Below are 72,089 nucleotides of genomic sequence, written 5' to 3'. Positions count from 1 at the left end.
AAACGATTATCATGAACAAATAAATATAATAATAACTAATTTATTATTGCCTCTAGGGCATATTTCCAACAATAACTCCCCACGCTCCCTCCCTTCACCTCCCCCGCTAGTTCACACCCACTCCCTCTCTCTCCCCTCACCGTTCATTCAGTTTCTTCGATGGCAACGCCGCCATCTCGCCATGCCCCACCAACTCTGATCATCGCTGGTAGCTATCCCATCCAAGAGAGGTAGGTCGCGGGCCTCTCCTCAGTCAGACGAGATCTCGCGGCGTCAATCTGTGATCCCTTCCCTTTCTGCACCATGTCGCCACCTCGGGCCAATGCAGCGCATGTGCCGCTTGCTCTAGCTCACCATTGGAGCCGAAGGTCTTCATCTTCAAGTCAACAATGGCAGGGATTCAATACTCGTCGGCTTCGTCCTTTGCCAGCCCCAATTATGGGGGTATTTTTACCCCCATGAGAGGGTTTTCTCCTCTACATCCGGTGCAAGGGGAGGGGAGCTCCAAGACGTCGGGCTTATCTTCGAGACGGCGCGCGATGAGGTCCACGGCCGCGGCCCTCGGAATGGCCAGCTCCTCTTCAACGGCGGCGGCAGCACCCTCTTCCCATCGAGGTTTTCTCCACAGTCAGCGTACGCTCCACCGACAACTCCCACGATAAGCTCTAATCTCCCCCTTGCTTCGTAGTTAGGGTTCTTAGGGTAGTTGTACAAGTGCTAGATTATATTGTGGACACTAGATCTGTTGGATTCGATCCGATTACATTGGATTCAACCGGATTCGATCTAAATCCACTATTTTAGGGATGAACCAGAGTGCATGCCTACTTTTGTTCATTCCACATGCCTAGATTGGTATCACTGGATGCCTAGTTTGTTACTGCCACAATGTTATTTGTTACTGCCACAATGTTAGTTCTTAGTGCCACGATGTTCGTTTGCATGTTGTTATTAGTGTATATGGTCATGTTCTTACTGTTGTTGTTAGTATGTAAGTTGTTATGCTATTTAGAGCATGTTGTTGTTGTTGTTGTTGTTGGTTATGTTAGGCTACGTGAATGCATGATGAACATATAGGGCATCGCATGCGGCATGCAAGTAGGATATACCTGAATGCCAAAAATAGTGGTATGACATACATGATCAGAGTAGGACAATGCATGTGCGTTTGGCTTGATCTAATCATTAGTAGCACTCATGAGTGCTATATTTGATCATTGCTAGCTCTCATCACTATTAACACTGGTGAAAAGATCGATATGGTTGACTAGAGGGGGGGTGAATAGGCAACGACCACTTTTTAATTAATCTTAGCAAGTTAGGGTAAGCAACATAAGGGTTCACTAAAATGACAACAAAGAGGTGAACCTATATGATGCTAACAACAAACATAACTAAGACAAGTAAGAGTACACAACAACATAAGCATACACAATGTAAAGGTTAGAGATAACCACAAGAGGAACCAATGAAGACGAGGATGTGTTACCGAAGTTCCTTCCCTTTGACAGGAAGTACGTCTCCGTTGGAGCGGTGTGGAGGCACAATGCTCCCCAATAAGCCACTAGGGCCACTGTATTCTCCTCACGCCCTCACACGATGCGAGGTACCGTGATTCCACTATAGGTGCCCTTGAAGGCGGCGACCGAACCTTTACAAACAAGGTTGGGGCAAACTCCACACAAAGCTTGGAGGCTCCCAACAAGACCACGAAGCTTCACCATAATGGAATGTGTCTCCGAGGTGGCCTCAATCGTCTAGGGTGCTCAAACACCCAAGAGTAACAAGATCCGCAAGGGATTGGTGGGGGATGTTGGGGAACGTCGCATGGGAAACAAAAAAAATCCTACGCGCACGAAGACCTATCATGGTGATGTCCATCTACGAGAGGGGATTTCCAATCTACGTACCCTTGTAGATCGCACAGCAGAAGCGTTAGTGAACGCGGTTGATGTAGTGGAACGTACTCACGTCCCTCGATCCGCCCCGCGAACCGTCCCGCGAACCGTCCCGTGATCCGTCCCACGATCTAGTGCCGAACGGACGGCACCTCCGCGTTCAGCACACGTACAGCTCGACGATGATCTCAGCCTTCTTGATCCAGCAAGAGAGACGGAGAGGTAGATGAGTTCTCCGGCAGCGTGACGGCGCTCCGGAAGTTGGTGGTGATCTGATCTCGGCAGGGCTCCGCCCGAGCTCCGCAGAAACGCGATCTAGAGGTAAAACCGTGGAGGTATGTGGTCGGGCTGCCGTGGCAAAAGTTGTGTCAAATCAGCCCTAAAACCCCACTATATATAGGAGGGAGGGGAGGGGCCTTGCCTTGAGGCTCAAGGAGCCCCAAGGGGGTCGGCCGAGCCAAGGGGGGAAGTCCTCCCCTTCCAAACCAAATCCAACTAGGTTTGGAAGGTGGAGTCCTTCTCTCCTTTCCCACCTCCCCTTTTTTTCCTTTCTCTTTGATTTCTTATCCTTTGGCGCATAGGGCCTTCTTGGGCTGTCCCACCAGCCCACCAAGGGCTGGTGCGCCACCCCCAAGGCCTATGGGCTTCCCCGGGGTGGGTTGCCCCCCCCCCCCGGTGAACACCCGGAACCCATTCGTCATTCCCAGCACATTCCCGGTAACTCCGAAAACCTTCCCGTAATCAAATGAGGTCATCCTATATATCAATCTTCGTTTCCGGACCATTCCAGAAACCCTCATGACGTCTGTGATCTCATCCGGGAGTCCGAACAACATTCGGTAACCAACCATATAACTCAAATACGCATAAAACAACGTCGAACCTTGTGCAGACCCTGCGGGTTCGAGAACTATGTAGACATGACCCGAGAGACTCCTCGGTCAATATCCAATAGCGGGACCTGGATGCCCATATTGGATCCTACATATTCTACGAAGATCTTATCGTTTGAACCTCAGTGCCAAGGATTCATATAATCCCGTATGTCATTCCCTTTGTCCTTCGGTATGTTACTTGCCCGAGATCCGATCGTCAGTATCCGCATACCTATTTCAATCTCGTTTACCGGCAAGTCTCTTTACTCGTTCCGTAATACAAGATCCCGCAACTTACACTAAGTCACATTGCTTGCAAGGCTTGTGTGTGATGCTGTATTACCGAGTGGGCCCCGAGATACCTCTCCGTCACACGGAGTGACAAATCCCAGTCTCGATCCATACTAACTCAACGAACACCTTTGGATATACCTGTAGAGCATATTTATAGTCACCCAGTTACGTTGCGATGTTTGATACACACAAAGCATTCCTCCGGTGTCAGTGAGTTATATGATCTCATGGTCATAGGAACAAATACTTGACACGCAGAAAACAGTAGCAACAAAATGACACGATCAACATGCTACGTCTATTAGTTTGGGTCTAGTCCATCACGTGATTCTCCTAATGACGTGATCCAGTTATCAAGCAACAACACCTTGTACATAATCAGAAGACCCTGACTATCTTTGATCAACTGGCTAGCCAACTAGAGGCTTGCTAGGGACAGTGTTTTGTCTATGTATCCACACATGTATATAAGTCTTCATTCAATACAATTATAGCATGGGTAATAAAAGATTATCTTGATACAGGAATTATAATAATAACTATATTTATTATTGCCTCTAGGGCATAATTCCAACGGTCTCCCACTTGCACTAGAGTCAATAATCTAGCCCTCACATCATCATGTGAATTACATTGTAATAAATCTAACACCCATACAGTTCTGGTGTTGATCATGCTTTGCCCGTGGAAGAGGTTTAGTCAGCGGGTCTGCTACATTCAGATCCGTGTGCACTTTGCATATATTTACATCCTCCCCTTCGACGTAGTCGCGGATGAGGTTGAAGCGTCGCTTGATATGTCTGGTCTTCTTGTGAAACCGTGGTTCCTTTGCTAAGGCAATGGCACCCGTGTTGTCACAGAACAAGGTTATTGGATTCAGTGCGCTTGGCACCACTCCAAGATCCGTCATGAACTGCTTCATCCAGACACCCTCCTTAGCCGCCTCCGAGGCAGCCATGTACTCCGCTTCACATGTAGAATCTGCTATGACGCTTTGCTTGGAACTGCACCAGCTTACCGCACCCCCATTAAGAATAAATACGTATCTGGTCTGCGACTTAGAGTCGTCCGGATCTGTGTCAAAGCTTGCATCGACGTAACCCTTTACGGCAAGCTCTTCGTCACCTGCATACACGAGAAACATCTCCTTAGTCCTTTTCAGGTACTTCAGGATATTCTTGACCGTCGTCCAATGATCCACTCCTGGATTACTCTGGAACCTGCCTGCCATACTTATGGACAGGCTAACGTCCGGTCTAGTGCACAGCATTGCATACATGATAGATCCTATGGATGAAGCATAGGGGACGGTGCTCATATGCTCTCTATCTTTATCAGTTGCTGGGCACTTAGTCTTACTCAATCTCGTACCTTGTAAAACCGGCAAGAACCCTTTCTTGGACTATTCCATTTTGAACCTCTTCAAAACTTTATCAAGGTATGTGCTTTGTGAAAGTCCTATCAGGCGTTTCGATCTATCCCTGTAGATCTTAATGCCTAGAATGTAAGCATCTTCTCCTAGGTCCTTCATAGAGAAACTTTTATTCAAGTAATCCTTTATGCTCTCCAAAAACTCTACGTTGTTTCCAATCAGCAATATGTCGTCCACATATAATATTAGAAACGCCACAGAGCTCCCACTCACTTTCTTGTAAATACAAGATTCTCCAACCACTTGTATAAACCCAAATGCTTTGATCACCTCATCAAAACGTTTGTTCCAACTCCGAGATGCTTGCACCAGTCCATAAATGGATCTCTGGAGCTTGCATACCTTGTCAGCATTCTTAGGATCGACAAAACCTTCGGGTTGCATCATATACAACTCTTCCTTAAGTAAACCGTTAAGGAACGCCGTTTTGACATCCATCTGCCATATTTCATAATCGAAAAATGCAGCTATTGCTAACATGATTCTGACGTACTTAAGCATCGCTACGGGTGAGAATGTCTCATCGTAGTCAACTCCTTGAACTTGTGAAAAACCCTTTGCCACAAGTCGAGCTTTATAAACGGTCACATTGCCGTCAGCGTCCGTCTTCTTCTTAAAGATCCATTTGTTCTGAATAGCCTTGCGACCCTCAGGTAGTACTTCCAAAGTCCACACTTTGTTTTCATACATGGATCCTATCTCGGACTTCATGGCCTCCAGCCATTTGTTGGAATCTGGGCCCACCATTGCTTCTTCATAATTTGCAGGTTCATTGTTGTCTAACAACATGATTGACAAAACGGGATTACCGTACCACTCTCGAGCAGCACGTGGTCTCGTCGACCTGCGTGGTTCGACAGGAACTTGAACCGGAGTTTCATGATCATCATCATTAACTTCCTCCTCAACCGGCGTCGCAACGACAGAGGTTTCCCCTTGCCCTGCGCCACCATCTAGAGGGATGAGAGGTTCGACAACCTCATCAAGTTCTATCTTCCTCCCACTCAATTCTCTCGAGAGAAACTCCTTCTCGAGAAAAGCTCCATTTTTAGCAACAAACACTTTGCCCTCGGATTTGAGATAGAAGGTGTACCCAACTGTCTCTTTTGGGTAACCTATGAAGACGCACTTTTCCGCTTTGGGTTCCAGCTTTTCAGGCTGAAGCTTTTTGACATAAGCATCACATCCCCAAACTTTAAGAAACGACAACTTTGGCCTTTTGCCATACCACAGTTCGTATGGTGTCGTCTCAACGGATTTTGATGGTGCCCTATTTAAAGTGAATGCAGCCGTGTCTAATGCATAACCCCAAAACGATAACGGCAAATCGGTAAGAGACATCATAGATCGCACCATCTCTAATAAAGTACGATTACGACATTCGGACACACCATTACGTTGTGGTGTTCCAGGCGGTGTCAAGTGTGAAACAATTCCACATTGTCTTAAGTGAGCACCAAACTCGAAACTCAGATATTCACCCCCACGATCAGACCGTAGGAACTTGATCTTCTTGTTACGACGATTTTCAACTTCACTCTGAAATTGCTTGAACTTTTCAAATGTTTCAGACTTGTGCTTCATTAAGTAGACATAACCATATCTACTCAAATCGTCAGTGAAGGTGAGAAAATAACGATATCCGCCGCGTGCCTCTACGCTCATTGGACCACACACATCGGTATGTATGATTTCCAACAAGTCACTGGCACGCTCCATTGTTCCGAAGAACAGAGTTTTAGTCATCTTGCCCATGAGGCATGGTTCGCACGTGTCAAGTGAATCAAAGTCAAGTGACTCCAAAAGTCCATCGACATGGAGTTTCTTCATGCGCTTTACACCAATACGACCTAAGCGGCAGTGCCACAAAAATATGGCGCTATCATTGTTAACTCTAACTCTTTTGGTCTCAGTGTTATGTATATGTGTATCACTATCAAAATTCAATATGAACAATCATCTCACATTGGGTGCATGACCATAAAAGATGTTACTCATAGAAATAGAACAACCATTATTCTCTGACTTAAAAGAGTAACCGTCTCGCAATAAACAAGATCCAGATATAATATTCATGCTCAACGTAGGCACTAAATAACAATTATTCAAGTTCATAATTAATCCTGATGGTAACTGAAGTGAAACTGTGTCGACGGCGATTGCATCAACCTTGGAACCATTTCCTACGTGCATCGTCACTTCATCTTTCGCCAGCGTTCGCCTATTCCGCAGTTCCTGTTTCGAGTTGCAAATATGAGCAACAGAACCGGTATCGAATACCCAGGCACTACTACGAGAGCCGGTTAAGTACACATCAATAACATGTATATCAAATATACCTGATTTTTCTTTGGCCGCCTTCTTCTTAGCCAGATACTTGGGGCAGTTGAGCTTTAAGTGACCCATACCCTTGCAATAGTAGCACTCTGTTTCACGCTTAGGTCCAGCTTTGGGTTTCTTCGTCGGATTGGCCACAGGCTTGCCGCTCTTCTTTGAATTACCCTTCTTGCCTTTGCCGTTTCTCTTGAAACTAGTGGTCTTATTCACCATCAACACTTGATGCTCTTTACGGAGTTCAGACTCTGCGACTTTCAGCATCGCAAACAACTCACTGGGTGACTTGTTCATCCCTTGCATGTTGTAGTTCAACACAAAGCCCTTATAGCTTGGCGGCAGTGATTGAAGGATTCTGTCAGTAATAGCCTCTTGCGGGAGTTCAATCCCCAGCTCAGCTAGACGGTTTGAGTACCCAGACATTTTGAGCACATGTTCACTGACAGACGAATTCTCCTCCATCTTGCAAGCATAGAATTTATCGGAGGTCTCATACCTCTCGATCCGGGCGTTCTTCTGAAAGATGAACTTCAACTCCTAGAACATCTCATATGCTCCATGACGCTCAAAGCGACGTTGAAGTCCCGGTTCTAAGCCATACAAGACTGCACATTGAACTACTGAGTACTCCTCCTTACGTGTTAACCAAGCGTTCTTAACATCCTGGTCAGCCGTAGCGGGTGGTTCATCTCCTAGCGCAGCATTAAGGACATAATCCTTCTTCCCAGCTTGTAGGATCAACTTAAGATTACGAGCCCAGTCTACAAAGTTGCTTCCATCATCTTACAACTTAGCTTTCTCTAGGAACGTATTAAAATTCAGGGTGACTGTCGCGTGAGCCATGATCTACAACACAAATATATTCAAAGTGGACTTAGACTATGTTCAAGATAATTAGAGTTTAACTTAATCAAATTACTTGCTAAACTCCCACTCAAAAAGTACATCTCTTTAGTCATTTGAGTGGTTCATGACCCACTTACACTAGCTCAAGTCCGATCATCACGTGAGTTGAGTATAGTTTCAGTGGTAAGCATCCCTATGCTAATCATATCATCTATATGATTCATGATCAACCTTTCGGTCTCATGTGTTCCGAGGCCATGTCTGCACATGCTAGGCTCGTCAAGCTGAAGCTGAGTGTTCCGCTTGTGCAACTGTTTTGCACCCGTTGTATGTGAACGTTGAGTCTATCACACCCGATCATCACGTGGTGTCTCGAAACGACGAACTATAGCAACGGTGCACAGTCGGGGAGAACACAATTTCGTCTTGAAATTTTAGTGAGAGATCACCTCATAATGCTACCGTCGTTCTAAGCAAAATAAGGTGCATAAAAGGATTAACATCACATGCAATTCATAAGTGACATGATATGGCCATCATCACGTGCTCCTTGATCTCCATCACCAAAGCACCGGCACGATCTTCTTGTCACCGGTGCCACACCATGATCTCCATCAACGTGTCGCCATCGTGGTTGTCGTGCTACTCATGCTATTACTACTAAAGCTACATCCTAGCAAAATGGTAAACGCATCTGCAAGCACAAACGTTAGTTTAAAGACAACCCTATGGCTCCTGCCGGTTGCCGTACCATCGACGTGCAAGTCGATATTATCTATTACAACATGATCATCTCATACATCCAATATATCACATCACATCGTTGGCCATATCACATCACAAGCATACCCTGCAAAAACAAGTTAGACGTCCTCTAATTTTGTTGTTGCATGTTTTACGTGGTGACCATGGGTATCTAGTAGGATCGCATCTTACTTACGCAAACACCACAACGGAGATATATGAATTGCTATTCAACCTTATACAAGGACCTCCTCGGTCAAATCCGATTCAACTAAAGTTGGAGAAACCGACACTTGCCAGTCATCTTTGAGCAACGGGGTTACTCATAGCGATGAAACCAGTATCTTGTAAGCGTACGAGTAATGTCGGTCCAAGCCGCTTCAATCCAACAATACCACGGAATCAAGAAAAGACTAAGGAGGGCAGCAAAACGCACATCACCGCCCACAAAAACTTTTTTGTTCTACTCGAGAAGACATCTACGCATGAACCTAGCTCATGATGCCACTGTTGGGGAACGTCGCATGGGAAACAAAAAATTTCCTACGCGCACGAAGACCTATCATGGTGATGTCCATCTACGAGAGGGGATTTCCGATCTACGTACCCTTGTAGATCGCACAGCAGAAGCGTTAGTGAACGCGGTTGATGTAGTGGAATGTCCTCACGTCCCTCGATCCGCCCCGCGAACCGTCCCACGAACCGTCCTGCGATCCGTCCCATGATCTAGTGCCGAACGGACGGCACCTCCGCGTTCAGCACACGTACAGCTCGGCGATGATCTCGGCCTTCTTGATCCAGCAAGAGAGACGGAGAGGTAGATGAGTTCTCTGGCAACGTGACGGCGCTCCGGAGGTTGGTGGTGATCTGATCTCGGCAGGGCTCCGCCCGAGCTCCGCAGAAACGCGATCTAGAGGTAAAACCGTGGAGGTATGTGGTAGGGCTGCCGTGGCAAAAGTTGTGTCAAATCAGCCCTAAAACACCACTATATATAGGAGGGAGGGGAGGGGCCTTGCCTTGAGGCTCAAGGAGCCCCAAGGGGGTCGTCCGAGCCAAGGGGGGAAGTCCTCCCCTTCCAAACCGAATCCAACTAGGTTTGGAAGGTGGAGTCCTTCTCTCCTTTCCCACCTCCCCTTTTTTTCCTTTCTCTTTGATTTCTTATCCTTTGGCGCATAGGGCCTTCTTGGGCTGTCCCAGCAGCCCACCAAGGGCTGGTGCGCCACCCCCAAGGCCTATGGGCTTCCCCGGGGTGGGTCCCCCCCCCCCCGGTGAACACCTGGAACCCATTTGTCATTCCCGGCACATTCCCGGTAACTCCGAAAACCTTCCGGTAATCAACTGAGGTCATCCTATATATCAATCTTCGTTTCCGGACCATTCCGGAAACCCTCGTGACATCCGTGATTTCATCCGGGATTCCAAACAACATTCGGTAACCAACCATATAACTCAAATACGCATAAAACAACGTCGAACCTTAAGTGTGCAGACCCTGCGGGTTCGAGAACTATGTAGACATGACCCGAGAGACTCCTTGGTCAATATCCAATAGCGGGACCTGGATGCCCATATTGGATCCTACATATTCTACGAAGATATTATCGTTTGAACCTCAGTGCCAAGGATTCATATAATCCCGTATGTCATTCCCTTTGTCCTTCGGTATGTTACTTGCCCGAGATTCGATGGTCAGTATCCGCATACCTTTTTCAATCTCGTTTACCGGCAAGTCTCTTTACTCGTTCCGTAATACAAGATCCCGCAACTTACACTAAGTCACATTGCTTGCAAGGCTTGTGTGTGATGTTGTATTACCGAGTGGGCCCCGAGATACCTCTCCGTCACACGGAGTGACAAATCCCAGTCTCGATCCATACTAACTCAACGAACACCTTCGGATATACCTGTAGAGCATCTTTATAGTCACCCAGTTACGTTGCGACGTTTGATACACACAAAGAATTCCTCCGGTGTCAGTGAGTTATATGATCTCATGGTCATAGAAACAAATACTTGACACGCAGAAAACAGTAGCAACAAAATGACACAATCAACATGCTACGTCTATTAGTTTGGGTCTAGTCCATCACGTGATTCTCCTAATGACGTGATCCAGTTATCAAGCAACAACACCTTGTACATAATCAGAAGACCCTGACTATCTTTGATTAACTGGCTAGCCAACTAGAGGCTTGCTAGGGACAATGTTTTGTCTATGTATCCACACATGTATATAAGTCTTCATTCAATACAATTATAGCATGGATAATAAACGATTATCTTGATACAGGAATTATAATAATGATTGTATTTATTATTGCCTCTAGGGCATAATTCCAACAAGGGAATCAACTTTTCTCTTGGTGGAAGTGTAGATCTGAGCCTTCTCAACCAATCTCTAAAGAATCAACAAGTTTGATTGGCTAGGGAGAGAGATCGGGCAGTTTTGAGCTTAGGGAGCAACAATGGAGCTTGGGAGGGTCAAAGGTAGGGTTCTAGAGCAAGAAGAACCCCTTATATAGTGGGGGGGAATCCAACCGTTTTCCCACTCACAGCCCGAGCCTAGCAGTACTACCGCTGGCACTCCAGCGGTACTACCGCTGGCTGCAGCGGTACTACCGCTGGGCCCCTAGTAGTGCAGATGCACTACCGGTCCAACCACCGCCAAGAAAGTCTTCGCAAAAAGTCCGACGAAGTACAGCCGCTAGGAAGGCGGTACTAAGTTCCTGGAGAGGTACTACCGCTGACCAAGGGCGGTACTACCGCCAGCACTAGTGGTATTACCGCTAGGGCGAGCGGTACTACCGCCAGCTCCAGCGGTACTACCGCTGGGAGACCTTTTTGCTTAGAGGAGATAAACCATAGGCGGGAGCCACTCCAAAGTTGCAAGGAAAGGAAAAGGATATAAAGTATGTGCGTGCAAAATTGATTCCACCCAAACCTTTCCACTACGTGTCCCCTCTTAATAGTACAGCGTTCCTATGACTCAAAGAAAGAGAATCGTAGAGTACACCGTGCTTCTGTTCCATGGAAGGGGGGCGAGTCGTCTTGTGCCGTTGACATGGGTTCTCTGAAATCTCAACACACACGATTAGTCCTTTGCGGTACTGTCATCAATCACCAAAATTACTTAGGCATAAAATATGCCCTAACAATCTCCCCCTTTTTGGTGGATTGATGACAATACTGGATTTGCACAGTGAATAGCATGTGAACATAAAGATAGTGGTAGAGAAAATTAAGGAGCATATGACTCACAGCATATGATAGAAATAAGTCTCACGCTAGTCCAAGTCTCACATCACACAAAGCAAAGATAGCAGATTAGAGCAAACCAAGTTCAAAGCAAACACGATAAAGATAAGCAAAGCTAAAGCAAAGCGCAAATCCAGCTCCTAGACTCTCTCCCCCTTTGGCACAAGACACCAAAAAGGGGCACACCTAACGATACACGTGGTCACTCCGCATCCTCATCAGCCCCAGACTCGTCCGTGGCATCCGGATCGTCCTGCTCCTCCTCATTGTCCTCCTCAGACGCCTCCTCCTCTGCATCACACCACTGATAACCTTGAGCCCGCATCCAATCAGACTCTGGAGTGATGTCGTCCTCTGAGTTGTTGGAGATATCAACATCAAGTGTCCTCAAGACACGCTTGTGCCTCTGACGGTTCTCCTTCTGGGCCACATGAGACTGATACTGTCCCTTGGCCTGCATACAGAAGAGAGTCTTCATTTTATCCTTCAGTTTCACTGCCCAAGATGGCATAGCAGAAGAGCGGGACTGAGAAGCGGGGCCTCCTTCAGCAGCAGTCTGTGTGTCAGTGTCCATGTGCTGAGACGAAGTGGATGGGTTGGCCCATTTGTTTTTGATACGGAGCTTGATAGGATCATGCACAAAGTAATCAGCCTGAATAGGGAACTCATCGATCAGATAGACTTCGTGCCACCTCTGGCGAATATAGGCAAACAAGTAGGGCCCGTAGATGGGAACCTTGCGGTTCATGATGCAGTTCCAGAGCTCATTGAACATCACGTGGGCAATATCGAGAGGGGCAGATTCCTTAGTCTTAGCCTCCTCACAGAGCAGAAGCATCTCAGCTAGATGACCATGCACCTCGTCAAAGTTGCCAATGCGAGGAAAGAGAGTGTTGCGGAAGATCCGATGCATGATATCCAGATGCTTGGGGAGCACGCCTTTCTTCACATAAAGTTGTTGCAACCTGTCCTTGGGGGTGGCAGTAGATGAAGATGGAGCATGAGGACGCAACCCAAGAGGAGTTTCATCTCCCTGAAAGTCGACCTTGAGAAGCTTCATGAATTCTGACCAGGAACCTGTCATCTTCTGAGTACCGGTCATCCAAGTCATGGTGGGCTCGTCATCAGGTGCAAAGTGAACAGTGACATAGAATTGGGCGACAACATCTGGATCAAAGTCGCGCTTGAAAGTGATGATTTCCTTAATGCCAAGCTTGTCAATCAAAGAGATAGCCTCACCAAAGTAATCCGGGTTCCGCTGAAGGTGAGCAAAGTCAATCCACTGTACTGGAACAAACATCTTCTTGAAGTGCTTGATGATGCCGCGATAGATCATGAAGTGATCCCGTGACCAAACATGCTCAACATTCTTGATCTGAGCCTTCTCTTCTAGATAGTGATTGCGGGTGCGGAACCGTAGAAACTCCTTAGGGGGCATATTGCGAACGTTGATCCCCTTGGTCTTGTGAGATGTCTTCTTGAAAGACTTATTTTTGGGATTCAGACCGGAAGTGGCGGAGCCCTCTGGAGCATCTGGAGTGCGATGCTGCTTCGGTTGGGTGTCCCGCGGGGGATTCAAGCGGCGAGCACCACCTATGACACACAAGATACACACCGAAAAACAGCAACAGGAGGAGTCAAGGCAATGAGCAAAAAGAAGCATAAGAATAAACTCACATTTCCAAACAAAGCGAAAAAATATCGTCCTGGCGGTAGTACCGCTACCCCTGGCGGTAGTACCGCTGGGGTCCTAGTGGTAGTACCGCTACCCCTCGCGATAGTACCGCTGGGGTCCTAGCGGTAGTACCGCCAGGCTGGCGGTAGTACCGCTAGGGGGGGTTGACTTTCAGATCTGAATAGAGAAAGACCCATAAGAACGGCTAGATTGGATTTACGAGGGCCATGGCTACTGCATAGAATCACTACAAGAACCACCATAGCCCTAATCACATGAGGACCTCAAGAACATCTAGATAGAGACATGCCTAGTCAAGAGGATTCAAGTTTTAGATCTAATCCAAAATAAGAGAAAAAGTACTTGATCTAAAACATGAAGAACATAGGGCATCTCAAGATAAAAGCAATGAATCATAGGACCTACACTCCCCTAGAATATCTCCTTCGTTCCATCCAAGAACAAAGCACAAACCATAGCCATGGATCCAAATCACCAAGCTCCTAACCCTAGAACAAGAAAACATCAATCAAGAGAATAAAGGGAGGAGCTTTACCGGTGTCCATGGCACTTGATGGAGGAAGGAGGAGTGGAGCAAACCCTCCAACTCAAGGGAGAGAAGGGGCTCCGCAAATAGAGATCCAAATGGGGGGAGTTCGGGGTAGAGGAAGGAAGAGCCACGAGGAAGAAGGAAGATGGAAGAAAAAACGGGCTCCCCCTCCTTTATATAGCCCAAGGGGTACGGGCCAGCGGTAGTACCGCCGAGGTCCTAGCGATGGTACCGCTGACCTAGCGGTAGTACCGCTGCCTGTAACGGTAGTACCGCTGGGGTCCTGACAGTAGTACCGCTCCCCCTTGAGACATCCCTACAAGCCCTAGTCAAGTCATGGTAGACTGGGGTCCTGGCGGTAGTACCGCTATCCCTGGCGGTAGTACCGCTGGGGTCCTCGCGGTAGTACCGCTACCCCTGGCGGTAGTACCGCTCCGGTCCTGGCGGTAGTACCGCTACCCCTAGCAGTACTAACGCTCAAAATGGCACAACGAGACATAGGATCCATGAAAAAGACGTGGTCAACGACTAGTCAGTGTAATAAAAAGATAGCACCAGCAAGATATACTGACTAGTCATTTTGTATCCTTTCTTCCATATGAGAGAAAGGTGGGGGAGGTGGCCGAGGCCACCTATGTTTGAGGCAAAGGTATGACACCGCAAAGAATTATCCTAGGGTTCATGACCAACGCTCGTCTTTGAGGCACAAGTGCCATTTAGTAATGGCTAAAGTGAAAGACTTGATCAATTTATGCATAATGGGGGAGGGAAAGTTCATTGAGAGAACAACACTCCCCCTATGTCCATGCCTAAATCTAGAACAAGATCTAATACATAGTGAGGTGCAAAGTGCCTAGCTTCAATCCACATTACTTGAATCAATGATATTTAGCTCATGCCTTAACTCCCGGAACCTTGCTTCATCTAGGGGCTTAGTGAAAATATCTGCAAGTTGCTCTTCAGTGTGGATGAAGTGAACCTCAATATCACCAAGCTTGATATGTTCACGAATGAAGTGATGGCGAATATCAATATGCTTGGTCTTGCTATGTTGCACCGGGTTGAGGGAAATCTTGATAGCACTTTGATTGTCACATAGAAGAGGCACTTTGTCACAAGTGACACTGTAATCCTTTAAAGTTTGCCTCATCCATAGCAACTGTGCACAACAACTTGCAGCTGCCACATACTCAGCTTCGTTGGATGATAGTGAGACACAATTCTGCTTCTTTGAAGACCAACTTACCAGTGAGCAACCAAGGAATTGGCATCCCCCAGAAGTTGACTTCCTCTCCACACAATCTCCTGCCCAGTCTGAGTCAGAATAGCCCACTAGGTTGAAGTTTGCTCCTTTGGGATGCCATAGACCAAAGTTTAGGGTATGAGCCAAATATCGAAAGATTCGCTTAACAGCCATATAATGACTTTCTTTTGGTGCGGATTGAAACTGTGCACAGATCCCTACACTCAACATAATATCTGGTCTAGATGCACAAAGGTAAAGGAGGGATCCAATCATGGAGCGATATACCTTTTGATCCACTGCTTTACCATTGGGATCACTGTCAAGCTTGCATCTTGTTGACATGGGGAACTTGACCGGCTTGACATCTTCAAGCTCGAACCTTTTGAGCATGTCTTGAGTGTACTTGGCTTTTTTGGTGAAGGTCCCTTCTAAGCCTTGTTTAATCTCGAATCTGGGGAAGAACTTCAACTCTCCCATCATGGACATCTCAGATTTCTCGGTCATTAGTGCAGCAAATTCTTCATTGAAAGAAATGTTAGGAGAACCAAAAATGATATCATCAACATATAGTTGGCATATGAACAAATCCCCTTAACCCTCTTAGTAAAAAGAGTGGGATCTATCTTCCCAATTTCAAACCCACGATCTTGTAACAACTCGGTAAGATACTCATACCACGCACGTGGGGCTTGTTTAAGGCCATAGAGTGCCTTATTAAGTTTGTACACATGATTGGGGAGCTTGGGATGTTCAAATCCCGGGGGTTGTTTGACATAGACCAACTCATTTAAAGGACCATTAAGAAAAGCACTTTTCACATCCATTTGCTGTAATTTGAAATTATGATGAGAAGCAAATGCAAGCAGCATGCGAATAGATTCTAGACGAGCAACAGGGGCAAAGGTTTCACCATAGTCGATACCCTCGACTTGGGAGTAGCCTTGAACCACCAATCTTGCCTTGTTTCGAATCACAATCCCATTGGCATCTTGCTTGTTTTTGAAAATCCATTTGGTCCCGATGACATTATTTTCCTCCTTTGGTCTTGGCACTAAATCCTAGACTTGATTACGCTCGAAGTTGTTGAGTTCTTCATGCATGGCCATAAGCCAACCCTCATCATCGAGCACTTCCTGTACCTGTTGAGGTTCACAATACGAAACAAACGCGTGATGCTCACAATAATTCCAAATCTGTTGACGGGTGGATACTCCCCTTTTTAAACTGCCAAGTACATTCTTCATAAGATGTGACTTGATTCTCAGCTTGTTCGCAATCTTGGCTGCTCGACGCTGCAAGAGTTCTTCATTGGATAACTGGTGAGCATCGACTTGTTTACTTTGCTTGCCCTTGCGTCTTGAACCTCCCTTGACACCGGCTTTTGGTGCTGCAGAAGGGAATTGCGAGACAGTATCCTGATCAACTTGATTTTCGACTTGAGCAGGTTCACTTGTTTGTCCTTGTACTTGTGGTTGCTCTTGATCTTGATCTTGTGCTTCTATTTGGTCTGGATCTTGTAGTTGCACTTGATCTTGATCTTGAGCAGGTTCGGAACCTTGGGTAAGTGCTTGAACATCATGGGACACATCACCATCGTTGGGCAATTGATCTTGACCTTGAGCTTGTTCAACTTATTGAGGGCTTTCTCTTTGTTCATCGGAAGCGTGTGGGGCTTGTGAGGGTGATGGCTCCACTTGAGTAGAGCATTGTCCTTCTCCTTCGGCCACAAGGGGTTCCTCAATGGGGAGTATTTGACCAATCCCCAATCTTCTTATGGATTGGGGAGGAATTTCATCACCTACATCACAAAGACCACTTTGCTCCACTTGGGAGCCATTATTTTCATCAAACTCCACGTTACATGTCTCATCAATGAGTCCGGTGGACTTGTTGAGGACACGGTAAGCATGAGAGTTTGTAGCATAACCAACAAAGATGCCCTCTTATGCTCTAGAATCAAATTTAGCTAAACGTGCACCTTTCTTGAGAATGAAACACTTACAACAGAATACCCAGAAGTACTTGAGATTGGGTTTGTTTCCGGTGAGAATCTCATATGGAGTCTTGTTCAAGCCTTTGCGGATATAGAGCCGATTGGACGCGTGACATGCTGTGTTGATGGCGTCAGCCCAAAAGTTATATGGAGATTTGAATTCCGCCATCATTGTTCTTGCAGCATCCATCAAAGTCCGGTTCTTCCTTTCCGCCACTCCATTTTGTTGAGGGGTATATGATGCTGAATATTGATGTTTTATTCCCTCATCACCTAGAAACTCATGCAAGGTGTAGTTCTTGAACTCGGTGCCGTTGTCACTTCTAATCAGCAAAATCTTTGCTTCATGTTGACGTTGAGCTTCATTAGCAAAGTTGATGATAGTTTGTTGAGTCTCACTCTTCCTCTTGAAGAAATATACCCAGGTGTATCTTGAGTAGTCATCAACAATCACCAAGCAGTACTTTCTGCCTCCAAGACTATCAAATGATGGAGGACCGAAAAGATCCATATGGAGGAGCTCCAATGGCCTCTTAGTGTAAATGAGAGTCGTTGGACGATGAGCAGTTTCATGAATCTTTCCTTCAATGTGGGCACTGCAAGCACGATCTCTAGCAAAACTCACATTTTTTAGTCCATGAATATGGTCCCCTTTGAGAAGACTTTGCAAAGATCTCATATTGACATGAGCTAGTCGGCGATGCCAAAGCCAGCCCACATCAACTTTAGCCATTAGACAAGTCGCAGTCTTAGTGGGTCGCTTTGAAAAGTTCACCACATAAAGACCATTTTCAACATATCCAACATAGGCTACTTTAAGAGTCTTGCTCCACAAGAGGACCACGGTATCAAGATTAAAGAAAGTGGAAAAACCCATAATTGCAAGTTGACGAACCGAAAGTAGATTGCAGGCAAGAGACTCAACAAGCATGACCTTCTCAATAGATAACTCTTGAGAGATGACCACCTTACCAAATCCCAATACCTTTGACGAGGATGCATCGGCGAATTGGACATGGGTGGGCATAGATGGAGAAGGATGCACATCCACCACTAAGTCCTTGCTTTCGGTCATATGATTTGTTGCTCCACTATCGAGCAACCATGACACCCCACCGGAAGCAAACTCCTGCAATAGATCAAGGCTTGGTTTTAGGTACCCATTTTTGAATGGGTCCTTTAATGTTAGAGACAAGGGTCTTAGGAACCCAAATAGCACATTCAATGGACTCATAGTAAGAACCAACAAATCTGGCATAAACATGCCCATCACCAGCACGACATAAAACATAGGAAGGATTGAGTTTGCCGGCTGTGTTAGTAGGAATGGTTTTGCCCTTCTTGACGTTACCATCGTCCACCTTGTTCCTGTTCACCTCCTGAGTCCCTTCGCCCTCTTTGACAAAGATGTCCATGAGGGTAGGGGATCGTTTGTTCATGTTCCTCCTTTTTCCTTTTGACTTGGATGTAAGTCCAAGTCCCTCCTTTCCTACAACACCCTTTTGATTGCTCAAGAGGTCGTTCAGGCTCTTCTCGCCTTGTATGCATGACACAAGGCCCTTCTCAAGTCTCTCCTTTAACTTGGCATTTTCCTCCACAACATGTACATGCTCACAACAAGGGTTAGTTGTACAAGCATTATCAATTAACACAAAGGGAGGACAAGTAGATATTTCCTTGGTAAGCTTTGCTTGGAGTTGATCATGAGACTCTTCCGGAGAGTAATGAACACCTTTCAAGACCTTGTGAGCCTTGTCAAGTGTGTCAAACTCCACTTTGAGTCTGTCATGGCCAACCCCAAGAGCATACTTTTCAGACTTAAGCATACGAGTAAGAACAGTATCATGATCTAGTTTCTTTTGCATTTTAGCACAGTCATCGTTGTATGACTCCTCAAGAGCCAAATGTAGAGTGCGCTCCTTTTCTAGTGCAATAGATAATTCAGCAATCTCATCGGCATAGTCACGACTATGTCCCTGAAGCTCGGAGATGGTCTCCTCATGAGACTCGATGAGGTCATTAGCCTCACCCAGTTGTTCCAAGAGAGCAACAAAGTGCTTCTTGGATTCTCCCTTAATGGTGCATAGAAATTTGTCAAGATCATGCTCATTAAGTTCCCCAACATCACTATCATCAACACAATTCAACAATGAAGGAGCAGTAGCGATGTTGGTCTTAATGATGGGGGTTACCTGATCGATACATTTTGCCATGAGGCACTTGGCGATGTGGTTCTCGTTGGGGGCGTTGAAGGGATACACCTTCTTGGGAGATGGGGTGGCAATAGCAACAGTTGCAGTTGCCACCATATCATCATCATCATCATCATCGGAAGGGTACTCTTCAAGGGCCACCATACCCTTTGGGTGAGGTTTCTTCACAAAGTCGTTCTTGATTGGGAATGACTTGGTTTTGTCTTTGCGAATGAGCTTGCCCCCGTTGTCTTCCCTTTTCTCATAGGGACATTCAGCCACGAAATGACTCACATTACCACAGTTATAGCATGTCCTCACTCGTTGCTTGGGTTTGAACCCACTTGAGTTGTTCTTGGTGAAGGTGGGTCTTGAGTTCCTCTTGTTGCCCCAGAATTGCCTTGACGCAAGAGCCATGTGCTCATGATAAGCATACTTCGTGTCTTCAGGGCAGCTCTCCTCTTCCTCATCCACTTCTTCTTCTTCAAAAGCCTCTTTTGCCTTTAACGCAAGGTTGGGTGAATCTGTCTTTAAGCGAACACGAGCAAGTGCATTGTTAGTTGTCTCGTTCATGATTGACATTGCAATGAATTCATCCAACACCTCACTGGAAGACAAGGAGTGGAAATCTGGTCATTGGCGAATGACAGATGACATGGCTTTATTGAAAGGCATGATGGATCGTTGAATGCTTGAGCTTCCCTTGTACAACACCATAATGTGCTCCCAACAGTCCTTGGCCAAAGTGAAGGGACGCAAGTGAGGAAGATCTTCAGGTGGCACTGTGGACTGGAGAATAAACAATGCAGAGTGATTATATTGATTGTACGCTTCTTCTCTTGGAGTGAGGTTGCTTGGGTCATGGGGATAATAGCCTTGCTCGATGATTCTCCACAAATTTGTTGAGTTGTGATTCAAATGAGACTTAATAGAAAATACCCAGTTAGCAAAATCACCTTTTACAAGCTTAGGAGGAGGACCAACGGGATTAAGACGTGGTGTGGGAACAGGTCCTCCATAGACTAAGGGTGGTGGAACAGATGCATAAGTCCCATTCCCATCATTTTCGAGAGGAGGGGAAGGTTGCATACCTTTAGCCGTTTCCCTAAAGGAATTGGCCTCCGAATCCGTGTTGATGGGTTTAACCACCAACGCCGGTTCGGGAGAACTTTTAATTCCCTCAATTAACTCTTTAAGCATGGTCTTGACCTCGTTCGTCAAGGACGTCTTGAGTGCGGCCATGGTCGTATTCAAGTCGTCCCTTGTGATCGAAGTCAAGTCCATGACCTCGATTTGCGCACGGGAACTCCCTCATCATCTTCCATACTCTTAGGGTGGTGAAACCCTTAATAAAGAGACGTGGCTCTGATACCAATTGAAAGGATTGATATGGTTGACTAGAGGGGGGTGAATAGGCACGACCACTTTTTAATTAATCTTAGCAAGTTAGGGTAAGCAACATAAGGGTTCACTAAAATGACAACAAAGAGGTGAACCTATATGATGCTAACAACAAACATAACTAAGACAAGTAAGAGTACACAACAACATAAGCATACACAATGTAAAGGTTAGAGATAACCACAAGTGGAACCAATGAAGACGAGGATGTGTTACCGAAGTTCCTTCCCTTTGACAGGAATTACGTCTCCGTTGGAGCGGTGTGGAGGCACTATGCTCCCCAATAAGCCACTAGGGCCACCGTATTCTCCGCACGCCCTCACACGATGCGAGGTACCGTGATTCCACTATAGGTGCCCTTGAAGGCGGCGACCGAACCTTTACAAACAAGGTTGGGGCAAACTCCACACAAAGCTTGAAGGCTCCCAACAAGACCACGAAGCTTCAACAAAATGGAATGTGGCTCCGAGGTGACCTCAACCGTCTAGGGTGCTCAAACACCCAAGAGTAACAAGATCCGCAAGGGATTGGTGGGGGAATCAACTTTTCTCTTGGTGGAAGTGTAGATCTAGGCCTTCTCAACCAATCCCTAAAGAATCAACGAGTTTGATTGGCTAGGGAGAGAGATCGGGCACTTTTGAGCTTATGGAGCAACAATGGAGCTTGGGAGGGTCAAAGGTAGGGTTCTAGAGCAAGAAGAACCCCTTATATAGTGGGGCGGGGAATCCAACCATTTTCTCACTCACAGCCCGAGCCTAGCGGTACTACCGCTGGCTGCAGCGGTACTACCGCTGGGCCCCTGGTAGTGCATATGCACTACCGGGCCAACCACCGCCAAGAAAGTCTTCACAAAAAGTTCGACGAAGTACAGCCGCTAGGAAAGCGGTACTAAGTTCCTCGAGCGGTACTACCGCTGACCATGGGCGGTACTACCGCCAGCACAGCGGTACTACCGCCAGCACTAGCGGTATTACCGCTAGGGCTAGCGATACTACCGCCAGCTCCAGCGGTACTACCGCCAGGGATAGCGGTACTACCGCTCGGAGACCTTTTTGCTTAGAGGAGATAAACCGTAGGCGGGAGCCACTCCAAAGTTGCAGGGAAAGGAAAAGGAGATAAAGTGTTTGCGTGCAAAATTGATTGCACCCAAACCTTTCCACTACGGGTCCCCTCTTAATAGTACGACGTTCCTATGACTCAAAGAAAGAGAATCGTAGAGTACACCGTGCTTCTGTTCCATGGAAGGGGGGCGAGTCGTCTTGTGCCGTTGACATGTGTTCTCTGAAATCTCAACACACACGATTAGTCCTTTGCGGTACTGTCATCAATCACCAAAATTACTTAGGCATAAAATATGCCCTAACAACTGGTCATTGTTAGCTTTGACCAGTGCTATCATTGATCATTGTTAGCTTCGATCAGTGCTATCATTGATCATTGTTGGCTCTAATCACTATTAGCACTGATCATTGTAAGCTATGGTGAGTGAGCATAGATGATTGCTAGCCCTGATCATAGGCATTTGCACTGCCAATGATCATCTGTCATTCTTGCTGACAAGGTAATGAAGACGAAGTGGGACACAGCACGCTGTGAAGCGCATGTCGCATCGCTCCGAAGGGTGCGGAGCCCCCCCCCCCCCCCCCCATCCCCATGAACCGGTGGTTGAAGAGGGTGGTGGTTCCTGGTAGGGTGGAGTATATGAGCATGCCGCTAGGCGCTGGCAGGAGGCCGAGGACCGTCCATGAGGAGGCTACACGCAAACCTATTAGGTTCTACGTGCATATCCATGACTAGGAGGACATCGTCATGCTCGTCATTTCGCTTGCCTTTAGGTCGGTGATGAAGCAATGGTTGGTCAATGGCTTCTCCGCTAACAAGTGATGTGAGTTCTCGGTCCAGGTGCAGATGTTCAAGGGGTACAAGGTGCTCGGAGTACTTATGTCGCTCGCACAAGATCGTCCCCGTGACCTCATAGTCTTCGGGCTCTCCGGCCTAGGGTTGAAGGTGTAGATCTTCAACGCCAGCACCTCTAACATCTATAGGGTTCGGTGCTCTAAGCACAGATGTGTCAGCAACATCATGCATGCCATGTAGTTTGTCTGTCTAGTCTGAAGCTAAAATGGTCTGAACTTAAGTCTAAACGTCTATTTTGTTGTGAACATGTCCATATTTTGCCCACGGAGCGGCACCTTGGAGTCCACCAAGGGCATGGGATTCCCTGCTGTTTTAATCTTATGTCTAGTACTACTTATGAGCTGCTTGTTCTTGATGTTTTTTGCTTTGTTCTTGTCGTTCTTGTTGTTGTTGTTGATCATAGTGTGTTGTGTGCTGAAAAATGGGTGGTAAGTCCACCGCATTTGAATGGCGTGAGCTGACCAAGTACTTGCACACAACCTTGCATCTACGCACAACTAAAGCACAAACACATGCAACCAAACAACATGCACCCATCCGCATCAAGGCAACTAATCAACATGCAGATGTTTGTTTTTGCCTATATATGTCGAGCCAGGTCCAACTGGGGCAAGCATGCAAATGGGGAAAAATGATGCGGGTAAGCAAACGCGTCACATCCGTGTGTATCTGGGCTGCCCACGATGCAGTGTCATGACCACTACGAGGCCACGGGATGGATACCAATTTCCATGGTTCTCTGCACCTCGTGTGCACCAACCGGATAGCCCCAGCAACGTGCCTTTCCCTGTGTATGTGTCGGACAGTAACCAATGTAATGAATGTTGGGCATGACCCACGTACCCGGAGACAGCAATGCCTCTAGCCACACACCGTTTTGGCAAATCAAATTCCTAACAGCTTAACAACCAAGGCACCCGCCGAAACATACACCTACATGTTATGCAACAAAGACAATTGATGATGGGATGCAACGCAACAAAACCGCACTGGCACCACCGTGCTATGTTTGTTAGGCCCTCGGCCATGCCAAACGACAACAATGATCCTATTAGAAGCCACGAAAATTGCACCTTTGCAAGCTAGCATGGACCAACTTTCACCATATGTTTATTCTCATGGGCCTAAAACATTGGCACCGTCAAAAACTCACCGCAAAATGACAGCAAAAAATAAACAGAGGAAATGGCATGTCTTGAGGTGCCACAATGAAAGAAAAAAGACGCCAAATGAGAGCGACACGAGCGTGAACAATGGAGCAAAGGATCTAGCCACCCGAAACAGAAACGAACGCCGACCGAATATTAATTACGCGCTTATTGAGCATGGAGAACAAGGAGACTACACATCCGTGTGAGAAGGGAGAGGTCGAAGACGTGTTCGACCGACGGGAACGGGCAAAGAGCGCTCCTAAGAAAGAGCTGAAAAGAGGGAAGTCATTGTGCGGTGTCCGGCATGCACCATAGAACAACAAACTTATAGGAAAACAGAACTTCGCCTTCTCTATGACGCATGTCGGACATAAGTTCGGATGTGGACGGGCGCTAGCCAGACAGCCTTTTGCATCACAACCCCTAGTCAGAGCCCGAATGGCCCTCATGACAGGTTGACTTGATGTCACGACCACTGTTCAAACGACCCTCATGGTTGCCCAGCTTGTTGTCGCGACTCCTAGCCGCATGGCACTCTCCAACCATCGAGATTGTCACACACCAAGCATGGCGTATGCCCATGCCTGGCTGGCACGAGGGGGCAACGATGCTGACAAGCGGACTCGACCTCGTTCGACATGCGCGACGCATCACACGTGTGCGTAATGCAAAGCCCACACGCAAGGTGTACTCCCGCTTGCCTGCGGCTCATACATCATGGTCCTGCAAGAAAAACTAGACAGGTGCACGACAGTCTTGGAGACCTAACAGAAATGAGCGACTTCGCCCGACACGCGCGATGCATCCCACAGGAAGTTGTACTCGCGCTTGCGTGCGGCTCATACATCATGGTCCTGCAAGAAAAACTAGACAGGTGCATGACGGCCTTGGAGACCTAACAAGAATGAGCGACCTCGGCCGACACGCGCGATGCATCGCATGCACGCATGACCCAAAGATCACAACAAGGTGGACCGACACTTGCCCGCAGCTCATGCGTCATGGCAACCTTGGAGATCGAACAAGAATGAGCGACCTCGCCCGACACGCGTGATACATTGCACGCGTGCATGACGCAAAGCCCGCATGAAGGTGTACTTGAGCTTGCCCGCAGCTCATGCATCATGGTCTCTCAAGAAAAAACTAGACAGGTACACAACAGCCTCGAAGATCGAACGGGAATGAGCGAGCTCGCCCGACACACGTGATGCATCGCACACGTGCGTGACGCAAAGCTCGCAGGAAGGTGGACCCGTGCTTGCCCGCAGCTCATGTGTCATGGTCCCCAACGAAAAACTAGACAGGTGCACGACAACCTCCGAGAGCAAACATGAATGAGCGACCTTGCCCGACACGCCTGATGCATCATACGCGTGCGTGACACAAAGCTCGCGGGAAGGTGGACCCATGCTTGCCCGCAGCTCATGCATCATGGTCCCCCAAAAAAACTAGACACGTGCATGACAACCTGGGAGATCGAAGAAGAATAAGCGACCTCGCCCGACATGCACGATGCATCGCACATGTGCGTGATGCAAAGCCCGTGGGAAGGTGGGCATGCGCTAGCCCGTGGCTCATGTGTCAAGGTTCCCCAAGAAAAAACTAGACACGTGCACAACAGCTCCGGAGATCGAAGAAGAATGAGTGACCTCGCCCGACACGCGTGATGCATTGCATGCGTGCGTGACGCAAAGACCACGAGAAGGTGGACCCGTGCTTGCTCGTGGCTCATGTGTCATGGTCCTTCAAGAAAAACTAGATAGGTGCACGTCAACCTTGAAGATCAAACAAGAATGAGCGTGCGGCAGCCTAAGAGATCGAACAAGAATGAGCGCACGAGGGAGCTAACTGCATGAGACACAACTGAAGGTGTGAGGCTACACAACTGAAGGTGTGGAGGGCACCTCTCACGCTGCGAGGCTCCCATGAGGTAGGTACTACCAACATCCTTTATAGGAATAAGAGAATCTACGGTCGGGCACCTCAAACCCGTCTCATACGTCCGGACGGGCCACTCGATCACTGACCGGTCACGAAATTTTGACCCAGTCGGGCGCCTCAAACGCCCAGGCTGACGGATACCCCTCATATCCAACTCAAATATAGGGCAGATATGGGGGCGACCGGGCAAGTCCGCCACGTCGGCATGGCCCACACTGGCCCTCATTGATCCCACATATATTTGTCCATGTCCGCTTGCCGGACCAAACCCTAGTCACTTCACTCCACTCCCCTCCACTCCCATCTGCCACCCAAGCTCACCTCCAGCGATCTTCAGCCTTCTCCGACATGGCGAGCAGCAGATCCGAGTCCTTCACCTCCAGATCCATCGACCACGAACTCATCCCACTCAGCCCCGAGAAGGAGATAGTCGTCCGGCTTACGCTCCGCCGCTCCCGGGAGGAGCCTCCCAACGGCAACGCTCGGACTCGTAATGTCAGGAATCCATTGCGTTCGCACAACCGATGCATGGATCCTGTGTCGTTGCCTCGCCGAAGGCAGTGCAATCCATCTGACGTCCATACACCATGCCAAACGTGCAACCCCTCCTTTGGCCTGTCGAGGACGCACCATGGGCGTCCGTAGACGCAAACATGGCATGGCGTGCCCACCATGCAAGGTAGCGCGCAGGAGGCGACGAAGGCCCTCACGATGATGGACGTTAGAAGGCAGAGTCGCACTCTCCGACACCCCGTACGGTGCACCAATGCGGGCGCCACAACCACGGCGTGATGAACATCGGCACCTCCAAGAGGGATCCGTTATCGATCTCACGTCCACTGGCACTATCCGGATTACAGGCTCTGGCAAGGAAGAGTAAGGCATAGAAGATGATGAGAGCTCGACTATCGTGCGCCGACTAGTGTCTCATGTCCTACTCTACCTTGCCGACGACCGGACCGACACTACGAAGGACGCAAGCAACCACCAGACATGGGCACGAAGGAACCAAACGAGCTCCACTTTATATTAGGTTTACATTGCATGTAACAGTATGGATTTGAGGTTTCTAATTTGAGGTATCCAGGGCATTTGAGGGGTCAAATTTGCCTAATCCAGTTGTAGATGCTCTAATGCCTAAACTTTAAGTTTCTCTTTTAGGTTACATGTTCTAAATTATTCTAGCTAAAAATATCAAGACGTCATGTGGTTATCATACCCAGCAGCTTAATTCCTGATTTTGCGTACACTTGGCTTTTCTTGTACACTCTCCGTCCCGATGCAAAGTTGACTCATTTATTTTGGGACGGAGGGAGTAATATATTGCACATACAGCAGGTCAAAATAAGGGCACCAATATGTTATTCTATATATCTTTACAACGGCAGGATTACATGAGTGTATTGTTAAAAGGGAAATGAAGTTAAAAAAAATGCATATGCTGGGCTCATTCAGTTATACTTGACCACAGTAATCAAATTAACTCCGCCAAGCACTGTCCCAGGCTGTTGTTCATTGGAAAGATTAGTTTTGGTTCCTGCACATGGGAGGAACAGGTTCAAGAATTACCATCACATTGCTTGCTGCGTCAGTACAAGACAGACGCTTATTTCATGCTATGAACTGGACAATTGTAAAGCTGAACCTCCTACCTTGATTGACTGTTTATTTTGACCATTACTGGTGTAATTACAACTTGGGCCTGGCCGACTCTGCATCAAGCAGTTGTGCATACATATCTGTGATTTCTTTTGCAAAATACGCCTTTGCTTGCGGTCTTTTGACCTACAAAAGTACGGAATACGGAAATGAAGTGTCAGATTCCCGCATTTCAATCCACTCAAACAGAATTGATGGACCTACCTTGAATGTTGGGGTGAGGAGGCCATTTTCTAGTGTAAATGATTCAGCAACAAGAGTAACAGCTTTGACAAACTCAAAACCTCTTAGCTGATACAACAATAATTACACAAATACCATCAGGAATCATTCGGTCACGTCCAGAATAGAGAATGTTAGTTATGGAGAGTGTGCAACAACAGTTAAGAGAGACCTGTGCTTCCTTCCCAATAGAATCCATGTCAGCCAGCACAGCAGCTCTTGCTCTAGGATCAGAACAGAGCTGTCTTAAATCCTCATACTACAGGTTAGTAAGGACAAATTAGAGCATAAACATGTAACACAAATATCTAGAGTCTCATTTATAGTTCTGGTTTTGGAAATGGGATCTGTATTTTTCTAATTATACGGAATTCACTGTTTCAGTATTCATAATCCGAACATACGAGGGAAAAAATATATTGATAGTTTACATTGTTGGAGAAATATGCAACTTATGTTATTAGGAGGCCAAAGGCAACATATATACACATGCATGAGGATGCCAAAAGGCTACAGGAGGATGTCAAAGAGACTAGAATGCAAAATACCAAAAGACATGACTGATATAACTCTAACACCCCCCTCAAACTTATGGTGGATCCACAACACTGAGTTTGGAAAGGTGAAATCCATGTCGCGCTCTAGCCTGGGCCTTTGTGAAGAAGACAGATAGCTGTAACTCAGAAGCCACATACTGAAGAGCAACAACATGATCCTGCACAGCAGCGCGCACATAAGAAGCATCAACACCAATATGCTTGGTAAGTTCATGCTTCACGGGATCCCGCGTAATACTGATAGCACCACTACTGTCTGACAAGAGAGTGGTAGGTGTAGTAACAGAAACACCAAAATCCTCCAGTAACCATCGTAACCAAGTCACCTCTGCCGTCAGAAGAGACATAGCTCGCAACTCAGCCTCTACACTCGAACGGAAACTGCAGTCTGTTTCTTCGTCTTCCGGGGAATGAGAGAACCACCAAGAGAAACACAATAAGTAGAAAGTGAACGGCGATCCGTAGGATCACTAGACCACGTAGCATTCGAATAGGCCTGGAGCTGTAACGAGCTGGAGCGGGGAAAGAAGAGACGGTGAGAGATCGTGCCACGAAGATATCGTAGAACACGAAGAAGGTGGCTATAGTGTACCGAAGTGGGAGAAGAAACAAACTGACTCAAGATATGGACAGGATAGGAGATGTCCGGACGAGTGACAACGAGATAGACAAGACTCCCAACAAGATGACGATAACGTGTCGGATCAGACAAGGGCTCACCATCAGAAGCACGAAGGTGAACATTGAGCTCCATAGGAGTCTCAACAGTGCGTCATCACTAAGAACCGCACAAGCAAGATCCTGGATATACTTTTCTTGAGAAATAAGAAAGCCATCAGAGGTGGAGGAAACCTCAATCCCAAGAAAGTAACGAAGAGGACCAAGATCGGACATAAGAAACTGCTCAATGAGACAGGCCTTGACAAAGCCAATGTACTCAGGGTCGTCGCCAGTGATGATCATGTCATCAACATATAGAAGAAGAAGAGTCCGCCCACGAGTTGAAAGGTGGACAAACAGCACTGGATCATGAGCACTCGCTGAAAAACCAGCGGAGGTCACCACAAAGGCAAAACGCTCAAACCAGGCGTGAGGGCTTGCTTAAGGCCATAAAGAGAAAGACGAAGACGACATACCATACCATCCGGAACATAATACCCGGATGGTGGTTGCATATAAACCTCCTCACGCAACTCACCATTAAGAAAAGCATTCTTAACATCAAGCTGAGAAACAGACCAATGGCGAATAGAGACCACAGCGAAAAGTGTGCAGATAGTGGTCATATGGGCCATAGGAGCAAATGTCTCATCGTAATCACCACCATGCTCCTGCTGAAAGCCACGAGCCACAAGACGAGCTTTGTAACGCTCAAGAGAACCATCAGAGCGAGTCTTAACCTTGTAAGACCCACTTACAAGTGATGGGACGAACACCGGGAGGAAGAGAAACAATATCCCACGTGCCCGTACGCTCAAGAGCAGCAAGCTCCTCCGCCATCGCAAACTACCATTCAGGATGAACAACAGCATCGCGATAAGAGGTAGGCTCAAGTACAACCGAAAGACCATATCGACTAGGAGAATAGCGGTCAAGGGGAGGGCGAGGCCGAGCCCAAAGACCATAAGTCAGCTAGGATGAGGAGGACGACACACCAAAAGTAGATGGTGCGTCAGTGGATTTATCCACAACACGTGGACGACAAGTATAATGAAAAGGAAAGGAGGGAAGAGGTGGAATCATTAGAGGTGGAGACGGGGAGTGTATCGATGATGAAGATGGAGAAGGGGAAGATATTGGTGATGAAGGTGGAGAAGGAGAAGGTATCGATGATGAAGGTGGAGAATCATGCGATGAGGGAGGAGAAGGTATCGATGATGAAGGTGGAGAATCATGCGATGAGGGAGGAGAAGAATCCCTAGGAGAGGACGGCGTCGGATCTGCAATAGCAGGACGAGAATGGGAATACTGGGCACAGAGGGAGGTGTATCTGAAAACGTAAGAAAGGAGATGTCCTCCACTGAAAAAGCCAAGGAGGATGGATGTCGGTAGAAGGGACGAGACTCGTCAAAAGTCACATCTCGGGAAATACACATCCCACGACCGACAGGATCCCAACACTGATAGCCCTTATGCTCATCATTGTATCCAAGAAAGATACACTCAACAGACTGAGAGGTCAGTTTGGTGCGCTCACAAGGGACAAGCAAAACATAGCAAACGCAACCAAACAAACGAAGCGCCGAATAATCAGGAGGATGACCGAAAAGACGCTCGAGAGGAATACCACCCTGTAGAGCAGTAGAAGGCTGAATGTTGATGAGGTAACAGCCTCAGCTGAAAAGTAGGGCGGAAGAGAGGTGGCGATCATCATCGCACGCGCCGTCTTAAGAAGGTGACGATGCTTGCGCTCAGCCACACCATTCTGAGAATGAGCACCAGGACAAGAGAACTGAATAAGAGTATCCTACTTAGCAAGAAATCCTCACGGTGCATGAGAGATATAGTCACCGGCTGAATCTACGCGAAAAACACAAATAGAAGTGGAAAACTGGGTATGAACCATGGCCGCAAATTTTTTGTATATAGATAAGACCTCACTACGAGAAGACGTGAAATAGATCCGAGTGTACCGAGAAAAATCGTCTATAAAATAATATAGTGCGATGACCCCCTTTCAAAGTGAAGGGAGCCGGACCCCAAACATCAGAGTGAACGAGATCAAAAGAACACTCGGACACTGACTCACTGTGAGGGTAGGGCAGCTGAATCTGCTTACCAAGTCTACAACCCATACAACCAACGAAGCATTACCGGAGATAAACCCCAGAACTCCGCGATGAACCAAAGACGAGAGACGAGGACCACATAAATGGCCAACACGATGATGCCATTGCTGAAAAGAGCTAGTAGATGCAGCTACAGGAGCCGTGAGACTAGCGGCGGTGGCAGCGGAGGGAAGACGAAGCCAGTCAAGCCCCCAAAGACCATCAGAGCGTCGAGGGCCAGCACCAAGCAGAGCGCCCGTGTGACGATCCTGAACAAAACACGAATCAAAGTCGAGAATGACCCTACAACTAGAGTCAACGATCTGACCATTGGATATGAGCTGCATGGTAAGTCGAGGAACATGAGCGACAGAGGGAACATGAAATGAAGAAGTGAAAGAGTGCCTCGACTAGCTACAGGGAGGGGAGTGCCATCAGCTGTAAGAACACGAACTGGAGACTCGGCGGGTCAAATGGAGGTTAAAGTGGAAGAATCATAAGTCATATGAAAAGACGCTCCATTATCAAGAATCCATGGGGATGTACCTGAATGAGTAGATGGTGGTTTCTCAATGCCAGAAGAGTCAGCCACGGAAACTGCAGAACCTGACGGTGAAGAATCCCAAGCATCAAGCAGGCACCGCAGCTGCTCAATCTCATGCGCAGACAGGGACACGGCCAAAGAGGTTGAGGTAGAAACACCTGCCCACGATGAGCAGTCGTCACCACTCGTGAAAGCAGCGTGTGGAGTCGACCGAGATTAGTGAGTCGCCTAGAACCGCATGTGGAAGCCACTTGGGGAGCCGACGTAGAGCGGTCGCCGTCGCGCGCGGAAGCCGCGAGGGGAGTTGGTGTAGGGCGACAATCACTGGGTGCGGAAGTCGTAGGAAGAATTGCTGAAGAACGACCAACACGGGCCAGCAGAGGCGGTGCAGCTGCTGAAGGAGTTGACGTAGAGTGGCCAGCAACACCGCGAAAGTCGCAAAAGGTGTCAAAGTAGAGCGACAGCCATCACCTCCAAGCGGGCGAGCACCAAGCACCAAGGAAAGGCGCATGTGCGAGACGGGATCAATGTAGGGAACACCGTGGAAAAACATCGAGCAGCGAGGAAGAGGCGTACCCGACGAGAGCATTGTACTTCTTTTTTTTCTTTTTTCTTTTTTAGAGATATCCGATCTGGATCTGGATGACTAACTGGACTGGAACCAGTAGCAGTTCCACGCCACACAGGCACACACGTGCCCACCCGCGAAAGTAAGAGCAGCAGAGTGGGACTGCAGGGCCGGATGGGTGCCGGCAGCGGACAAGGCCGGTGGACGGCGGCGGACAGGGCCACATCGGGTGGCCAGCGGCGGCAGCGGACGGGGACGTGGCCTAGGAGCTCCGGGCGGCCAGCGGCAGCAGCGGCTCGACCAGGAAGAGCAGAAGGCGGGCGCGCAACGGCTCGACCAAAGAGCTGCAGCCAGAGACGCACCGTTCGGATTGAGGCCGAAATAGTTCAGGGGCGGCAGTCCCGATCAAGGATGCATCGGGCTTTAGGAACTAGCGGCCAGCGACAGCAGGAAACAACAAAGAACGGCGGCTGGGGGCAGAATCAGCAGCTGGTCAGCGGAGATCGTGACCTCCGATAGGGGCTGCTCTTTGTCCAGATCGGGATCAATCTTGCACGGACGAGAAAGATGACTAGGCAGAGTAAAGCAACGGCAACATAGAAAAATTGCACGCGCGAGAGGCAAGAGACAATTTGGAGCAGCGCAGCCGAAACAGGATGATCGCGGCGGCCGCATTGGATCGAGCACGAGTTGCAGCGTGCGAAAAGAAGACCTAAAGTTCTAATACCATGTTGGAGAAATATGCAACTTATATTATTAGGAGGCCAAAGCCAACATATATACACATACATGAGGATGCCAAAAGGCTACAGGAGGATGTCAAAGAGACTAGAATGCAAAAGATCAAAAGACATCACTAATATAACTCTAACATACATTTCCAAATAATCGGTATTTTCTAGTTAGGGTTCCTCTGATTATGTTTTCTTAAGAGATGAGGAGAAGGTGATGCATGTATGCCACAATCAACAAATATTACCTGGATTCCTTCTAATGCAGCCCAACTCTTCAACACCTCTGGCTCAACAGCTACAACGGCAACTAGGCAAGAATTAAAGCTATCACCTGCATCCAAACCAACATATTCAAAATATGCATGACCAACATTAATAGTTACAGCAAACAGAAAATCGTGATATTACCATATACAAAGCACTGGGCAATGAACTTGCACTTAGCATAAACATTCTCGATCTTCTCCGGAGCTATGTATTCTCCTTGAGCTAACTTGAAAATATTCTTTTTCCTTGAGGCACGGACATATAAAAAATAGTAATTTAGGAAGAGAAGCCAGACTAAACAGAGTCCAGGGGAAAGGCATGCGGAGAGTATAGAGACAACAGATAGATAAGATGCAATAGATACAACACCCAAAGTAAAATAAAAGCCTAATGGAAATATGGGGTGTCTTTCAGTTTTACCTGTCTATAATCTTTAGGAGCCCTCCAGGCAGCCACAAACCTATGTCCCCAGTATGCAACCAACCATCCTCATCAATGACCTCTCTGCTGCATGTTACAAAACACATCCGTATATCACTTGACAAATTATATGAACCATTTATCAAATTTTACTTAACAAAAGGTAAACAAGTAGGATATCAAGTTACGTTTGAACTTCATCTTTATAGTAACCCTGGAATATTATAGGTCCCCGGGCACATATTTCTCCACGAGGGTATGGTTGATCCTCAGATGTGTAATTCATTTCAGGGACGTCCACAAGTTTAACCTCTGAAAATGAAAACAGGGTTTGCATTATGAAAGCATGTGAGCGAGCTGTGCAAATATTACGAAACACATGGAACACGGCTTCATTTGTTACATGAGTAAGGATATTTGATATCTTTCACAACAATTAGACTAATTTTATTCAATCCAATCAGCATACAGAATTAAACAAATAGAAGAACTTAAAACTAACTCCAAAACAAATGCCAAACATAAAATATTAATAAATGATTATATGGGATAAGTTTCTTTGATGCAGCTATTTTTGTAATAATCATCAGCTTTCAAAATCTGACCATCATTGCAAAATAATTAAATCCATGCAAGTGTATCATAACTTTAGGATGGCTTCTCTGTATACTGTTATTGCATTAAGTTGGCCTCATGGACAATTAGCATCTGTATAAGCACAACTTTAGCCAAGCATATCTGATTCCACGCCTGAAAAATGGAGCTTACCACAAGCAGGATTGGGAGATCCAACATGACCAATTGATATATCACCAACATCCATTAAAGTAATGACGCAAGATGTTTCTGTCATTCCGTAGCCTTCAAGAATATCACCACCAAAGCATCTATAAAAGAAAGTGTTATGATTAACAAAGCCAGGTTCTTCATCATGCCACACTAAGGGAGGGCAAATGAAGTTAGCTTACATTCTGAGGAATTCCATTACATCTGGCGACAATGGAGAAGCACCTGAAGACATAACTCTTACTCGTCCACCCAGCCTAGCTTTTATTTTGTTAAATACCAACTTATCCCACACTGGGGATGGATTCCGTCCTAAAGACATAAGAGTAAAAAATATACATTCATTATATACGTATTGGTGGTAAATAAGATTGAATTAAATGTTCAGTAAATGCGAAAATGCATCTTTCAGTACAATGAAAACTTCTTGGGAATTCAGATACTAGCTCAAGTTTCAGTGTATGAGTTACATGCTTCAGTGTAACTAACCCAAGAGGATTACTAGCTCCAGCTTCAGTGTACTAACAATAAATGCTCTATGTTATGACCGGTACTACGTACGTACCAACGGAGGAGGCCCAGTGGGCAGGATTAGTACGGGCTTAGCCCAAGTTATCTTAGTTATCTTTTAGTCCAAGTTATCTTAGTTATCTTAGAGTCCAAGTTATCGAGATTATATAAACCAATGTAAACAGCTCTTTTGGAATTAAGCAATAAGACAATTCTATTGCCGAACCCGAACCCTAGCCGCCGCCTCCTCTACTCGCGGCCGCCTCCTCCCTGCGTCGAGACAGCGCCGTCGCGCCGGCTGCGGCGCCCTCGTCTCCTCCAAACCCCCTCCTATCCTTATAACCTAAGGCAGAGGTCTGGTAGAGCCCTAGCTCCTACCACTCTATGATAGGAAACTCTAAAGTGATTAATAAAGGCTTCCAGCTTCCGTTTCCTGCGCTTATAACCTTATTTCATTTCACAAAAAGTGACCTATATGAAGATCATTTGTGTATCAGAGTCCAAATGGCTTACTGCACCATTTATGTTTCTACTTGCCAACTATATTTGATGATCACGTAATCAGTATATATATACAACAACAACAAGAACAACAAAGCCCTTCAGTCCCAAACAAGTTGGGGTAGGCTAGAGTTGAAACCCGTAAGATCTCAAAACCAAGTCATGGTTCTAGCACGTGGATAGCTAACTTCCATGCACCCCTGTTCGTGGCTAGTTCTTTGGTGATATTTCAGTCCTTCAAATCTCTCTTAACGGGCTCCTCCCATGTCAAGTTTGGTCTACCCTGACCTCTCTTGACTCCTTCCACGCACCCCTGTCCATGGCTATGCACATGTGCTTCTAGAGGCCTGCGTTGTATATGCCCAAACCATCTCAGATGATGTCGGACAAGCTTCTCTTCAAACGGTGCTACCCTAACTCTATCACGTATATCATCATTCCGGACCCGATCCTTTCATTCCGGACCCCATCCTTGCTTTTGTGGCCACATATCCATCTCGACATGCGCATATCTGCTACGCCTAACTGTTGGACATATCGCCTTCTAGTTGGCCAACATTATGCGCCACACAAGATTATAGGTTAAATCGACGTCCTATAGAACCTGCCTTTTAGCTTTTGTGGCACTCTTGTCACAGAGGATGCTAGAAGCTTGACACCACTTCATCCATCCAACTTTAATTCGATGGATCACATCTTCATCGATATCACCATCCTTCTACAGCATTAACCCCAAATATCGAAAGGTGTCCTTCTGAGGTATCACCTGCCCATCAAGGCTAACCCCTCCTCCTTATGCCTGGAGGCTAACCTCCTCCTCGTGCCTAGTAGTACTGAAACCGCACCTCATGTACTCATTTTTGGTTCCACTAAGCCTAAAACCTTTCGATTCCAAAGTATATCTCCATAGCTCTAACTTTATATAAGCCATGTCCGACAACTAGCACCACATCATCCGCAAAGATCATACCCCAATGGGATATCTCCTTGTATATATCCCTTGTGACCTCGTCCATCACCAAAGCAAAAAAAGACAAGGGCTCAAAGTTGACCCTTGGTGCAAACCTATTATAATTGGGAAATCATCAGTGTTACCATTGCTGCAGTGTATATGTGGATTGCCTAGCTCTTTCCATCAGTTAAAACTTTTGGTTGCGTTGGCTAGTGCATGAAGATTAACATGGTATCAAAGCCTAAGGTCTTGAGTTCAAGTCCTGGCTTTTGCAATTTATGTTACATTGGCTAGTGCATGAAGCTAAACATGGTATCAGGACCTAAGGTCTTGAGTTCCAGTCTTGGCTTTCGCAAATTATGATAAATTGTTGTTCCCCCCTCTGTGTCCACATATAGGCCTCTTGAGCCATACCTCTAAGTCTATTTACATGTTGACTTCCCGCATCACACGTGAGAGGGGGTGCTAAAGTGTATATATGGATTGCCTAGCCCTTTCCATTAGCTCAGGCTGATGGATGAACTAGTGAGGTGCATATGACTTACAAACAAGAGGTTCAGGGTTCAAAACCAAGTAAACGCAATAAATAATTGCAGCCTACCCCCACTTCTGTTGACCACGTCATAACTCCAAAGGAGCATAGACGTGAGGGGGAGTGTTGGAGTGTAATGTCCGGCCCTCTCCCATAGTTCGAACTTTTGGTTGCGTTGGCTGGTGCATAAAGCTTAACAGTTATCACCTGTCCGAACACTTGTCACAACATCATCGTAAATGTCCTTGATGAGGGTAATGCACTTTGTTGGGACTTTGTGTTTCTTCAACGCCCACCACACGACATCCGATGGTATCTTATCGTCGACCTTCTTCAATTCAATGAACATCATATGCAGGGATACTCCCTATATCTCTCCATAAGTTGTCGTGCCAAGAAAATGGCCTCCATAGTCGACCTCCTAGGCACGAAACAAACTTATTTTTGGCCACGTTTGTTATTCTTCTTAAGCAATGCTCAATGACTCTCTCTCTCTCTCTCATAATATCATTGTATGGTTTATCAACTTAATTCCACGGTAATTAGTACAACTTTGAATATCCCCCTTGTTCTTGAAGATTGATACTAATATACTCCGCCTCCATTCTTCGGGCATCTTGTTTGACCAAAAAATGATGTAGAAAAGCTTAGTTAGCCATACTATTCCTATGTCTCCAAGGCCTCTCCATAATTCAATCATTATAAATATGCCCTCTGGAAATTAATTTGGATAAAGAGAAAAGGGAAATCCTAAGTTGCTGACTAAAGTGTAACTTGACCCTAATGATCGATTAGGTCCAAACTAATAATGGATGACTGAAGTGGGCATATTTAAGCTTTTTACTTATATACCCCCTCCGTCCGGAATTACTGTGACAAGTAATTCGGGACGGATGGAGTATGTGTCGGAACAAAAGAATCTTAAACCAACTCTTTACCATTAATAATAGCTTGCCTCTTAGCATTATATGCAGCATGAAATAATCGTTCTTTCAACCCACCAGACTCCTTCACAGCATTTGTAATTCTGCATAAATAAGCCAAAAAGATATGGGTGGGTACTGTCACATATGATACCAAAGAGGAAAAATATAAAAAATACTGGTTTAGTGATATTTACGCAGCATAAATTTTGTTATATAACCGGGGAACACTCGCAAATATTGTTGGTTTCAGAGTATTAAGATCATCCATCAGCTTCAAATTATCCTGGAATTAACGAAAAATACTCATCAAAAAGATGAAAAGAAGCCAACATACAATGTATACACACTACAATATTATCTTGGAAGACGAACAATCCTTCAAAGGATACATTAATGGTCTTTAGTTAATCAATAAATGACCAACCAGTTTGGTAAAACTATTTAAACTAGAAACAACTCAAATGTGAAATAACGAATCTGATAATCCACTTTCAAGTTAAGTCCGGCAATAACTTATAGAAAAACTGATATGACCACTTAATATTGAATGCTTATCAAAATTGTTCTACGCACAGTTATTTGAATGATAACTCCGCCTATGTTGTCTCAACATAGCCGGTCCCAAGTCCGGGAAAAGGAGGAGGGTTGTGATAGGCGTGGCGAGCCAACGTGAAAAACCCAGCCACTCTTATGGAGATGAAACCCAAAGGAAACTCGTTGGGGCGTAACCCTCTTAGCGACGCGCCACATCGGAACCCGGGTGTGGTGTCAAATGGGCAAGGGCCGGGCCGTCACCCCCTTGGTGGCGCGCCGTATCTTGATCTGGATACGGTGATAAGTGAGCAAGGGTCGGGTCGCCGCATCCTTAGTGGCGCGCTGCACCGACGCCCCGGTGTAGTGAAAAATGAGCAAGGGTCTTCGCATTTGACTCGACGAGTGCGGAGGGTAAGGAAGTTAGCCGAGCCTAGGAGGATACGCTTAGGTAGCTGGAACGTAGGGTCCCTGACGAGTAAGTTACGAGAGCTAGTTGATACGGCGGTGAGGAGGCGTGTTGATGTCTTATGTGTCCAAGAGACCAAATGGAAGGGACAAAAGGCGAAGGAGGTGGAGGATACCGGCTTCAAGTTGTGGTACACGGGGACAACTTCAAACAAGAATGGAGTAGGCATCTTGGTCAACAAGAGCCTTAGGGATGGAGTTGTGGACGTTAAGAGGCAAGGGGACCGGATGATCCTTGTCAAGCTGGTAGTTGGGGACTTAAGTCCTCAATGTTATCAGCGCGTATGCCCCGCAAGTAGGCCACAATGAGAGCACCAAGAGGGAGTTCTGGGAAAGCCTGGAGGACTTGGTTAGGAGGGTACCTATTGGTGAGAAGCTCTTCATAGGAGGAGACCTCAATGGCCATGTGGGTACATCTAATACAGGTCTTGAAAGGGTGCGTGGGGGCTTTGGCTATGGCATCAGGAACCAAGAAGGAGAAGATGTCATGAGCTTCGCTCTAGCCTACGACATGGTTGTAGCTAACACCCTCTTTAGGAAGAGAGAATCCCATCTAGTGGCGTTCAGTAGTGGTCTACACTCTAGCCAGATTGATTTTGTCCTCTCTAGAAGAGAAGACAGACGCGCTTGCATTGATTGTAAAGCGATACCTGGAGAGAGTGTTGTCCCTCAACATAAGCTTGTGGTTGCTGACTTCCGCTTTAGGATTCGTGTCCAACGGGATAAGCGCGCCAAAGTCGCTAGAACGAAGTGGTGGAAGCTCAAGGGGGGGGGGGGGGCATCCCAGGCTTTCAGGGAGAGGGTCATTAAGGAGGGCCCTTGGGAGGAAGGAGGTGATGCAAACTTGATGTGGACGAGTATGGCGACCTTCTTGCGGAAGGTCGCTGTAGAGGAGTTTGGGGTGACCAAGGGAAGTAGAAGGGAAGCTAAGGACACCTGGTGGTGGAACGATGAGGTCCAGAAGGTTATTAGGGAGAAGAAGGACTGTTTCAGATGCCTATATCTGGACAGGAGTGCAGCTAACATGGAGAAGTATAAGGTGGCGAAGAAGGCAGCAAAGCGGGCGGTGAGTGAAGCGAGAGGTCGGGCGTATGAGGACCTCTACCAACGTTTAAACACTAAGGAAGGCGAAAGGGACATCTATAAGATGGCCAAGATTAGGGAGAGGAAGACGAGGGATGTCGGCGAAGTCAAATGCATCAAGGACGAAGATGATCAGCTTCTTGTGAAGGATGAGGCGATCAAGCGTAGATGGTGGGAGTACTTTGACAACCTTTACAATGGAGAGGTTGATAGCTCCACCATTGAGCTAGACGACTCCTTTGATGATACCATATCCAGGAGTGTGAGGTTAAGGAGGCGTTAAAAAGGATGAAAGTAGGCAAAGCGATGGGTCCTGATGGTATCCCCATCGAGGTGTGGAGAGGCCTTGGAGACATAGCGATAGTATGGCTAACTAAGCTTTTCAACCTCATTTTTCGGTCAAACAAGATGCCCGAAGAATGGAGGCGGAGTATTTTAGTACCAATCTTTAAGAACAAGGGGGATGTTCAAAGTTGTACTAATTACCGCGGAATCAAGCTGATGAGCCATACTATGAAGCTATGGGAGAGAGTCATTGAACACCGTTTAAGAAGGTTAACAAGCGTGACCAAAAACCAATTTGGTTTCATGCCTGGGAGGTCTACCATGGAAGCCATCTTCTTGGTACGATAGCTGATGGAGAGATACAGGGAGCAAAAGAAGGACCTTCATATGGTGTTCATTGATTTGGAGAAGGCCTATGATAAGATACCTCGGAATGTCATGTGGTGGGCCTTGGAGAAACACAAAGTCCCAATAAAGTACATTACCCTCATCAAGGATATGTATGATAATGTTGTGACAAGTGTTCGAACAAGTGATGGCGACACCGATGACTTTCCGATTAGAATAGGGCTACACCAAGGGTCAGCTTTGAGCCCTTATCTTTTTGATTTGGTGATGAATGAGGTCACAAGGGATATACAAGGAGATATCCCATGGTGTATGCTCTTTGCGGATGATGTGGTGCTAGTCGATGATAGCCGAACGGGGGTTAATAGAAAGTTAAGAGTTATGGAGGCGGACTCTAGAATCGAAAGGTTTTAGGCTTAGTAGAACTAAAACTGAATACATGAGGTGCAGTTTTAGTGCTACTAGGCACGAGAATGGAGAGGTTAGCCTTGGTGGGTAGGTGGTACCGGAGAGAGACACGTTTCGATATTTGGGGTCCATGTTGCAGAAGGATGGCGATATCGATGAAGACGTGGGCCACCGAATCAAGGCTGGGTGGATGAAGTGGCGCCAAGCTTCTGGCGTACTCTGTGACAAGAGAGTGCCACAAAAGCTAAAAGGCAGGTTTTATAGGACAGCTATCCGACCTGCAATGTTGTATGACGCGGAGTGTTGGCCAACCAAGAGACGACATATCCAACAGTTAGGTGTAGCAGAGATGCGCATGTTGAGATGGATATGTGGCCACACAAGGAAGGATCGGGTACGGAATCACGATATACGAGAGAGACTTGGGGTAGCACCGATTGAAGAGAAGCTGGTCCAGCATCGTCTCAGATGGTTTGGACATATTCAACGGAGGCCATCGGAAGCGCCGGTGCATAGCGGACGGATAAAGCGTGCTGAGAATGTTAAGAGGGGTCGCGGTAGACCAAACTTGACATGGGAGGAGTCCGTTAAGAGAGACCTGAAGGTTTGGAATATCGACAAAGACTTAGCCATGGACAGGGGTGCATGGAAGTTAGCTATCCACGTTCCAGAGCCATGACTTGGTTTCGAGATCTTATGGGTTTCAACTCTAGCCTACCCCAACTTGTTTGGGACTGAAAGGCTTGGTTGTTGTTGTTGTTGTTGTTGTACAGTTATTTGAATGATAATACAAAGCCATACGTAAACATATTGTCCTAAATAGTCCAGATCTACATACCCCTTGGTAGAACCCAATGGCAACACCGCGATGAAGGAGCCATATTTGGTTAGTTCTCTCATAGATGTGTGCCAAAGGTAGATATGAAATGTACCTGGGAGAATGTCGAGTAGTATTGTCAATAATATGAACTGATGTAAATTAAAAGCTTCATAGGAAAACAACAGTTATAAGTTAAATTTAAGATCTCACACGTCCGAGGGGTAAAACTTAACGCCCAAGTCCTGGCCTGCTACATTTGCAATGAAATTCGCATGAGAAAGAACAGCTCCCTGAGAAAAAAGATTGGCCTCCAGCTTTAAATATATGAAAAATAAGGGTACAAAAATCCCACTAATGGAGCATACAAATCCTTAGAGGAATGAATGTTTTACCTTTGGTGTGCCAGTAGTGCCACTAGTGTAGCAGATAGTGGCAACATCTTCAGGTTTTGGAGGCCGAAAGGGTTGAGGACTCATATGTCCCTGAGTTAAAAATAATAAAAAGAAGTCGAAATAAAAATAAAAAGGGGGAGCAGTAATAGGGATGAGCATAAAGTTAGAAGTGGTGATGTCCTTTATTCAGGATCAAAGCAAATAATGTATGGATGGTGGTTACAAATAGGTTTTGCATTTCAAATTAAATTAAATGAAGTTTACATGTCAAGCATGAACAGATACAATCGGTGAATGTTAATGTGTACGTACAGTTGCAACTTATGATAGACATACAACTCTGTCCACAACGGAATTAATATACAGACCCACCACCCTTCGTAGTCATGCAAGATTGCAGTATACACTCATTTTGTCATGTGTATTATAATGGAAGTAAAGAGTCAATGTATTTGAGCACACTTACATATTATGTCATGCAAGATTAGTTGCGATATAAATTGCACATTTTGCTTGAGCCCAATACCGTACCTCATATCATGTGCTAACTGCAAGGCTCAATAAGGTACCAGTCGAAAATCTGAAATGTATAACAGCAACCTAAGTGCAAAGCTATCGCTCAGTCCCCACCCCAGCCCGGAAGGGCACTGTTATGTTGTAATGCTGGTGGCCTGGTGCGTCTGGAAGCATCGGAACACAATCATCTTCAACGGCGCACAGCTGAGCTTGGCTCGCCTGCTTGACATGACCAAGTCGGAAGCCAGGCAATGGGTGTTGACAGGTGGAAAGGGGCTGGCCGCGCTGCTACCGGCAGCGACGGAGTCTAGCGGCTAGGGATATTGTGTTGTAATATGTGGGTGTTGCCCACTGTTGGGTTTGTACTAATTGTTCTTCTGTCAATGCATCAAAACACAAAGCTTTTGCGTATTCTCAAGGAAAAATGTTTAATGCATATCCTAACATAAGCACCAGCTAGATGTTTCAGTTTTGTACCTATCTGCAAAGTGATTCCACAAAAGCCAACTTAGCCCATCCAGATTGATGTCCGCAACAATGGCTATAACATTAATATTTCTCAACTCCGCGTACACATAAACAATGATTTACCAACTAGTTAAAATGGTATTGTGTTGACTGGCAACATTCATGAAAAGTGACCTGTATGGTGTTAAAGGATCCAACAAGGTTTGACAGGAAAACTCAATGATTATTCAGAAAGCCCACCTGTCTGTGTAGCATGGAATAGGTTATAATTTCCATTCCAGCAGCTGCAGGTGAAGATGGCATATTCTCATCGATTCCACCAACTACCTAAACAGAAAATATTAAGGCGCAAACAAGGCATTTGGGTTTTTCAAATTGCATATATTAATCTTAAATGACCTGCACTTACCACGATAAGGCGCACACAAGGCATTTGAGTTATAAAGCTTAATAGCTGAAATGAGCAGACAAATATAAGTCAAAATAAGGTTAAATTCATATGTACTTGAGTACTTCCTTATCAGAGTCTATCTCATTATACAGTGCAAAGCTAGATGCAAGCTGGTGTGCATAATATGATTGCTAGAATTAAATTAGGATTAAAGACCAAGCCAAACCTATTGCCAGATCATCGCACACACACAAAAATTGTCGCCAGATCAGACCCCAGTACCCAACACTTCGACGATGCATGTATGCGAATTTGGTCCAGAACTAACGGCATTTGATATCCATTCATAAACTATACGGCCTTTTGACACTATGAAGCACTCCTGAGAGTGAGTATATGAGATATAAACAAAGCCCCAAGTAGGATAACATCAACATTAAAACCAAGACTCAGTTTCCATTTACCAGGAGAGTGCTTGCCAGTTGCAAGCCTGGCTAGGACCAGTATGACAACAAAATTGAAGGAAAGCTGTAAGGGATGCCCCTACAGTATAAACAGGAACCCAAATTCACATCCACGAGGACTAAAATCCAGGTGGTGGGATGGGATTGTACATCCACTCCCCAACCAAGTGGGCTAGGCTCACTTTCTACCAGTGTGTCAATGTAATGTTACAGGTTATTCAGTGCTCTTCTATAAGTACTGTTTTAATGTACTGTACAAACTAGGAATAGTCTAGGTTTAGATAAAGCATTGAAGCTCACAGTGCTTAGTGTTTGTGGAACACAGAAGATAGCCTCTACTGATGCATGATTCACAATGAACTGAACTGCATCTGGACCTGTAGCCAATAAGAAAAACAAAATCAGTCTCTAAATGATTAAAGGGAGAACGATGATCATTCTGTGCTGTGGACATACCAAGAGTATCATATAGTGGCACAGAAACATATGAATACGCAGAACAAGCATTGTCAACTATGGTCCACTCAGGTCTATTTATAAAATACAGACCAACACGTGCGCCCTGATTCAGATCAGAAGAATACTCGATGGTAAGTTGAAACAAATTCCCTATAGGGCAATTTAAGTGTCATTTCAAGACATCAACATCTACAGCTTTATCTGAACAGAAAGAAAAGGACAAGTGCCTTTTTCAGACACTGATGACTCACTTTAGGTATTCCATGACAAATAAGGCCAGAACCTATTGCAGTCCTGCTTGTGCCAGCTTCTCCATAAGTCATCCATTTGTAGCTGTAATGTTATTTCTCGCTCAAGAGCTAGGATAAGATAAGGAACACTACAATAGGTAAATCTAAGGCATACATCAGATAATCGGTCCTTACTCTCCAATTGTTCCATCTGCATGGACCCTTGTACCTAGGTATCTACAATCTCTGAAAGTCTCAACTGCATTCCTGTTCAATTAAAGATAGCAAGGACACTATACATGAGATATTGTTAAGGTACTGCGATTGGAATAATATGAAATACGACCATATAGACACACTAGGAGCAGCTAGAGACTTTTGGCATGGCACACTGATTGTCCATACTAAGGGTCACTTTAGCAAAACATCCCATCAGCCCAAGGTTTTCAAAAACATGTAAGACTACGAATATCATATCATTGAGCATTTATTTTTCTTATCAACAACTTAGGCTGCGCCAACTCATTTTGCCAGTTTTAAACAAAATCTTCAGACAAAAGCTTCTATATTTATATTCAAGTTATTTTGCAGCTCTTGATTTTTACGGCGGCAAGTTTCCTCTGGCAACAAAAGTAAGAAACCAAAGAAAAAGAGAGTCCCAACTTGCATTAGTTTGTGCCAAACCCATAGATTTATTACTCAATAGAAATAAGTGTGTTAGAATAACCTTGATGGCACTTCCGAATTGTATCACTTTCTGTGAGCTCTAGGTCACCCTGTGCCGTCATAACTCTTTTATAACTTAATGAAATGCACGAGAACGTATTCTCTCAAAAACAAAGAAAAGAAATACAGTGATAAATAACTGAAGTGATTAACACCAAGGGTTCTACCGGCGAGCAGCATGGGCAAGCCAGCCTGGGATCGTATCCTCACTGCTGCTTTATTTAGCCAGTTGGCTGGTTTCTCCTAGCTACCATTCGTATTTATTTTATTTCTGATAAATAACTGAATTATTTTGTCAAGAGAGAAATTAAGGTGAGTATGCTTACACAAAGTTATCATGCAACGTCCCAATGTCTGGGTGGTCTGAAAATCTATCTATCAGCGTTATAGGTGAATGTGCAGATCTGCACAAGATTAGAAGCGCAATTATGAGTCACGAAATAGGCAAAAATGCAACATAACATTATGGTTCCTGACTGTAGATCTGCCAGAGATTAGAAGCGCAATTATGAGTCAAGACATAAGCAAAATGCAGCAAAATATTATACTGCCTCAAGAACCTACCGGTACACGTTCCACTTCCCAGTCTTTAACTTCTCAGGGAGGACAGCGCTGTAGCCAAGCACTGGAGGAACTAATTGCAATAAGTTTCTGGCGATCGGTGAGCTATATTTGAAACAAATGAAGAAAAAAAAGTCCTTGTCCCTCGCTCGCTTGGGGGTACTGGTACAGTAGTGCCGTCCAGCGAGTCAACGGCGGGCAGGGGAAGAAAGATAGAGGGCCTGGGATGCGTGCGTACCGTGGGCGTACTCCCCTGCGGTGGGATTGGGGCCGAGGCTATCGGAGGTGCAGCGGTCGGCGGTTGCTTGGGGCTGAAGGTGGGCGGAGACGGCGCGGAGGCGGCGCTCGGTTGCGTCCATCGGTGGGTTTGCCGTAGCTGGCGCTGCTGGGCAGGGTAGGTGGGGGAGCAGAGCGGAGGGGAAACGGAATGTGTACCGCGTGGGAGAAGAGCGGAGACGGAGGTGTTTGGACAAAACGGGCAACAGAGGAAGAATTTCTTCGAATTTGGGCACAATTCGTTTGGTCTTTTTGGTTCGAGAGATCTTCCTACACGCGAACGCGCGCATTATTAGAAAATTGACCTCCCATGTAATTTTTTTAAAACACCCTTATATTACGAGGTGTGCTTCGACTCATCTTTTTAAAAGATCAACCAGATCGTGAAATGTCTACATCAAACGAGCTGAGTACATTTTCATCACTGCAGGTCTACAACACAGGTCTTGTTGTAGAATTATATAATATGATTCTTGTAGCAGAATTTTCTTGCACCAACTGTTTTATTGTGATTTTCTTTTTTTGCAATTAAGATTTTGTTACAATTTATTTTCGCAACTGAGATTTTACCAATAGAGATTTTGTTGTAAAACATAGATCCGTCGTAGGTTATTATAACAGGATATATATTTCAGAAACATAGTCCCTACTACAGAACCGCTATGCGGGAACGTCGTTTGGACGCGTGTCATACAAGGAAAGTGACGGACGCGGCCACTGCAATGGTTAGCTTTTCCTTTATAATATATTTATCAATTAATCAAAAGGTTATTACAATCACTCATTACACCTTGCACGGCAGGATAGAGTTAGGGTCTGTTTGGAACTGCTCTGCTCCTTAAAATTCAGCTCTGCTTCAGAAAAGACAAGCCAAACGGGGTAGCTCCACGATATGCCGCTCCGAAAAAAAACTAGAATCTGGGGTAGAACTTCAAAGTTTTTATGAAGCTCCTGAGACGGTGCTTCAAAAAACTCTAGAAGCTAGAGTTGGGGGAAAATTACCCACCACTGCCACCAGTAAGTGGATACCCCTTCGTTTATTTCCCCTCAACCAATCAAATAGATTGTTTCCATCAGATTTTCTATTTTTGAAGCTGGAGCTAGATGGAAGCCAAACATTCTCTTAATAGTGATATAGCTTCTGTATGAAACTGCTTCAAAGTGAATTTGATGAAGTGAAGCTAATTTTGATGAATTGAATCAGTCCCAAATAGGCCCTTAATAAGCAATCCGTCCGACCTACTACTAAAACTAAACTTAACAATCTCATATGCCACCTCATTGGCACGCCAATTTATTTCTGAAGAACTCAAATTTTGAAACATCTTGGGAATACTCATAGCCTCTTTCTTCATATCAATAAGAGCGGACATGTCAAGCTTCTCATTTGCAAGGAAAGAATGTACGAAAGCGCAGTTAGTCTCCAAAATAATAGACTGGTGAAGGACGAAAGGACGTTGATGCCGCCTAGAGGGGGGTGAATAGGCGTTGTCGATGCCGCCTAGAGGGGGGTGAATAGGCGTTGTTGATGCCGCCTAGAGGGGGGTGGATAGGCGCTTTAAAATAAATACGGTCTAGGCTTGAACCAATGTGAAATAAAACTAACGTTTAGTTTGTCAAGCACAAAACCTAAAACAACTAGGTCCACCTATGTGCACCAACAACTTATGCTAAGTAAGATAAACAACTAAGTGATAGCAAGATATATAACATGAAATAACATGGTTATTACAAAGTAAAGTGCATAAGTAAAGGGCCCGGGTAAGAGATAACTGAGGCACTTGGAGAAGACTATGTATCCCCAAGTTCACACCCTTGCGGATGCTAGTATCTGTTTGGTACGGTGTGAAGGCACGATGCTGCCCAAGAAGTCACTAGGGCCACCATAATCTCCTTGCGCCCTTGCACAATGCAATATGTCGTGATTCCATAAAGGGGCCCTTGAAGGCGGTCACCGAACCCGTACAAATGGCAACCCTTGGGGCGCTCATCAAACTTGTACACTTTGGTAACCCTTGGCGGCGGTCAACGGAACCCATACAAAATGCTCGGGGCAATTTCCACAACCTAATTGGAGACACCGATACTTGTTCGGAGCTTTACACCATAATGATTGAGCTTTGAGACACCACCAACCGTCTAGTGCGCGAGAGCACCCAAGAGGCACAAGCTCTAGGGTGCAAAACATCCAAGAGTAATAAACTTCTCAACTTTTCACTACCATGAATCACCGTGGAGAACTCAAACCGATGCAACTAATGCAATGGTAAGAACACACGAAGTGATCAAGTCCCTCACACTCAAACTCCACCACAATAACAAAAGCTATGAAGGAATATGAGAGGAAGAATAGGGAGCTCACAAAGAACTCCAAGATCTAGATCCAAGGGGTTCCCCTCACTTAGAGGAGAAGATGATTGATGGAAATGTAGATCTGGATCTCCTCTCTTTTTTCTCTCAAAAACGAGCAAGAATGATTGAAGGGATTGAGAATTAGCAAGCTCGAAGAAGGTCAACAAAGGGGGGCAAACACGAAGTCAAGATATAAAGGAGCAATGGGGAAGAAGACCCCCTTTTATAGGCCTCCCCAAATCCAACTGTTATGCGCAGTGGTCGTGCACAAGCAGTACTACCGTTTGGTTGAGCGGTACTACTGCTTAGTGTGGTGGTTCCAGAAAAAACGTGCAAACGGCAGAAACCTCGAGACGGTAGTGCCACCGGAGCGGTACTACCGGCTGATCCAATGCTACTATCCCTGGGGATGCAATATCAAGGTAAGCGGTAGTAGAGAGAGAGAGCAGGGCGGTAGTACCGTTCCCTACTACCACACTACTACGTCTAAGATGAATAAGAGACCAACACCACAAAATAAGTAATAGTAGCAGCGGTATTAGAGAGCGGTAGTACCACGTGGGCGGTACTACCACCCTACTACTGTGCTACTGTCGTGAGTGAAGAGCAGACCAATAGAACCAGCAAATAAGCAGTAGTAGCAACGGTAGTACATAGCGAAAGTACCGCCTAAGTGGTATCACCGTGGTACCGAGCGGCACTACCGCCTGAGTACTGAAAACTGTCATGAGAAATGAAACTCTCATAACTTTCGCATACGAGCTCCGAATTGAGCAAACTCAAGCTTGTTGGATGGTGGACGACAAGAGCTATCCTATGGCGAATGGTTATATTAAGAACAAGCAATGGAGAATATATGCCACTAGGATAAGGAAGATGACCTTCCCAGATATGATCCGGCAAAATCTCCAACTCCAAAAACACAATGATGATGCATACTGATACGTCCATTTTGCATCATGCTTTTATATCGATATTTATTGCACTATGGGCTGTTAATACACATTATGGTACAATACTTATGCATTTTCTCTCTTATTTTACAAGGTTTACATAAAGAGGGAGAATGTCGGCAGCTGGAATTCTGGTCCGGAAAAGGAACAAATCTGAGAGACCTATTATGCACAACTCCAAAAGTCCTGAAAACTTACGGAGAATTATTTTGGAATATATAAAAATATTGGGCAAAATAAATACATCAGGGGATCCACCAGGTGTCCACAAGCCAGGGCGTGCCCTACCTGTAACGCCCAAGATGCGATCCTATCCTTATTTTGGTGCGAGGGCCTCGACGGGGATAGAAGCGCATCTCGTCGTTTCGCAAGAATGGATATCGTTACAAGTACATGTAATGAAGAGAAGAGTATATGGAATTAGCTTACACTCGCCACAAGCTACATCGGAGTCACATCAGTACAATACATAAATATCACGAAGAAGAGCAGGGTCCGACTACGGACGAAAACAAACGAGAAAAGAACGATGTCCATCCTTGCTATCCCAGGCCGCCGGCCTGGAACCCATCCTAGATCGATGATGAAGAAGAAGAAGAAACTCCAAATGAACAATCATCGCGCTCACATCAAGTAACCTTTACTTGTACCTGGTGTTGTAGTAATCTGTGAGCCAAAGGCGACTCAGCAATCTCATTTCCAAAGGTATCAAGACTAGCAAAGCTTAATAGGTTAGACATGCATGGGTAAGTGGTGAGGTTGCAGCAGCGACTAAGCATTTATTTGGTGGCTAACTTACGAGTACAAGAATAAAGAGGGAGATGATCTACGCATAGCGGACGTGAACTATTGATGATCAAATGAATGATCATGAACACTTACTTACGTCAGACATAACCCCACCGTGTCCTTGATCGGAGAAGGAGCTCGCGAAAGAGACAGTCACGGTTACGCACTCAGTTGGCATGTTTTAATTAAGTTAACTTCAAGTTGTCTAGAACCAGTGTTAAACAAAGTTTCCACGTTGCCACATAACCGCGGGCACGACTTTCTGAAAGGTTTAACCCTGTAGGGGTGCTCCAACTAGTCCATCACAAACTACCACATGCTGCGACGGAATGACCTCGATCAGGGAAACCCGTGATCTCCTCGGGTCCCTATTGGAAAACCTCAACCTCGAGTTAGCTCAAAGCATCCTCGGAATCCCTCGCATGGGACGCTCGATAAAGGTAAAACAAGTCCAGCAAGGCCGCCTGACGTGTCGACGATCCCGATAGGAGCCGCGTATCTCGTTCTCACGACACGACGGATGAGCGATGGTTACCACGCCAAACGCCGAGTTGCCCCGGGTAGCGTTAATAAGCTGCTCTGTTTTGGACCAGCACCATCAGCACTGGCCCTCCCTGTATTATGTAGAATTACTCCTCGGGTTCATGACGTCCTATGCTTTTCATTATTAACAGAATTACTATGTTGGGCAAATATAGTACCAATGTTGGGCCTTGACAGACGAGTTTTATCCTAAAACAAGGATCTAGGGGGTCCCCATAACAACCCCAAGCATGTTAGGAGCGCTCATTTATGGAACATAACATCGGTAAACGAAAACTAAGGCGGGAAAGGTGGAACAAAACACCAGGCTAGAAAGGCCAAGCCTTCCACCTTTTACCAAGTATATAGGTGCACTAAATTAGATAGCAATTAATATGGTGATATAACAAGGAACCCACGTTAACACGTGGAAGCAACTGCACCTACAACTAGCAACGTTAACACATGGTTAAGCAAGCGGTAACATAGCCAATCAGTGGTTTGCTAGGTTGTGAACAGGTTGAAGGTTTTCATGGCAATGTTGGGAGGCTGATATTTAAAGGTGGTAGGCAATGAGACATAACGATATAAATGGTAAAACTAGCAAGGCAATGATAGAAATGGTATCGAGGGAAATGGTCATCTTGCCTGAGATCCCGCTTGGAAGAAGAATGACTTCGTGAAGCAGACGAACCGATGTAGTCGAACGGGTCCTCACTTTCCGACACGCTTGCGAAACTCTATCGAGACGAAGCAACCGGAAACAAGCATCAACACACAATATTCACCACACGATGCACAACACATATGATGTAGGAACAAATGAATATATGCAATACGTGGCATGGCAATTCACATCAATCAAATACTACACATTAAGTGAAGTTCAATATGCAATGAGTTGCATATTGACGAAACTCCACATACGAATTATTTAGTTCTATCATGATTAGGTAAACGGCAATATTAAATGTTGTTAAACATGGCAAGAGGTGAAGCGTAATTAAACTACCTATCTAGGCATTCTAAATGAGGTCGGAAATGACTTATAGCATCTCCGGGTTGACCTCATACGTTAATTTATAATTCTGTCCAGATCTGAACTAACACGTTTAAATATTTGTTAAACAGCAAAATAAATAGGTTTACGTGATTCTACGCGTTGTTTCAATCAATTTACACATAGAGAACATCTCCAACGGAGCTACGGTTCAAAACATACGAACGCCGCAAGATATGATGGCATGAATGCAATATGTGTGCAACGACAGTCACAAGCATTTCAAAACATGCAACCAGCAAGATAATATGAAACTACACGAGATTCTAAGCAAGTTTCATATAGGACACGATGAAAACGGAGCAACGGTTCAACAACTACAAGCTAAACAAGTAATCACTACAATCTGCCAAAATCAGTTACATAGCATTTTCTACACCCCAAGATAACAAGCTACATAATCCTAAAATGCTCAAACAAGACATGAGGAAATAGTGGTCAAGATGCTCTACAACATACTACTAATAACATCTAGCATAGAAGCATGGATCACTAGGAAAAGAACTCACAAAATGGCATCTCACATGAAGTTTCAGACTTAGTGAAAATATCAGTTTTGACAGTGCAGTTTTCGATCTGAAGGCATATTGACAACAACAAAACTATATGCTACAGGGCACCAAATGACATGAAAATTCACAGCATGCTAGATAATCTTAAGGGCTACAACTAACTCCATTGCACCATCCTCAAAAGAGCTATAGATCACCAGATAAACTCATGGAAAGACAACAACAAAATATAACAGATTTCAGACTTAGAAATATTTCAGCATCTCCAAATAAGCATTATTTTCTAGCATGTTGGCAACAAGCAAACAACACCTAACACATGGACTCCTATTGCAACCAAAATTACCAGAGGCTAGCCTACACATCCAAGGACATATCTCTAGTTTAAATCTAATTCACATCATGCATGAAATAAATCCCACAAAATAAACAAAAGGGCAACATGGAAAAATATCACACGCACTAACTTGCTCAATAGCTAAAACTAAATGCACAGTTAAATTCTATGGATTTTTCTACCCCGAAAACACGTATAACATGAGGGGTTGCAAAATAAAATATCGCCACACGTATATGCGAGAATATGTCCTAAACGCGATATAACAAACTAGTGACAGAACCTACATGCAAAAATGCAAAACAACTACTCTTAAATACATGGCAAAAGGTCCCTAAAAATATGAGCATTTCTTCTACGGGGTTTGAGCAATCTGGACACGCACGAAAATAAATACGGGACAATTAGCATATTAGGGCAGCACGCAAATCTAGGCATACGGCGGGTCAAACTACTTCAAACATGCATGCAAGTTGTAAAATATTAATCTGTGCGGAAAACTAATCAAGTTTCATATATAAAACATCGCAATCCGACGCACGGTTTGAAATCTACGGAGGTTTTAATATCTAATATATTCCTGAAATTCTAAAATCGCACATACTTATATAAAAAACCTAGAATCTAAACGGGCCAAAATTGATGGGTGCACAATAGCTAAACATCGCTTGGGCGGGGGCTAACGGGGCCGACGCTCACCTGAGGCCACTTGGGCCGGTGGTGGAGAGGCGGCCCGTGGCGAGGGGACTGGAGAGGCCGAGCTGGGCCTAGGGTGCGCGTGGGCCGAGCGGGAGGCCGTCCACCTGGGTTGCGGGCGCTCGCTGCCTCGTCCTCCTCGCACCGAGGCAAGGGCAGCGACTGGCGGCGCCTGCAGGCCGTCTCGACGGCGAGGTCCAGCGGCCTCCGGCGAGGGACGCGGCATGGGATGGATCCCCACGGGCCGGATCTGGCCTGAGGCGGCGGCGCATCGAGGCAAAAGCGGCGGGAGGTGCTGAGCCGGCAAGGGGGCGCTCCGGCGCGGCGGCTGGGGTACCGGCGACGGGAGGCGGCGCAGGGTAGCCTCGGAAGTTGCGGCTGCGTCGGGAGCGAGGAGCTCTGTGCTCCCTGCGCAGCGACAACGGGGCTTCGGGCAAGACGGGCGGCGGCGGTTCGGGCCTGAGAGGGCCTCGCGCGGGCCGGAACGGGCCGGCGGAGCTGGAGGGAGAGAGTGGCTGCGTGGCTAGGGTTTGGTAGGCACGGGAAACGAGGGAGAGAGGGCCAGATTAGGTAGGTTAGGGGTGTCTAAATAGGAAAGGGGGCTAGGGTTAGCAAAATTTTGCCCCGATTTCAACCGCGCGATCGGAATCGAACGGTCTCGCACGGGCGGACGGGTTAAGTGTCCGTGTAGAGTAGGCTAGCCGGAGAAGAGAGGGAAAATGGCACCTGACAACGTGATTTAAAACACCGAAAACGTCCGACGATAGACCGAATACGGTGCCGCTACGGTCGACCGTTCGGGTACCACACGGACTCCGATTGCGACGAAATTTGGCAGGCGGCCTGCCTACGTCTAAATAAGTACGCACACCAAGTTTCAACCCAATCAGAGGAAGTTTTATACACACTTTTAAAAACAAGATTTTGACGATGCCGCGGGCGCGTGCATGGGTGGTCGGGCTCAGAACGGGCAACGACGAGAACGGAGAGAATCGACAACTAATAACGGATGCAAATTTTGGAAACTAGTGGCAACGGGATGACGATGCAATGCGGATGATGCGAATGATGCGATGATGATGCGACAAATAAAATAAGCCACACAACGAAAACGAATAAAAGGGGAATATTCTGGAACGTCGGTCTCGGGCTGTCACACTACCCCCCTAGGCGCGCCCTGCAGTCTTGTGGGCCCCTGGCAGGCGTCCGGTGCCCATCTTCTGCTATATGGAGGGTTTTGACCTGGAAAAAATCATGTCAGAACTTTCGGGGCAAAGCGTCGCCGTCTCGAGGTGGAACTTGGGCAAGATCAATCTAGGGCTCCGCTGGAGCTGTTCTGTCGAGGAAACTTCCCTCCCGGAGGGGGAAATCGAAGCCATCATCATCACCAACTATCATCTCATCGAGAGGGGGTCAATCTCCATCAACATCTTCATCAGCACCATCTCCTCTCCAAACCCTAGTTCATCTCTTGTATCCGATCTTTGTCTCAAAACCTCATATTGGTACCTGTGGGTTGCTAGCCGTGTTGATTAATCCTGGTAGTTGATGTTAGTTGGTTTACTTGGTGGAAGATCATATGTTCAGGTCCTTAATGATCATTAATACTCCTCTGATTATGAAGATGAATATGCTTTGTGAGTAATTACGTTTCTTCCCGAGGACATGGGATAAGTCTTGTTATAAGTAATCATGTGAATTTGGTATTCGTTCGATATTTTGATGAGATGTATGTTGTCTCCCCCCTAGTGGTGTTATGTGAACGTCGACTACATGACACTTCACCATTATTTGGGCCTAGGGGAAGGCATTGGGAAGTAATAAGTAGATGATGGGTTGCTAGGGTGACAGAAGCTTAAACCCTTGTTTATGCGTGGCTTCGTAAGGGGCTGATTTTGATCCATATGTTTCATGATATAGTTAGATTTATCTTAATTCTTCTTTCATAGTTGCGGATGCTTGCGAGAGAGGTTAATCATAAGTGGGAGGTTTGTCCAAGTAAGGGCAACACCCAAGCACCGGTCCACCCACATATCAAATTATGAAGTAATGAACATGAATCATATGAGCATGATGAAAACTAGCTTGATTGAAATTCCCATGTTTCCTCGGGAGCGCTTTGCTTTATATAAGAGTTTGTCCAGGCTTGTCCTTTTCTACAAAAAGGATTGGGCCACCTTTATGCACCTTTTTACATTTGTTACTTGCTACCCGTTACGAATTACCTTATCAGAAAACTATCTGTTACCGATAATTTCAGTGCTTGCACAGAATACCTTACTGAAAACCGCTTGTCATTTCCTTCTGCTCCTCGTTGGGTTCGACACTCTTACTTATCGAAAGGACTACGATAGATCCCCTATACTTGTGGGTCATCTAGACTCTTTTCTGGCGTCGTTGCCGGGGAGTGAAGTGTCTTTGGTGAGTGGAACTTGGTAAGGAAAAAATTATATATTATGCTGAAATTTACTGTCACTTGTCACTATGGAAAATAATCCTTTGAGTGGATTGTTTGGGGTATCTTCACCCCAACCGGAAGCACAAAGATATGATCCTCAACCTACTGCACCTACTGAAAATATTTATTATGAAATTTCTTCGGGTATGATAGAAAAACTGCTAGCTAATCCTTATGCAGGAGATGGAACACTACATCCTGATTTGCATCTAATCTATGTGGATGAAGTTTGTGCATTATTTAAGCTTGCAGGTCTGCACGAGGATGATGTCAAGAAGAAGGGATTTCCTTTATCTTTGAAGGAGAAGGCATTGACGTGGCATAGGCTATGTGATGATATTGGATCATGGAACTATAACCGATTGAAATTGGAATTCCATCAGAAGTTTTATCCTATGCATCTGGTTCATCGTGATCGGAATTATATTTATAATTTTTGGCCTCCTGAAGGAGAAAGAATCGCTCAAGTTTGGGGGAGGCTTAAGTCAATGTTATATTCATGTCCTAATCATGAGCTACCAAGAGAAATTATTATTCAAATTTTTTATGCTCGGCTCTCTCGTAATGATCAATCCATGCTCGATACTTCTTGTGATGGTTCCTTTATGATGAACGATATTGAATTCAAATGGGACTTATTGGAAAGAATTAAACGCAACTCTGAAGATTGGGAACTCGACGAAGGTAATGATATAGGTATAAGACTTAAGTTTGATTGTGTTAAATCCTTTATAGACACTGATGCTTTTCGTGATTTTAGCACTAAATATGGACTTGACTCTGAGATAGTAGCTTCTTTCTATGAATCTTTTGATGTTCACGTTGATCTCCCCAAGGAGAAGTGGTTTAAATATCACCCCCATTGAAGTTAAAGTAGTGAACCTATTAAAGTTGAAAAAGAAAGTATTATTTATAATACTGATCGTGTTATTCCTACTGCTTATATTGAGAAACCACCCTTTCATGTTAGAATAAAGGAACATGCTAAGGCTTCAACTGTGGTTCGTAAGAGTTGTGTTAGAACACATATGCCTCCTGAACAAATTAAAGTTGAACCTAGTATTGCTATGGTTAAAGATCTCTTGGTTGATAATATTGATGGGCATGTTATTCATTTCTGTGATGAAGCTGCTAGAATTGCTAGACCTGATACTAAAGGTAAACATAGACCTATTGTTGGCTTGCCTGTTGTTTCTATTAAAATAGGATATCATTGTTATCATGGCTTATGTGATGTGGGTGCTAGTGTGATTGCAAATCCCTTTACCTTATACCAACAAATTATGAATGATATTGCATCAACTGAATTAGAAGAAATTGATGTTACCATTAAGCTTGCCAATAGAGATACTATTGCACCAATTGGGATTGTTAGAGATGTTGAAGCCTTGTGTGGGAAAATAAAGTATCCTACTTATTTTATTGTTGTTGAAGTCTTGAATATTTTTAATGCTAAGATTGATTGTGAGAAAGAAATTGTTACTGTAAGTTTTGGGGATGTGTCTAATGATTTCAGTTTCTCTAAATTTCGTAGACAACCCCATGACAAAGAATTGCCTAGTAAAGATGAAATAATTGGTCTCGCTTCTATCGATGTGCCTCCTATTGACCCCTTAGAACAATAATTTGCGAGACCATGAAAATGATATGTATATGAATGAAAGGAATGAAATAGATAATATTTTGTTTGATCAGCAGGCTATTTTGAAACACAACCCGCCTGTTGAAATACTTGGGGATCCTCCTCCACCCAAGGGCGGTCCCGTGTTTGAGTTTAAACAATTACCTGATACTCTGAAGTATGCTTATCTTGATGAAAAGGAGATATATCATGTTATTATTAGTGCTAACCTTTGAGAGCATGAAGAAAAGAGATTATTGAAAACTTTGAGGAAGCACCATGCTTCTATTGGATATACTCTATATGATCTTAAGGGCATTAGTCCCACTCTATGTCAGCACAAAATTAATATGGAGCCTGATGCTAAACCAGTTGTTGATCACCAACGAAGGTTAAATCCTAAAATGAAGGAAGTGGTAAGAAATGAAATACTAAAGCTTCTAGAGGCATGTATAATTTATCCTATTGTTGATAGTAGATGGGATAGTCATGTTCATTGTGTCCCTAAAAAGGAGGTATTATCGTAGTTCCTAATGATAAAAATGAATTCATCCCGCAAAGAATTGCTACATGATATAGAATGGTAATTGATATTAGAAAATTAAATAAAGCTACGAGGAAAGATCATTACCCTCTACCTTTTATTGATCAAATGCTAGAAAGACTATCCAAACATACACATTTTTGCTTTCTAGACGGTTATTCTGGTTTCTCTCAAATACATGTGTCAAAAGAGGATCAAGAGAAGACCACTCTTACTTGCCCTTTCGGTACCTTTGATTATATACATATGCCTTTTGGTTTATGCAATGCACCTGCTACCTTTCAAAGATGTATGATGGCTATATTCTCTGACTTCTGTCAAAAGATTGTTGAGGTTTTCATGGATGATTTTTCCGTTTACGGAACTTCTTTTGATGATTGCTTGAGCAACCTTGATCAAGTTTTGCAGAGATGTGAAGAAACTAATCTTGTCTTGAATTGGGAGAAGTGTCACTTTATGGTTAATGAAGGCATTGTCTTGGGACACAAAATCTCCAAAAGAGGTATTGAAGTTGATAAAGCTAAAGTTGATGCTATTGAAAAAATGTCGTGTCCTACAGATATCAAAGGTATAAGAAATTTCCATGGTCATGCTGGTTTCTATAGGAGGTTTATTAAAGACTTATCTAAGATTTCTAGGCCTCTCACTAATATTTTGCAAAAATATGTTCCATTAGTTTTTGATGATGATTGTGTAGAAGCATTTGAAATTCTTAAGAGAGCCTTGATCACTGCACGTGTTGTTCAACCACCTGATTGGAACCTACCCTTTGAAATTATGTGAGATTCTAGTGATTATGCTATTGGTGCTATTCTAGGACAAAGAGTTGATAAGAAATTAGATGTTATCCATTATGCTAGTAAAACTCTAGACGGTGCTCAAAGAAACTACGCTACCACTGAAAAGGAATTTTTAGGAGTTGTGTTTTCTTCTGATAAGTTCGGACCTTATATTGTTGATTCCAAAGTAACTGTTCACACTGATCACGCTGCTATTAAATACCTTAGGGAAAATAAAGATGCTAAACCTAGACTTGTTAGATGGGTTCTTCTCCTACAAGAATTTGATTTGCATATTATTGATAGAAAGGGTGCTGATAACCCCGTAGTGGATAAATTGTCTAGATTAGAGAATGTTCTTGATGACCCACTACCTATTGATGATAGCTTTCCTGATGAACAATTAGTTGTCATAAATGCTTCACGCAGTGCTCCTTGGTATGCTGATTATGCTAACTACATTGTTGCTAAATTTATACCGCCTGGTTTCACATACCAACAAAAGAAAAAGTTCTTCTATGATTTAAGACATTACTTTTGGGATGATCCACACCTTTATAAAGAAGGAGTATATGGTATTATTAGATGTTGTGTACCTGAGCATGAAAAGAACAAATCCTACACAAGTGTCACTCCGAGGCTTACGGAGGACACCACACTGGAGATAGAATTGCACACAAGGTATTACAATCTGGTTTTTATTGGCCTACTCTCTTCAAGGATGCTCGTAAGTTTGTCTTGTCTTGTGATGAATGTCAAAGAATTGGTAATGTTAGTAGACGCCACAAAATGCCTATGAATTACTCTCTTGTTATTGAACCATTTGATGTTTGGGGTTTTGATTATATGGGACCTTTTCGAAAGTCCAACGGGTATACTCATATTCTAGTTGTTGTTGATTATGTTACTAAGTGGGTAGAAGTTATTCCAACTAGTAGTGTTGATCATAACACTTCTATTAAAATGATGAAAGAAGTTATTTTCCCTAGATTTGGAGTCCCTAGATATTTAATGGCTGATTGTGGTTCACACTTTGTTCATGGTGCTTTTCGTAAATTTCTTGCTAAGTATGATGTTAATCATAGAATTGCATCTCCTTATCATCCTCGGTCTAGTGGTCAAGTAGAATTGAGCAATAGAGAAATTAAATTGATATTGCAAAAGACTGTTAATAGATCTAGAAATAATTGGTCTAAGAAACTTGATGATGCATTATGGGCTTATAGAACCGCTTACAAAAACCCTATGGGTATATCTCCGTATAAAATGGTTTATGGTAAAGCATGGCACTTACCTCTACAGCTAAAACATGAAGCTTATTGGGCAATTAAAGAGCTTAACTATGATTTCAAACTTGCTGGCGAGAAGAGGTTATTTGACATTAGCTCACTTGATAAATGGAGAACCCAGGCCTATGAGAATGCCAAGTTGTTTAAAGAAAAGGTTAAGAGATGGCATGATAAAAGGATGCAAAAGCGTGAATTCAATGTACGTGATCATGTCTTTCTATACAACTCTCGTTTAAGATTTTTTTTGTAGGAAAACTTCTCTCTAAATGGGAAGGGCTTTACATTATCGAGGAAGTATATCGTTCCGGTGCCATCAACATCAACAATGACAAAGGCACAAATCCGAAGGTGGTAAATGGGAAAAGAATCAAATATTATATCTCAAGTACTCCCATAAATGTTGAAACCAATATTATCAATACGATAACTCCGGAGGAGTACATTAGGGTGACCTATCAGAATGTTTCACACTCCGAAAAGGAATAGGTGTGTGTTATGGTAAGCAAACCGACTCCAAAACTTTTCCAATGACATTTTTTATCAGTTTTGGAATATTTAAAAAATCAGGAAAATTTAAAGCAGTCTGAAAAGTGCACGGGGAGGCGACAAGCCAGGGGGCGCGCCCTACCCCCTGGGTGCGCCCCTGTGGCTTGTGTCCACCCCGTGTACCCTCCGAACTCCGTTTTCTCGTGGTATACTCTTTCGGGTCGGTAAAAATTCATTATATAATCTCCCAAATGTTTTGAACTATGTATCACGACAATATCTCCTGATTTCGTTTGAGTTGTTTCTGCAGCAGATTTAGATCAACATGACGTCTTCAAGTGCTTCGAAGGACAAGTTCTTCGAGAAGTTCATCAACCCCTACCTTGCAGAGGTGCTGCAACACCCTCAACCATTGAGATGCATGAGGGGGGGGGGGGGTTGCACATCCGTGATGTTGAGGGGCCAAAGAATACCGGAAGCATGGAGACAAGGCTCGAAGCAATGGAGCAACAAGTCTTCAAGTGCCAAGGGATGGTGGAACAAAGACTTAATGTCAATCACATGATGATCGCAGAGTTTACCCATAAGCACAAGCTAGACGTCAAGGACATCGGGGAGCATGTCTTCAAGCTTTACGAGAAAATCGAGCATCTCCAAGCCCAGATCTATGACATACAAAACCAAAACTGTGAGTATGAATACAAATTTAAGAGAATGAGTTTGGCTACAGATTTGAGGATCCCGAAGACTCGTTCATCTTTTTACGATGGTGAGCCCATGCCTTGGAAGACGGAGGACAAGCCTCCAACCTCACCAATAACTCCAACAACACCACCTCCAAAGAAAGACAACTAAACACATTGGTATGGGCACTCCCCTTGGCTTGTGCCAAGCTTGGGGGAGGTGTCCCGGTATCGTATCACCATCACACCTTTTACTTTCTTAGCTTTTCTTCATTCGATCCTTTTGGTTATATCTTGATCTAGTAGAATAAAGTTTTAGTGTGATCTAGTTTTGAGTATGTAGCGACCCGACTCAATACGAGTCAAGACTCTGGTGTTTCCGTACCATCCCAAGATCATGCTGGTACACACTCAGTACATCAATGTATATATCAAGAGTTCAATCACACAGCTTTATTAATCGAAATCTCATAACGATTACTTTATTACAATAATGAATTACAATAAAGTGGTTGAAGGCCATCTCATGAGATATCTAACGAAGACTAGCGGAAGCATCAGGTAGACGAGTCCATCCGACTCCAGGGCATGTCGTTGAGCGTAGATCGTAGCCTCACTCCTGGTTGGAAAAGTACTCTGCAACATGATACGTTGCAGCCGTGTAGGTCAGCATATGGAATATGCCGGCAAGTCATCAAAGAGAGGGGTAAAATAATAACCAACTATCTCTACATGCATATTTGGCAGGTGGGGCTATAGGTTTTGCATAAATCCAATTTTCTCCTACAACAAGAGGGGTTGAAAGCAAAATATTACTACATGGTTTGTTGTTAACGAGATGGTTCCGCCAACCAATTCTCGTACCCAAGTTGTTGTTAATACCCACACCACTATTAAGTTGTGTCGAGAGTTCAGGGAAATTTCAATGCCTTCGGCTCAAGTTGTCCATGACCGTGGACACGGCTAATCGATTAGGTTTGGGCACTCTGCAGAGTTTTTCACACGTTCCCCACAAGATTTGATCGCCTCCGAGTATGTCCTCGCACTTCAGAGTGTTTGAAGACCGGATGATCAAAACATGGTCTTTCAACGGGTCCCTCTGAATCCCTGTCGGTGCCCATCCATTCCTACCGTTCTTCTACATCTTCTAGCACCGCCTGTCCAGAGTCGCCGCGTTGTCCAACCAAGCCAGAGCCCATAATGACTTGTGGCTGTGCAGGTAAGCCTTGGGTCTTGAAGCCTCCGTCCGTCTCTTCGAGCTTGGGTGAAGCTTTCCGCAAGATGTCATGGCCGTCTCCAGCATCCCGGGTCATCCACTGGTTTCTCCAGGGAGCCGATCAACCGTCCTTCACCCAGAGTTGCATTGCATCACGAGGTCTTAAAAATCTTGACTTAACCGGTCTTGGTTATTTTTTTTATCCTCGCATCACTCGTGTTATGCACTCAACCAGAACCCCGTCTACTCAAGCATAGCAATAAGAAATTGTCGTCCCGGGCCAAGTATCGGGGTTGTTGTGTGCCTACCACATGATGCTACAACCTATACTAAAATTTCCAAGTACCTACGCAGCATGCAATTGGGCAAAGAAAGGTGAAACTACCATGCATAGAAAAACATAGGAGATAGTATGATCAAAATGACTTGCCTTGATGATACTTGTCTCGATCGAGCGCTTCTAAGTAACAAGCTTCGCACTCCGGGTGATCAACCGATTCAAACAAATACACACCATAAGCACTACAATCAATCAACAAGTAAAATAACATCACAAGTATAAAATAGCTATGGCCTAAGTGAAAGAATTCACTTCACATAACTAAGGCAGAAATTGTTTCTGTTAAAACTCCAAGTAAAAATATTTAAAAAAAATGAAACTTATACCGCAGTAAGATATAATCACTAGGAAGCAGTAGAAAAAGGAATCAAATAAAAATCAATTTTTAAACTCATGGAATAAGCAAAACAAGGTTTAAACTAAATCTGATCTAATTCAAATTTTAAAATTTCAAACATAGACAAATTATATGTTTTTAAAAACTACAGAACATTTGTGATCTAGTGGAAAACGATTCAACTCCATTGGGGTTGTGGATCAAAAGTTATGGAGGAAACAAGATTGGAACTCTCTCTGTTTTTGAATTAAAACTAAAAACAGATTAAATTAACTAGTGCACGGGGGGGGGGGGGGGGGTATGTGGCGTGCTGTGATTGGCTAAGGGGGTGAGTGCTGCGGGAAAACTAACAAACGGCTGAAACTTAAGAAAATCCTCTCGGCTAAAACTTAAGTGAAGTAAAACTGGCTCGGTCTTTTAACTAAAAACCGAAGGGGTAACCGTGTCTAATCTATACGGTATATATCCGATCGAACGGCTAAGGCAGAGATGGGGTTAATGAACTCACAGGGGGGTCGGCTGGGCTCAACTCCAGCGAGCAGGGAGGTGGCGGTGGTCGAGGATGATGCTCCGGTGGTCCTCCGGCGACGGCGAGAGCAGCAGGGGGACGCGGCGAACCTCCGGCGTCCTTTGGAGGCGTCGGAGAGGTCCGGGGTGGCGAGGAGGGTCGTCACGAGCTCGGGGAAGTTCCGGGTCTGGGCAGTACTCCGACGAGGCGGTGCGGTGGCGCGGGGCGGCGAGCTCGGGTGCTTGGTGGAAAAACGGAACGCGGCGGCGATGGGGTGGCTGCTGGTGGCGCGGTTGGTGCGGGGAGGGATCGGCAAGGAGCAGGGAGGAGCTCGAGGCTTCTGCTCCGGCGAGGCAGGGGGTCGGGCGGCTGGGGCGGCGAGGAGGGGGTCGGGGTGCGGTGGCCTCGGGCTTTATATAGGCGGCCTCGGGGGGGGGGGGGGGGCTCTCATGCGGCAGGGAATCTCGGATCCGAGCGGGGATCGGCCGGCCGGTGTGGCATGGCAGGGGATCCGACGGTGGGAAGGAAGGAGGAAGAAGGTGACCGGCGGGTGGGGTGGATCGGCCAGGGGGTCCCACGAGCAGAGAGAGGGAGGGGTCGGGCGCAGGATCGGGTGGCCGGCTCGGATCTGATTCGGATCCCGGGCCAGGCGGGATCTGGGCTAGATCTGCTATAACGCGCTTAGGCGCTTTCCAAATAAAACAAAAATTCCTATTTTCATTTTTTTCAAAAACAGAAAGTAAAAAAAATGAAAAGGGAATAAAATAAATTCCAAATATAGGGGTATTATATACAAAAATTTTCAGAAAAAAAATTCCTACTCGTTTAACATTTTTCCAAGACCAAAATAAAAACTTTTTAAAAATATTTTTTTTCAGAAAAACCTCTAAAGGCTTTATTTTCTTTTTGCAATTATTTTCTTCATAAAACTCTGGTTTTTCTTGGCTCAAATATTTTTCAAAAGTGCCCCTGATTTTGGAGGGTCATATTCCTCCTCTCTTTCTTGCTTGCAAGAATTATTCCCCGGCATTTCTCGGGTGAAGAAAAAATAGAAACGCAAAAGCAAAAATCGAAAGAATTCAAATGCAAACTTTATTTCAATCAATATGCATAGATGCTTAGCTACAATATAAAACATTCCAAATTAGGAAATTTGGGATGTTACAAACCTACCCACCTTAAGATGAATCTCGCCCTCGAGATTCGGGTTGGTTAGAAAATAGGTGCGGTTGGTCTTGACGAAGATCCTCTTCTCGTTCCCAGGTGGCTTCTTCCTTGGTGTGGTGGCTCCACAACACCTTGCAGAACTTGATGATCTTGCTGCGGGTAACTCTGTTGGCAGTTTCGAGAATCCTGACGGGTTTCTCCTCATACGTAAGATCACTGTCAAGCTGTATGGCCTCTAGGGGCACTGTATCTCTCAACGGAACATCGGCCATCTCAGCGTGGCATTTCTTCAACTGGGAAACATGGAAGACATCATGAACTCCGGACAATCCTTCCGGCAGTTTCAGTTTATATGCAACTTCACCTCTACATTCAAGAATTTTGTAGGGGCCAATGAATCGGGGTGCTAACTTTCCTTTCACACCAAATCTCTTGATTCCTCAAAGTGGAGACACCCGAAGATAGGCTCGGTCTCCCACTTCGTATGTTACTTCCTTGCGTTTGCTGTCGGCATAACTTTTCTACCTGGACTGAGCTATCTTGAGTCGGTCACGAATTAGCTTGACCTTCTCTTCAGAATCTCGGATAAGGTCGGGACCAAAAAGTTGTCGGTCTCCAACTCCATCCCACATCAACGGTGTTCTGCACCTCCTTCCGTATAGAGCTTCGAAAGGGGCCATCTTCAGACTAGTCTGATAGCTGTTGTTGTATGAGAACTCGGCATCAGGCAAATTTTCATCCCAACTAGACCCATAGTCTAGTGCACAAGCTCCCAAGATGTCCTCCAGAATCTGATTGACTCTCTTGGTTTGTCCATCTGTCTGTGGGTGAAAAGTTGTACTGAACTCCAATCTCGTTCGCAAGGTTTCATGCAGTTGGTGCCAAAATTTTGATGTGAACTGAGTCCCTCTATCTGACACAATACTCTTCGGTACTCCATGTAGACATACGATCCTGGTCATATATATCTTGGCCAGCTTGGCACTCGTGTAAGTAGTCTTCACAGGAATGAAGTGAGCTACCTTGGTCAAACGATCGACCACAACCCAAATAGAATCATAGCCAGAACGGGTCCTGGGTAATCCTGTGATGAAATCCATACCAAGCTTTTCCCATTTCCACTCGGGTATCGGCAGAGGTTGAAGCAAACCTGCTGGCTTCTGATGCTCGGCTTTTACTCGCTGACAAATATCGCATATTGCTACAAACTCGGCAATGTCTTTCTTCATTCCTGTCCACCAGAAACTTTCTTTCAGATCCAGATACATCTTGGTGTTGCCGGGGTGTATCGAGTACGGGGAATCATGGGCCTCCTGAAGTATCAACTTCCCGAGTTCAGGATCATTGGGCACATAAATGCGATCCTCAAACCATAAAGTTCCGTGTTCATCCTCACGAAAACCTTTAGCCTTCCCGTCTATCATTTTCTGCTTAATCTCAGCTATCTCCTTGTCTGATTTCTGTGCCTCGCAAATCTTTTCTGTCAAAGTGGACTGAATTTCTAGTGTGGCAACAAATCCTCTTGGAACTATTTCCAATTTGAGATCTCGGAGGTCATCGGCCAACTCCTGGGGTAACCCTCCTGCTATGAGTGTGTTCACATAACTCTTGCGGCTCAATGCATCGGTTACAACATTTGCCTTGCCTGGGTGATAATGCAATCTCATGTCATAGTCCTTGATCAATTCTAGCCATCGCCTCTGTCTGAGGTTCAACTCCTTCTGCGTGAAGATATACTTCAGGCTCTTGTGATCAGTGTAAACATCACAACTATTTCCGATCAGGAAATGTCTCCAGGTCTTGAGAGCGTGCACTACGCCTGCTAGCTCCAAGTCATGCGTGGCGTAATTCAACTCATGGGGTCTGAGCTGTCTGGATGCATAGGCTACAACTTTACCTTCTTTCATGAGCACTCCTCCGAGCCCTTGACGGTAAGAGTCACGGTAAACCTGGAAATCCTTCCGAATGTTCGGCAATATCAGCACTGGGGCTGTAACCAGACGTTTCTTCAACTCTTGAAAACTGGTTTCACATTCCTCAGTCCAAACATACTTGGACTCCTTCTTCAACAACTCTGTCATGGGCTTGGAGATCTTTGAGAAATTCTCAATGAACCTTCGGTAATATCCGACAAGTCCGAGGAAACTGCGGATCTCCTTGACTGACGTGGGTGCTACCCATTTGGTGACTGCTGCGACCTTGGCAGGGTCCACTGCCATTCCTTCTCCTGAGATGACGTGTCCGAGGAATCCGACTTCCTTCAACCAAAACTCACATTTTCTCAACTTTGCATACAGCTTATGCTCTCGAAGTTTCTCCAGAACTAGATGCAGATGTTCCTTGTGTTCCTCCTCGTTCTTGGAGAATATCAGTATGTCATCGATGAACACCACGACAAACTTGTCCAAGTATTCCATAAATACCTTGTTCATCAGATTCATAAAATATGTGGGAGCATTAGTCAGTCCAAATGACATGACCGTGTACTCATACAAGCCGTACCAAGTGGTGAAGGCTGTCTTGGGTATATCCTGTTCACGAATCTTCAGCTGATGATACCCGGATCGAAGATCGATCTTGGAGAATATTCGGGCTCCAACTAACTGGTCAAACAGATCATTGATCATCGGCAAGGGGTACTTGTTCTTGATGGTCACCTCGTTCAATGCACGATAGTCGACTACCATTCTCAAGGACTTATCCTTCTTTTCAACCAAGAGCACCGGGGCTCCCCAAGGTGAAGAACTCGGGCGAATATACCCTTTGTCCAACAACTCCTTAATTTTCTTCTTGATTTCTAACAAATCATTTGCGGGAATCCGATAGGGTCTCTTGGATATCGGGGCAGTTTCGGGTAATAGCTCAATCAGGAACTCAATCTCTCTATCAGGTGGCATGCCCGGCAATTCCTCTGGAAATACATCTGGGTATTGTTTTACAATCGGTACTTCCTCCTGGACTACTCCCGTGAGAGAGTTTACTCGTTTACTCCGTGTCGGGCGCTGAGACACGTACTTAATCCGCTTTTGCTCGGGGGTGGTGAGCAAAATAGACTTAAGGGCACAATCAATATTCCCTTCATACTTGGCCAACCAATCCGTGCCTAGGATTACATCCAATCCCTGGGACTCTAATACGATGAGGTCGGTGGGGAACTTATGGTTCCCGATGTTGAGACTCAAAGCATGGCATCCTATCCCGGCTGTCATCATGCCTCCTGGGGAACTGACCTTAATAGGCTGGCTGAGGGTTCTAGTTGGCAAACTATACTTTTCCACAACTACCCTTGATATGAATGAATGCATTGCACCAGAATCAAAAAGTACCAATACTAGACGTGAATTTAGCAAAAACTTACCAACCACAGTATCCGGGTGATCATAGACCTCTTCAACATCAATGTGATTCACCTGAGCTCGAGGAAAAGGATTGGGCTTCTTTCTACACAGTTTCCGTTGCCGTTTCCATTTCCCTGCTTGTTCTGGGGACATTCAGTGGCATAGTGTCCCGTCTTCTGACACTTGAAGCAGGTGATGTGATTCAGATCCTTCTGAGCTGGAGCTGAATGATGCTGAGTGCCAGTACCGCCATTCTTGAAGTTGCTGTTGTTGCGGTGGTTCCCATTTCCTCCATGGTTGTGGCCTCCATGGTTGTGCACTGGGTGGTTATGCTGGACGTGTCCTTTAAACTTACCGGATCCAGTCCCGGTATTCCCTGAATAGGGGGTGTAGCGAGGCTTCTGCTGAGTGCCGGAGTTGAACTTTCCATTGCCATACTTCCGCTTGCGGTTCTCCATCTGCTGGTGTTTCCCCTCCAAGATGAGGGCCTTATCTACCAGCTCCTGGTAGTTGTTGAAGTTGGCTACAGTCAGCTGAATGCTCAGCTCATCATTGAGTCCCTCCAAGAACTTTTCCTGCTTGGCCGCGTCATCGGCCACATCTCCACGTGCATAATGGGCGAGCATGTTGAATTCATCAACATACTGAGCCACAGAGCGATTTCCCTGGCGTAAGTTGCGAAACTCACGCTTCTTCAGACTCATTGCACCAGCTGAGACATGTGCGGTGCGGAAAGCTTGCTTGAACTGCTCCCAAGTGACTCCAACAATGGGGTATGTGGTGGTGTAGTTCTCCCACCATGCAGCTGCAGGGCCTTCAAGTTGATGCGCGGCAAAGCACACCTTCTCAGCTTTAGTACAACCAGAAGTGATAAGTTCCCGCTCCATCTTGCGGAGCCAATCATCTGCCACAATGGGCTCAATGCTGCTGGAGAAAGTCGGAGGGTTCAACCTCAGGAAACGGGTGAGATTGTCGGCCTGGGGTGGATGATGGTTGTTGTTATTGTTCTGGTTCTGGATGATCAGCTGCATCAGGGTATTCTGTTGCTGAATCAACTGGGTGAGTTCTGGCGGAAAGTTGGAAGCAGGGGCACGTCTCGGAGGCATCTGATGTTTGTAGAGGGGTGAGATTAGCATAGAACAATGGTCTAAAGAGTAATTACACTACCCATATGAAATGCAACAAACAAGTATCACACCACACATTTTATTCAATACCATCACAAAAGGTTCACACACGGGGATACAAAATTTGATAACCTAAACATCGGCCTAAACGTTAAACGATAAGATAAATTTGGTTGTCTAGTCTAAGTTTCCTCCTCAAAAAAGCATGGTGGTGGGTCCTTCAGTGGAGCTTCCTTCATAGTCCTCCTCATTGCTGATCAAGGGGGCTACGTCTCCTTCGGGATGAAGGTTCTCGCCCATGTCCAGTTCCTCTTCCAGGTATGCGACTCGAGTCTCCAGCTTCTGAATCCTCTCCAGAAAGTCCTTCACCTCCAATTCATGCTCATAGTGGGCTTCTCGGGCCGCTTCTTAGAGTTCAAGTTCGTGGAGCGACAATTGCTTGATCTTCCTGGCATCCTTGATCACACGGTGCTCCAGAGTCCCGCTGTGCTTCTCTAAGGTCTGGGCATAGGACAGGAGAGCGTCCTTGGTCTTGCTTGAGATGATTTCTCCATCTTCTCCTCTCCGGGATACCGTGAATAGGTCCAGTGAAATAGGGCAGCCTCTGTACACTTCCTTGATACGTCCAAGTGCACAATGGACCGCCATGTCCCTTCTGAGAATCCAGTTGGGTGCGATGAACTTGAAGTCCACAGGCTCAGTGTGCGCCTCGAATGTCCTTCCGGGAACGTGCACCTCAATCCTGTAGCGTGAATCCTCTGGGTTAGACGAAGTAGGCTTCCCTGTGATAGTCAGCAAAGCAATCCTCAAGTCCTTGGTGATCTGTATCAGCTCCTTTCCAAAGGGCATAGTGGCGTCGGGCTGGCAAAACTCCGTGAACTTAACGGGGATGAAGGTGGCCATCTAAAACATTGGAAAATTGGAGAGAAGTCAGAAATGATCAGAAGAGGAAATAGAGGATTTATAGACATAAGAAAATAGTTTACTTCCTCAGGCTTTTCCGTTCCTAGAGGTTACGTCCTACGGTCAGCGTGTGCTCTGAATACCATTTCTGTAGCGACCCGACTCAATACGAGTCAAGCCTCTGGTGTTTCCGTACCATCCCAAGATCATGCTGGTACACACTCAGTACATCAATGTATATATCAAGAGTTCAATCACACAACTTTATTAATCGAAATCTCATAACGAGTACTTTATTACAATAATGAATTACAATAAAGTGGCTGAAGGCCATCTCATGAGATATCTAACGAAGACTAGCGGAAGCATCAGGTAGACGAGTCCATCCGACTCCAGGGCATGTCGTTGAGCGTAGATCGTAGCCTCACTCCTGGTCGGAAAAGTACTCTGCAACATGATATGTTGCAGCCGTGTAGGTCAGCATATGGAATATGCCGGCAAGTCATCAAAGAGAGGGGTAAAATAATAACCAACTATCTCTACATGCATATTTGGCAGGTGGGGATATAGGTTTTGCATAAAGCCAATTTTCTCCTACAACAAGAGGGGCTGAAAGCAAAATATTACTACATGGCTTGTTGTTAACGAGATGGTTCCGCCAACCAATTCTCATACCCGAGTTGTTGTTAATACCCACATCACTATTAAGTTGTGTCGAGAGTTCAGGGAAATTTCAATGCCTTCGGCTCAAGTTGTCCGTGACCGTGGACACGGCTAATCGATTAGGTTTGGGCACTCTGCAGAGTTTTGCACACGTTCCCCACAAGATTTGATCACCTCCGAGTATGTCCTCGCACTTCAGAGTGTTTGAAGACCGGATGATCAAAACATGGTCTTTCAACGGGTCCCTCTGAATCCATGTCGGTGCCCATCCATTCCTACCGTTCTTCTACATGTGCTAGCACCGCCTGTCCAGAGTCGCCGCCTTGTCCAACCAAGCCAGAGCCCATAATGACTTGTGGCTGTGCAGGTAAGCCTTGGGTCTTGAAGCCTCCGTCCGTCTCTTCGAGCCTGGGTGAAGCTTTCCGCAAGATGTCATGGCCGTCTCTAGCAACCCGGGTCATCCACTGGTTTCTCCAGGGAGCTGATCAACCATCCTTCACCCAGAGTTGCATTGCATCACGAGGTCTTAAAAATCTTGACTTAACCGGTCTTGGTTATTTTTTTATCCTCGCATCACTCGTGTTATGCACTCAACCAGAATCCCGTCTACTCAAGCATAGCAATAAGAAATTGTCGTCCCGGGCCAAGTATCGGGGTTGTTGTGTGCCTACCACATGATGCTACAACCTATACTAAAATTTCCAAGTACCTACGCAGCATGCAATTGGGCAAAGAAAGGTGAAACTACCATGCATAGAAAAACATAGGAGATAGTATGATCAAAATGGCTTGCCTTGATGATAGTTGTCTTGATCGAGCGCTTCTAAGTAACAAGCTTCGCACTCCGGGTGATCTACCGATACAAACAAATACACACCATAAGCACTACAATCAATCAACAAGTAAAATAACATCACAAGTATAAAATAGCTATGGCCTAAGTGAAAGAATTCACTTCACATAACTAAGGCAGAAATTGTTTCTGTTAAAACCCCAAGTAAAAATATTTAATTTTTTTAAACTTATACCGCAGTAAGATATAATCACTAGGAAGCAGTAGAAAAAGGAATAAAATAAAAATCATTTTTTAAACTCCCGGAATAAGCAAAACAAGGTTTAAACTAAATCTGATCTAATTCAAATTTTAAAATTTCAAACATAGACAAATTATATGTTTTTAAAAACTACAGAACATTTGTGATCTACTGGAAAACGATTCAACTCCATTGGGGTTGTGGATCAAAAGTTATGGAGGAAACAAGATTGGAACTCTCTCTGTTTTTGAATTAAAAC

The 72,089-nt window shown here is 45.4% G+C and overlaps 1 protein-coding gene across 2 annotated transcripts; it reads right to left on the bottom strand.

The window, feature by feature from the left end:
• Positions 1-27,043: 27,043 nt before the first annotated feature.
• On the bottom strand, positions 27,044-46,311 carry LOC123448176 (long chain acyl-CoA synthetase 6, peroxisomal-like). 2 transcript variants are annotated; one of them, XM_045124983.1, is made up of 24 exons: positions 46,079-46,311; positions 45,844-45,904; positions 45,606-45,683; positions 44,749-44,820; positions 44,575-44,656; positions 44,321-44,426; positions 44,165-44,241; positions 43,419-43,463; positions 43,250-43,336; positions 42,026-42,115; positions 41,844-41,923; positions 41,652-41,745; positions 37,885-37,973; positions 37,703-37,791; positions 34,452-34,581; positions 34,252-34,370; positions 33,672-33,795; positions 33,484-33,570; positions 33,205-33,308; positions 33,042-33,127; positions 27,798-27,884; positions 27,608-27,694; positions 27,397-27,529; positions 27,044-27,281 (listed from the first exon to the last, which is right to left on the bottom strand). In XM_045124983.1, the coding sequence occupies exons 1-23, from the start codon at positions 46,197-46,199 to the stop codon at positions 27,434-27,436; spliced, it is 2,091 nt and encodes a 696-aa protein (XP_044980918.1). In that variant the 5' UTR covers positions 46,200-46,311; the 3' UTR covers positions 27,044-27,281; positions 27,397-27,433. The 2 variants fall into 2 exon arrangements, with proteins under 2 accessions (XP_044980918.1, XP_044980920.1); XM_045124985.1 differs by lacking the exons at positions 44,749-44,820; positions 45,606-45,683; positions 45,844-45,904; positions 46,079-46,311 and adding an exon at positions 44,729-44,747.
• Between the last annotated feature and the right edge of the window lie 25,778 nt (positions 46,312-72,089).

This window comes from Hordeum vulgare, chromosome 4H (assembly GCF_904849725.1).
Source record: "Hordeum vulgare subsp. vulgare chromosome 4H, MorexV3_pseudomolecules_assembly, whole genome shotgun sequence".
Classification (NCBI taxonomy): Eukaryota; Viridiplantae; Streptophyta; class Magnoliopsida; order Poales; family Poaceae; genus Hordeum; species Hordeum vulgare.
This window is presented reverse-complemented; position numbering and strand designations above follow the sequence as displayed.

What these genes read in the sequence shown, in the direction of transcription:
- LOC123448176 (XM_045124983.1), bottom strand. Translation starts at nt 46,199, where the DNA reads ATGGACGCAACCGAGCGCCGCCTCCGCGCCGTCTCCGCCCACCTTCAG. An exon ending in CCATTGGGTTCTACCAAGGG is followed by an intron (nt 37,974 to 41,651) that starts GTATGTAGATCT and finishes CGTTAATTCCAG; the next exon opens with GATAATTTGAAGCTGATGGA. An exon ending in TCCTCACCCCAACATTCAAG is followed by an intron (nt 27,530 to 27,607) that starts GTAGGTCCATCA and finishes GTACTTTTGTAG; the next exon opens with GTCAAAAGACCGCAAGCAAA.